This window comes from Phyllobates terribilis, unplaced genomic scaffold (genome assembly GCF_046119375.1).
Source record: "Phyllobates terribilis strain yellow unplaced genomic scaffold, ASM4611937v1 Scaffold_57__1_contigs__length_8443340, whole genome shotgun sequence".
In the NCBI taxonomy this organism is placed as follows: domain Eukaryota; kingdom Metazoa; phylum Chordata; class Amphibia; order Anura; family Dendrobatidae; genus Phyllobates; species Phyllobates terribilis.
The window spans coordinates 6,402,259-6,474,347 of NW_027362817.1; positions in this window are offsets into that span (position 1 = coordinate 6,402,259).

Consider the following 72,089-nt stretch of genomic DNA (forward strand, 5'->3'; position numbering starts at 1 on the left):
CTTGGAAAGATGGAATTCTGAAATGTTTTGCTTTCTCCTGCTCCTTTTAGCATGCTAAAGAAGATTCAAAGAGGGTGAGCTGCTATCTGTTTGTATTCAGCCAATATCTTCATCCATTTCTGGTATATGAGTAACAGGACAGTTTTCAATGGCTAAAATGATTGAATAATGCCATTTCACAAACAGTCAATTATCTGTTTGGAAAGATTGAATTCTGAAATGTTTTCCTTTTTCCTGCTCCTTTCAGCATGCTAAAGAAGACTCAAAGAGGGTGAGCTGCAATCTGTTTGCTTTCTGCCAATACCTTCATCCATTTCTGGTATATGAGTAAGGTACGGTTTTCAATGGCTAAAATGAATGAATAATGTCATTGCATAAAGAGTTAATTCTCTGCTTGGAAAGATGGAATTCTGAAATATTTTGCTTTTTCCTGCTCCATTTAGCCTGCTAAAGAAGATTCAAAGAGAGTGAGCTGCTATCTGTTTTAATTCAGCCAATACCTTCAACCATTTCTGGTATATGAGTAACAGGACGGTTTTCAATGTCTACAATCAATGAAGAGTGTCATTGAACAAACAGTCATTTCTCTGCTTCCAAAGGTGGAATTCTGAAAATTTTTGCTTTTTCCTGCTTCTTTTTGCATGCTAAAGAAGATTCAAAGAGGGTGAGCTGCTATCTGTTTGCGTTCAGCCAATACCTTCAACCATTTCTGGTTAATGAGTAATAGGATCATTTTCAATGGCTAAAATCATTGAATAATGTCATTGCACAAACACTCATTTCTCTGCTTGGAAAGGTGGAATTCTGAATTTTTTTGTTTTTTCCTTCTCCTTTAAGCATGCTAAAGAAGATTCAAATATTGTGAGCTGTCTGGTTATGTTCAGCCAATACCTTCATCCATTTCTTGTATATGAGTAACAGGACGGTTTTCAATGGCTAAAATGAATAAATATTGTCTTTGCACAAACTGTCAATTGTCTGCTTGGAAAATTGCAATTCTGAAATGTTCTGCTTTTTCCTGCTCCTTTTAGAATGCTAAAGAAGATTCAAAGAGGGTGAGCTGCTATCTGTTTGCATTCAGCCAATACCTTCAACCATTTCTGGTATATGAGTAACAGGATGGGTTTCAATGGCTAAATTAAATGAATAAGGTCATTGCACAAACAGTCATTTCTCTGCTTGGAAAGGTGCAAACCTGAATTTTTTTTGCCATTTCCTGCTACTTTTAGCATTCTAAAGAAGATTCAAAGAGGATGAGCTGCTATCTGTTTGCGTTCAGCCAATACTTTCATCCATTTCTGGTATATGAGTAACAGGACTGTTTTCAATGGCTAAAATGATTGAATAATGCCATTTCACAAACAGTCAATTCTCTGCTTGTAAAGATGGAATTCTGAAATGTTTTGCTTTTTCCTGCTTCTTTTAGCATGCTAAAGAAGACTCAAAGAGGGTGAGCTGCAATCTGTTTGCTTTCTGCCAATACCTTCATCCATTTCTGGTATATGAGTAAGAGGACGGTTTTCATTGACTAAAATGAATGAATAATGTCATTGCACAATGAGTCAATTCTCTGCTTGGAAAGGTGGAATTCTGAAATTTTTTGCTTTTTCCTGCTCCTTTTGCATGCTAAAGAAGATTCAAAGAGGTTGAGCTGCTATCTGTGAGTGTTCAGCCAATACCTTCAACCATTTCTGGTGTATGAGTAACAGGAATTTTTTCAATGGCTAAAATCAAAGAATAATGTCATTGTACAAACAGTCATTTCTCTGCATGGAAAGGTGGATTTCTGAAATTGTTTTGCTTTTTCCTGCTCCTTTTAGCATGCTAAAGAAGGTTCAAAAAGGGTGAGCTGCTATGTGTTTCAGTTCAGCCAATACCTTCAACCAATTCTGGTATATGAGTAACAGGACGGTTTTCAATGTCTAAAATCAATGAATAATGTCATTGAACAAACAGTCATGTCTCTGCTTGGAAAGGTGGAATTCTGAAATTATTTTGCTTTTTCCTGCTCCTTTTACCGTGCCAAAGAAGATTCAAAGAGATTGAGTTGCTGTTTGCTTGCGTTCAGCCAATACCTTCAACCGTTTCTGGTTTATGAGTAACAGGATGTTTTTCAATGTCTAAAATTCATGATTAATGTCATTGAACAAACAGTCATTTCTCTGCTTTGAAAGGTGGAATTCTGAAATTATTTTGCCTTTTCCTGCTGCTTTTAGCATGCTAAAGAAGATTCAAAGTGGTTGAGCTGCTATCTGTTTGCCTTCAGCCAATACCTTCAACCATTTCTGGTATATGGGAGGTAGGACGGTTTTCAATGGCTAAAATCAAGGAATTATGTCATTGCACAAAGAGACATTTCTCTGCTTGGAAAGGTGGAATTCTGAATTGTTTTGCTTTTTCCTGCTACTTTTAGCATGCTAAAGAAGATTCAAAGAGGGTGAGCTGCTATCTGTTTGCATTCAGCCAATAACTTAAAACCATTTCAGGTATATGAGAAAAATGACGGTATTCAATGGCTAAATTGAATGAATAATGTCATTACACAAACACTAATTTCTATGCTTGGAAAGGTGGAATTCTGAAATTTTTTGCTTTTTCCTGTTCCTTTTAGCATGATAAAGAAGATTCAAAGAGGGTGAGCTGCTATCTGTTTGCGTTCAGCCGATACCTTCAACCATTTCTGGTATATGACTAACAGAATGTTTTTCAATGGCTAAAACCAATGAATAATGTCAGTGCTCAAAAAGTCATTTCTCTGATTTGAAAGGAGGAATTCTGAAATTTTTTACTTTTTCCTGCTTCTTTTAGCATGCTAAAGAAGATTCAAAGAGGGTGAGCTGCTATCTGTTGGAATTCAGCCAAATATCTTAAAACCATTTTGGGTATATGAGAAAAATGACGGTATTCAATGTCTAAATTGAATGAATAATGTCATTACACAAACAGTCATTTCTCTGCTTGGAAAGGTGGAATTCTGAAATTATTTGCTTTTTCCTGCTCCTTTTAGCATGCTAAAGAAGATTCAAAGAGGGTGAGCTGCTATCTGTTTATGTTCAGCCAATTCCTTCAACCAGTTCTGGTATATGAGCAACAGGACGTTTTTCAATGGCTAAAATCAATGAATAAGGTCATTGCACAAACAGTCATTTCTCTGCTTGGAAAGGTGTAAACCTGAAATTTTTTGCTATTTCCAGCTACTTTTAGCATTCTAAAGAAGATTCAAAGAAGGTGAGCTGCTATCTGTTTGCTTTCAGCCAATACCTTCAACCATTTCTGGTATATGAGTAATAGGATAATTTTCAATGGCTAAAATGAATGAATATTGTCTTTGCACAAACAGTCAATTGTCTGCTTGGAAAGGTGGAATTCTGAAATGTTTTGCTTTTTCCTGCTCCTTTTAGCAGGCTAATGAAGATTCAAAGAGGTTGAGCTGCTATCTGTTTGCATTCAGCCAATGCCTTCAACCATTTCTGGTATATGAGTAACAGGATGGTTTTCAATGTCTAAAATCGATGAATAATGTCATTGCACAAACAGTCATTTTTCTGCTTGGAAAGGTGGAATTCTGAAATTTTTTGATTTTTCCTGCTCCTTTTAGAATGCTAAAGAAGATTCAAAGAGGGTGAGCTGCAATCTGTTGGAATTCAACCAAATACCTTAAAATCATTTTGGGTATATGAGAAAAATGACGATATTCAATGGCTAAATTGAATGAATAATGTCATTACACAAACAGTAATTTCTATGCTTGGAAAGGTGGAATTCTGAAATTTTTTCCTTTTTCCTGCTCCTTTTAGCATGCTAAAGAAGATTCAAAGAGGGTGAGCAGCAAACTGTTTGTGTTCAGCCAATACCATCAACCATTTCTGGTATATGAGTAACAAGATGTTTTTCAATGGCTTAAATAAATGAATAATGTCATTGCACAAACAGTCATTTCTCTGCTTGGAAAGGTGGAATTTTTGAAATTTTTTCCTTTTTCCTGCTCCTTTTAACATGCTAAAGAAGATTCAAAGAGGGTGAGCAGCAAACTGTTTGTGTTCAACCAATACCATCAACCATTTCTGTTATATGAGTAACAAGATGTTTTTCAATGGCTTAAATCAATGAATAATGTCATCATAGAATCATAGAATCATAGAATCATAGAATGGTAGAGTTGGAAGGCACCTCCTGGGTCATCTGGTCCAACCCCCTGCTCAAAGCAGGATTCACTAGATCATCTCAGACAGATGTCTGTCAAGCCTCTGTTTGAAGACGTCCATTGAAGGGGAACTCACCACCTCTCGTGGCAGCCTGTTCCACTCATTAATCACCCTAACTGTCAAAAAGTTTTTTCTAATATCTAATCTGTGTCTCCTCCCATTTAGTTTCATCCCATTGCTTCTAGTCTTTCCTTGTGCAAATGAGAATAAAGATGATCCTTCTACAATGTGACAGCCCTTGACATATTTGTAGACAGCTATTAAGTCTCCTCTCAGTCTTCTTTGTTGCAAGTTAAACATTCCCAAATCCTGCAACCGTTCCTCATAGGACATGGTTTGCAGACCAGTCACCATTCTGGTCGCTCTTCTCTGAACTTGCTCCAGTTTGTTTATGTCTTTTTTAAAATGTGGTGCCCAAAACTGTACACAGTATTCCAGATGAGGTCTGACCAAAGAGGAGTAAAGACCGATAATGACTTCACGTGATCTAGACTGTATGCTTCTGTTAATACATCCCAGAATTGTATTTGCCTTTTTTGCTGCTGCATCACACTGTTGACTCATGTTCAGTCTATGATCTATTAGTATACCTAAGTCTTTTTCACATGTACTGTTGCTTAGCTCTATTCCTCCCATTCTGTATATGCTTTTTTCATTTTTATTGCCCAGATGTAGTACTTTGCATTTTTCCCTGTTAAAAAACATTCTGTTGGTTGCTGCCCACTGCTCCAGTTTATTTAGGTCTTTTTGAATCCTCTCTCTCTCTTCTCTAGTATTAGCTATCCCTCCTAGCTTTGTGTCATCAGCAAATTTAATCAGTTTACCCTCAATTCCTTCATCTAAATCATTGATAAAAATGTTGAACAATACAGGTCCCAGGACGGAGCCCTGTGGTACCCCACTTGAGACATTCATCCAGCTGGATGTGAAGCCATTTACAACCACCCTTTGAGTCCGATCACTAAGCCAGTTATGAATCCACCTAACAGTTGCCTGGTCCATTGCATACTTGGTCATTTTTTCAATAAGGATGGTGTGAGATACTTTGTCAAATGCTTTGCTGAAGTCAAGATATACTATATCTACAGCATTTCCCTGATCCACCCAGTCAGTGATTCTGTCATAGAAGGAAATTAAGTTAGTCTGACATGACTTGTTAGTTACAAACCCATGCTGACTCTGGTTAATCACTTCATTCTTATCCATGTACTTACATACATGTTGTTTAATAATTTGTTCAAAGATCTTTCCTGGTATAGAAGTCAGACTTACCGGCCTATAGTTCCCTGGGTCCACCTTCTTCCCCTTTTTGAAGATAGGAACAACATTTGCTCTTCTCCAGTCTTCTGGGACTTCTCCTGTTCTCCAAGAATTTTCAAAGATTATGGAGAGTGGTTCTAAAATTTCTTCTACGATCTCCTTCAGTACTCTGGGGTGTAATTCATCTGGACCTGGAGACTTGAACTCATTTATGTTAGCTAAATATTCCCTCACAATCTTTCTGTTTACAGATAACTTGGATTCCTCTATTCCTTTGAAAGGACAGTGAAGATCAGTTGATGTTACATTTTCTTTCTGAGAGAAAACAGATGCAAAATAGGAATTAAAAAGTTCGGCCTTCTCAACATCCTCTCTTACCATTTCTCCATTTTCATCCTGTAAAATTCCTATAGCATCTTTGACTTTTCTTTTACTTTTGACATACCCCCAAAATCCTTTTTTATTGCTTTTGACATCTCTTGTCATTGCACAAACAGTCATTTCTCTGCTTGGAAAGGTGGAATTCTGAATTTTTTTTTGTTTTTTCTCCTCCTTTTAGCATGCAAAAGACGATTCAAAGAGGCTGAGCTGCTATCTGTTTCCTTTCAGCCAATACATTCAACCATTTCTGGTATATGAGTAACAAGACATGTTTCAATGGCTAAAATTAGTGAATAATGTCATTGCCCAGTCATTTCTCTGTGGGGAGATGTGGAATTCTGATTTTTTTTGCTTTTTCCTGCTCCTTTTAGCATGCTAAAGAAGATTCAAAAAGGGGGAGCTGCTATCTGTTTGCGTTCAGCCAGTACCTTCATTCAATTCTGGTATATGAGTAACAGGACTGTTTTCAATGGCTAAAATCAATGAATAATCTCATTGAACAAACAGTCATTTCTCTACTTTGAAAGGTGGAATTCTGAAATTTTTTGTTTTTTCCTGCTCCTTTTATCATGCTAAAGAAAATTCAAAGAGGGTGGGCTGCTCTCTCTTTGTGTTAAGCCAATACCTACAACTATTTCTTGTATATGAGTAACAGGACATTTTTTAATGGCTAAAATCAGTGAATAATGTTATTGCTCAGTAATTTCTCTGCTTTGAAAGGTGGAATTGTGAAATTTTTTGATTTTTCCTGCTCTTTTAGCATCCTAAAGAAGATGAAAAGAGGGTGAGCTGCTATCTGTTTCCGTTTAGATAATACCTTCAACCATTTCTGGTATATGAGTGACAGGACGGTTTCAATGGCTAAAATCAATGAATAGTGTCCATGCACAAACAATCACTTCTCTGCTTGGAAAGGTGGAATTTTTGAAATTTTTTGCTTTTTCCTGCTACTTTTAGCATGCTAAAGAAGATTCAAAGAGGGTGAGCTGCAACCTGATTATGTTCAACCAATACCATCAACCATTTCTTGTATATAAGTAACATGACTGTTTTCAATGGCTAAAATAAATGAATAATGTCATTGCACAAACAGTGATTTCTCTGCATTGAAAGGTGGAATTCTGAAATTTTTTGCTTTTTCCTACTCCTTTTATCATGCTAAAAAAGATTCAAAGAGGGTGGGCTGCTATCTCTTAGTGTTCAGCCAATACCTTCAACCATTTCTGTTATATGAGTTACAGGATATTTTTCAATGGCTAAAATCAGTGAATAATGTCATTGCTCAGTCATTTCTCTGCCTTGAAATTTGGAAAACTGAAATTATTTGCTTTTTCCTACTCCTTATAGCATGCTAAAGAAGATTAAAGGAGGTTGAGCTGCTATCTGTCTGCGTTCAGCCAATACCTTCAACCATTTCTGGTATATGAGTGACAGGACGGTTTTCAATGGCTGAAATCAATGAATAATGTCAATGCACAAACAGTCACTTCTCTGCTTGGAAAGGTGGAATTTTTGAAATTGTTTGATTTTTCTTGCTCCTTTTAGCATGCTAAAGAAGATTCAAAGAGGCTGAGCAGCAAACTGTTTGTGTTCAGCCAATACCATCAACGATTTCTGGTATATGAGTAACAGGATGTTTTTCAATGGCTAAAATCAATGAGTAATGTAATTGCACAAACAGTCATTTCTCTGCTTGGAAAGGTGGAATTTTGAATTTTTTTTTGTTTTTTTCTCCTCCTTTTAGCATGCAAAAGATGATTCAAAGAGGCTGAGCTGCTATCTGTTTGCGTTCAGCCAATACCTTCAACCATTTCTGGTATATGAGTAACAGGACATTTTTCAATGGCTAAAATTAGTGAATAATGTAATTGCTCAGTCATTTCTCTGCTGGGAGAGGTGGAATTCTGAATTTTTTTGCTTTTTCATGTTCCTTTTAGCATGGAAAAGAAGATTCAAAGAGGTTGAGATGCTGTTTGTTTGCGTTCAGCCAGTACCTTCAACCACATCTGGTATATGAGTAACAGGACTGTTTTCAATGGCTTAAATCAATGAATAATGTCATTGCACAAACAGTCGATTCTCTGCTTTGAAAGGTGGAATTCTGAAATTTTTTGCTTTTTCCTGCTCCTTTTATCATGCTAAAGAAGAGTCAAAGAGGGTGAGCTCCAACCTGTTTGTGTTCAGCCAATACCATCAACCATTTCTTGTATATAAGTAACAGGATGGTTTTCAATGGCTAAAATCAATGAATAATGTCATTGCACAAACAGTCATTTCTCTGCTTGGAAAGGTGGAATTCTGAAATGTTTTTTGTTTTTTTCTGCTCCTTTTAGCATGCAAAAGATGATCCAAAGAGGCTGAGCGGCTATCTGTTTGCGTTTAGCCAATACCGTCAACCATTTCTGGTGTATGAGTAACAGGACGAATTTCAATGGCTAAAATCAGTGAATAATGTCATTGCTCAGTCATTTCTCTGCTGGGATAGGTGGAGTTCTGAATTTTTTTGCATTTTCCTGCTCCTTTTAGCATGCTAAAGAAGAATAAAAGAGGTTGAGCTGCTATCTGTTTGCGTTCAGCCAGTACCTTCAACCAATTCTGTTATATCAGTAACAGGACTGTTTTCAAAGGCTAAAATCAATGAATAATGTCATTGCAAAAACAGTCATTTCTCTGCTTTGAAAGGTGGAATTCTGATTTTTTTTTGCATTTTCCTGCTCCTTTTATCATGCTAAAGAAGATTCAAAGAGGGTGGGGTGCTATCTCTTTGTGTTCAGCCAATACCTTCAATCATTTCTGGTATATGAGTAACAGGACATTTTTCAATGGCTAAAATCAGTGAATAATGTTATTGCTCAGTCATTTCTCTGCTTTGAAAGGTGGAATTCTGAAATTTTTTGCTTTTTCCTGCTCCTTTTAGCATGCTAAAGAAGATTCAAAGAGGGTGAGCTGCTATCTGTTTGCGTTCAGCCAATAAATTCAACGATTTCTGGTATATGAGTGACAGGACGGTTTTCTATGGCTAAAATCAATGAATAATGTCAATGCACAAGCAGTCACTTCTCTGCTTGGAAAGATGGAATTTTTGAAATTTTTTCCTTTTTCCTGCTCCTTTTAGCATGCTAAAGAAGATTCAAAGAGGATGAGCAGCAAACTGTTTGTTTTCAGCCAATACCATCAACCATTTCTGGTATATGAGTAACAAGATGTTTTTCAATGGCTTAAATCAATGAATAATGTCATTGCACAAACAGTCATTTCTCTGCTTGGAAAGGTGGAATTCTGAATTTTTTTTTGTTTTTTCTCCTCCTTTTAGCATGCAAAAGACGATTCAAAGAGGCTGAGCTGCTATCTGTATGCGTTCAGCCAATACCTTCAACTATTTCTTGTATATGAGTAACAGGACATTTTTTAATGGCTAAAATCAGTGAATAATATTATTGCTCAGTAATTTCTCTGCTTTGAAAGGTGGAATTCTGAAATTTTTTGATTTTTCCTGCTCCTTTTAGCATCCTAAAGAAGATTCAAAGAGGGTGAGCTGCTATCTGTTTGCGTTTAGCCAATACCTTCAACCATTTCTGGTATATGAGTGACAGGACGGTTTTCAATGGCTAAAATCAATGAATAATGTCCATGCACAAACAGTCACTTCTCTGCTTGGAAAGGTGGAATTTTTGAATTTTTTTGCTTTTTCCTGCTCCTTTTAGCATGCTAAAGAAGATTCAAAGAGGGTGAGCTGCAACCTGATTATGTTCAACCAATACTATCAACCATTTCTTGTATATAAGTAACAGGACAGTTTTCAATGGCTAAAATCAATAAATAATGTCATTGCACAAACAGTGATTTCTCTGCATTGAAAGGTGGAATTCTGAAATTTTTTGCTTTTTCCTGCTCCTTTTATCATGCTAAAGAAGAATAAAAGAGGGTGGGCTGCTATCTCTTTGTGTTCAGCCAATACCTTCAACCATTTCTGGTATATGAGTAACAGGACATTTTTCAATGGCTAAAATCAGTGAATAATGTCATTGCTCAGTCATTTCTCTGCTTTGAAATTTGGAAAACTGAATTTTTTTGCTTTTTCCTACTCCTTATAGCATGCTAAAGAAGATTAAAGGAGGGTGAGCTGCTATCTGTCTGCGTTCAGCCAATACCTTCAACCATTTCTGGTATATGAGTGACAGGACGGTGTTCAATGGCTGAAATCAATGAATAATGTCAATGCACAAACAGTCACTTCTCTGCTTGGAAAGGTGGAATTCTGAATTTTTTTTTGTTTTTTCTCCTCCTTTTCGCAAGCAAAAGACGATTCAAAGAGGCTGAGCTGCCATCTGTTTGCGTTCAGCCAATACCTTCAACCATTTCTGGTTTATGAGCAACAGGACATGTTTCAATGGCTAAAATTAGTGAATAATGTCATTGTTCAGTCATTTCTCTGCGGGGAGAGGTGGAATTCTGAATTTTTTTGCTTTTTCCTGCTCCTTTTAGCATGCTAAAGAAGATTCAAAGAGGGTGAGCTGCTTTCTGTTTGCTTTCAGCCAGTACCTTCATCTAATTCTGGTATATGAGTAACAGGACTGTTTTCAATGTCTAAAATCAATGAATAATCTCATTGCACAAACAGTCATTTCTCTGCTTTGAAAGGTGGAATTCTGAAATTTTTTGCTTTTTCCTGCTCCTTTTATCATGCTAAAGAAGATTCAAAGAGGGTGAGCTCCAACCTGATTGTGTTCAGCCAATACCATCAACCATTTCTTGTATATAAGTAACAGGATGGTTTTCAATGGCTAAAATCAATCAATAATGTCATTGCACAAACAGTCATTTCTCTGCTTGGAAAGGTGGAATTCTGAAATTTTTTTTGTTTTTATCTGCTCCTTTTAGCATGCAAAATACGATTCAAAGAGGCTGAGCTACTATCTGTTTGCATTCAGCCAATACCTTCAACCATTTCTGGTATATGAGTAACAGGCCTTGTTTCAATGGCTAAAATTAGTGAATAATGTCATTACTCAGTCATTTCTCTGCGGGGAGGGTGGAATTCTGAATTTTTTTGCTTTTTCCTGCTCCTTTTATCATGCTAAAGAACATTCAAAGAGGGTGGGCTGCTATCTCTTTGTGTTCAGCCAATACCTTCAACCATTTCTGGAATATGAGTAACAGGACATTTTTTAATGGCTAAAATCAGTGAATAATGTTATTGCCCAGTCATTTCTCTGCTTTGAAAGGTGGAATTCTGAAATTTTTTGCTTTTTCCTGCTCCTTTTATCATGCTAAAGAAGATTCAAAGAGGGTGAGATACTATCTGTTTGCGTTCAGCCAATACCTTCAACCATTTCTTGTATAAAAGTAACAGGATGGTTTTCAATGGCTAAAATCAATGAATAATGTCATTGCACAAACAGTCATTTCTCTGCTTGGAAAGGTGGAATTCTGAAATGTTTTTTGTTTTTTTCTGCTCCTTTTAGCATGCAAAAGATGATCCAAAGAGGCTGAGCTGCTATCTGTTTGCGTTCAGCCAATACCTTCAACCATTTCTGGTATATGAGTAACAGGACGATTTTCAATGGCTAAAATCAGTGAATAATGTCATTGCTCAGTCATTTCTCTGCTTTGAAAGGTGGAATTCTGAAATTTTTTGCTTTTCCTGCTCCTTTTAGCATGCTAAAGAAGATTCAAAGAGGGTGTGCTGCTATCTGTTTGCGTTCAGCCAATAAATTCAACCATTTCTGGTATGTGAGTGACAGGACGGTTTTCAATTGCTAAAATCAATGAATAATGTCCATGCACAAGCAGTCACTTCTCTGCTTGGAAAGGTGGAATTTTTGAAATTTTTTCCTTTTTCCTGCTCCTTTTAACATGCTAAAGAAGATTCAAAGAGGGTGAGCAGCAAACTGTTTGTGTTCAGCCAATACCATCAACCATTTCTGTTATATGAGTAACAAGATGTTTTTCAATGGCTTAAATCAATGAATAATGTCATTGCACAAACAGTCATTTCTCTGCTTGGAAAGGTGGAATTCTGAATTTTTTTTTGTTTTTTCTCCTCCTTTTAGCATGCAAAAGACGATTCAAAGAGGCTGAGCTGCTATCTGTTTGCGTTCAGCCAATACATTCAACCATTTCTGGTATATGAGTAACAAGACATGTTTCAATGGCTAAAATTAGTGAATAATGTCATTGCCCAGTCATTTCTCTGTGGGGAGAGGTGGAATTCTGAATTTTTTTACTTTTTCCTGCTCCTTTTAGCATGCTAAAGAAGATTCAAAGAGGGGGAGCTGCTATCTGTTTGCGTTCAGCCAGTACCTTCATTCAATTCTGGTATATGAGTAACAGGACTGTTTTCAATGGCTAAAATCAATGAATAATCTCATTGAACAAACAGTCATTTCTCTACTTTGAAAGGTGGAATTCTGAAATTTTTTGTTTTTTCCTGCTCCTTTTATCATGCTAAAGAAAATTCAAAGAGGGTGGGCTGCTCTCTCTTTGTGTAAAGCCAATACCTACAACTATTTCTTGTATATGAGTAACAGGACATTTTTTAATGGCTAAAATCAGTGAATAATGTTATTGCTCAGTAATTTCTCTGCTTTGAAAGGTGGAATTGTGAAATTTTTTGATTTTTCCTGCTCTTTTAGCATCCTAAAGAAGATTCAAAGAGGGTGAGCTGCTATCTGTTTCCGTTTAGCCAATACCTTCAACCATTTCTGGTATATGAGTGACAGGACGGTTTTCAATGGCTAAAATCAATGAATAGTGTCCATGCACAAACAATCACTTCTCTGCTTGGAAAGGTGGAATTTTTGAAATGTTTTGCTTTTTCCTGCTCCTTTTAGCATGCTAAAGAAGATTCAAAGAGGGTGAGTGGCAACCTGATTATGTTCAAACAATACCATCAACCATTTCTTGTATATAAGTAACAGGACGGTTTTCAATGGCTAAAATAAATGAATAATGTCATTGCACAAACAGTGATTTCTCTGCATTGAAAGGTGGAATTCTTAAATTTTTTGCTTTTTCCTGCTCATTTATCATGCTAAAAAAGATTCAAAGAGGGTGGGCTGCTATCTCTTTGTGTTCAGCCAATGCCTTCAACCATTTCTGGTATATGAGTAACAGGATATTTTTCAATGGCTAAAATCAGTGAATAATGTCATTGCTCAGTCATTTCTCTGCTTTGAAATTTGGAAAACTGAATTTTTTTGCTTTTTCCTACTCCTTATAGCATGCTAAAGAAGATTAAAGGAGGGTGAGCTGCTATCTGTCTGCGTTCAGCCAATACCTTCAACCATTTCTGGTATATGAGTGACAGGACGGTGTTCAATGGCTGAAATCAATGAATAATGTCAATGCACAAACAGTCACTTCTCTGCTTGGAAAGGTGGAATTCTGAATTTTTTTTTGTTTTTTCTCCTCCTTTTCGCAAGCAAAAGACGATTCAAAGAGGCTGAGCTGCCATCTGTTTGCGTTCAGCCAATACCTTCAACCATTTCTGGTTTATGAGCAACAGGACATGTTTCAATGGCTAAAATTAGTGAATAATGTCATTGTTCAGTCATTTCTCTGCGGGGAGAGGTGGAATTCTGAATTTTTTTGCTTTTTCCTGCTCCTTTTAGCATGCTAAAGAAGATTCAAAGAGGGTGAGCTGCTTTCTGTTTGCTTTCAGCCAGTACCTTCATCTAATTCTGGTATATGAGTAACAGGACTGTTTTCAATGTCTAAAATCAATGAATAATCTCATTGCACAAACAGTCATTTCTCTGCTTTGAAAGGTGGAATTCTGAAATTTTTTGCTTTTTCCTGCTCCTTTTATCATGCTAAAGAAGATTCAAAGAGGGTGAGCTCCAACCTGATTGTGTTCAGCCAATACCATCAACCATTTCTTGTATATAAGTAACAGGATGGTTTTCAATGGCTAAAATCAATCAATAATGTCATTGCACAAACAGTCATTTCTCTGCTTGGAAAGGTGGAATTCTGAAATTTTTTTTGTTTTTATCTGCTCCTTTTAGCATGCAAAATACGATTCAAAGAGGCTGAGCTACTATCTGTTTGCATTCAGCCAATACCTTCAACCATTTCTGGTATATGAGTAACAGGCCTTGTTTCAATGGCTAAAATTAGTGAATAATGTCATTACTCAGTCATTTCTCTGCGGGGAGGGTGGAATTCTGAATTTTTTTGCTTTTTCCTGCTCCTTTTATCATGCTAAAGAACATTCAAAGAGGGTGGGCTGCTATCTCTTTGTGTTCAGCCAATACCTTCAACCATTTCTGGAATATGAGTAACAGGACATTTTTTAATGGCTAAAATCAGTGAATAATGTTATTGCCCAGTCATTTCTCTGCTTTGAAAGGTGGAATTCTGAAATTTTTTGCTTTTTCCTGCTCCTTTTATCATGCTAAAGAAGATTCAAAGAGGGTGAGATACTATCTGTTTGCGTTCAGCCAATACCTTCAACCATTTCTTGTATAAAAGTAACAGGATGGTTTTCAATGGCTAAAATCAATGAATAATGTCATTGCACAAACAGTCATTTCTCTGCTTGGAAAGGTGGAATTCTGAAATGTTTTTTGTTTTTTTCTGCTCCTTTTAGCATGCAAAAGATGATCCAAAGAGGCTGAGCTGCTATCTGTTTGCGTTCAGCCAATACCTTCAACCATTTCTGGTATATGAGTAACAGGACGATTTTCAATGGCTAAAATCAGTGAATAATGTCATTGCTCAGTCATTTCTCTGCTTTGAAAGGTGGAATTCTGAAATTTTTTGCTTTTCCTGCTCCTTTTAGCATGCTAAAGAAGATTCAAAGAGGGTGTGCTGCTATCTGTTTGCGTTCAGCCAATAAATTCAACCATTTCTGGTATGTGAGTGACAGGACGGTTTTCAATTGCTAAAATCAATGAATAATGTCCATGCACAAGCAGTCACTTCTCTGCTTGGAAAGGTGGAATTTTTGAAATTTTTTCCTTTTTCCTGCTCCTTTTAACATGCTAAAGAAGATTCAAAGAGGGTGAGCAGCAAACTGTTTGTGTTCAGCCAATACCATCAACCATTTCTGTTATATGAGTAACAAGATGTTTTTCAATGGCTTAAATCAATGAATAATGTCATTGCACAAACAGTCATTTCTCTGCTTGGAAAGGTGGAATTCTGAATTTTTTTTTGTTTTTTCTCCTCCTTTTAGCATGCAAAAGACGATTCAAAGAGGCTGAGCTGCTATCTGTTTGCGTTCAGCCAATACATTCAACCATTTCTGGTATATGAGTAACAAGACATGTTTCAATGGCTAAAATTAGTGAATAATGTCATTGCCCAGTCATTTCTCTGTGGGGAGAGGTGGAATTCTGAATTTTTTTACTTTTTCCTGCTCCTTTTAGCATGCTAAAGAAGATTCAAAGAGGGGGAGCTGCTATCTGTTTGCGTTCAGCCAGTACCTTCATTCAATTCTGGTATATGAGTAACAGGACTGTTTTCAATGGCTAAAATCAATGAATAATCTCATTGAACAAACAGTCATTTCTCTACTTTGAAAGGTGGAATTCTGAAATTTTTTGTTTTTTCCTGCTCCTTTTATCATGCTAAAGAAAATTCAAAGAGGGTGGGCTGCTCTCTCTTTGTGTTAAGCCAATACCTACAACTATTTCTTGTATATGAGTAACAGGACATTTTTTAATGGCTAAAATCAGTGAATAATGTTATTGCTCAGTAATTTCTCTACTTTGAAAGGTGGAATTCTGAAATTTTTTGCTTTTTCCTGCTCCTTTTATCATGCTAAAGAAGATTCAAAGAGGGTGGGCTGCTATCTCTTTGTGTTAAGCCAATACCTTCAACCATTTCTTGTATATAAGTAACAGGATATTTTCAATGGCTAAAATCAATGAATAATATCATTGCACAAACAGTCATTTCTCTGCTTGGAAAGGTAGAATTCTGAAATGTTTTTTGTTTTTTTCTGCTCCTTTTAGCATGCAAAAGATGATCCAAAGAGGCTGAGCTGCTATCTGTTTGCGTTCAGCCAATACCTTCAACCATTTCTGATATATGAGTAACAGGACGATTTTCAATGGCTAAAATCAGTGAATAATGTCATTGCTCAGTCATTTCTCTGCTGGGATAGGTGAAGTTCTGAAATTTTTGGCATTTTCCTGCTCCTTTTAGCATGCTAAAGATGAATATAAGAGGGTGAGCTGCTATCTGTTTGCGTTCAGCCAGTACCTTCAACCAATTCTGGTATATGAGTAACAGGACTGTTTTCAAAGGCTAAAGTCAATGAATAATGTCATTGCACAAACAGTCATTTCTCTGATTTGAAAGGTGGAATTCTGATTTTTTTTTTATTTTTCCTGCTCCTTTTATCATGCTAAAGAAGATTCAAAGAGGGTGGGCTGCTATCTCTTTGTGTTCAGCCAGTACTTTCAACCATTTCTGGTATATGAGAAACAGGACATTTTTCAATGGCTAAAATCAGTGAATAATGTTATTGCTCAGTCATTTCTGCTTTGAAAGGTGGAATTCTGAAATTTTTTGCTTTTTCCTGCTCCTTTTATCATGCTAAAGAAAATTCAAAGAGGGTGGGCTGCTCTCTCTTTGTGTTAAGCCAATACCTACAACTTTTTCTTGTATATGAGTAACAGGACATTTTTTAATGGCTAAAATCAGTGAATAATGTTATTGCTCAGTAATTTCTCTGCTTTGAAAGGTGGAATTGTGAAATTTTTTGATTTTTCCTGCTCTTTTAGCATCCTAAAGAAGATTCAAAGAGGGTGAGCTGCTATCTGTTTCCGTTTAGCCAATACCTTCAACCATTTCTGGTATATGAGTGACAGGACAGTTTTCAATGGCTAAAATCAGTGAATAATGTCATTGCTCAGTCATTTCTCTGCTTTGAAATTTGGAAAACTGAAATTTTTTGCTTTTTCCTACTCCTTATAGCATGCTAAAGAAGATTAAAGGAGGGTGAGCTGCTATCTGTCTGCGTTCAGCCAATACCTTCAACCATTTCTGGTATATGAGTGACAGGACGGTTTTCAATGGCTGAAATCAATGAATAATGTCAATGCACAAACAGTCACTTCTCTGCTTGGAAAGGTGGAATTTTTGAAATTGTTTGCTTTTTCTCCTCCTTTTAGCATGCAAAAGATGATTCAAAGAGGCTGAGCTGCTATCTGTTTGCGTTCAGCCAATACCTTCAACCATTTCTGGTATATGAGTAACAGGACATTTTTCAATGGCTAAAATTAGTGAATAATGTCATTGCTGAGTTATTTCTCTGCTGTGAAAGGTGGAATTCTGAAATTTTTTGCTTTTTCCTGCTCCTTATAGCATGCTAAAGAAGATTCAAAGAGGGTGAGCTGCAATCTGTTTGCGTTCAGCTAATATCTTCAACCATTTCTGGTATATGAGTGACAGGACGGTTTTCAATGGCTAAAATCCATGAATAATGTCATTGCACAAATAATCATTTCTCTGCTTTGAAAGGTGGAATTCTATTTTTTTTTTCTGCTCCTTTTAGCATGCAAAAGACGATTAAAAGAGGCTGATCTGCTATCTGTTTGTGTTCAGCCAATACCTTCAACCATTTCTGGAATTTGATTAACAGGACATTTTTCAATGGCTAAAATTAGTGAATAATGTCATTGCTCTGTCATTTGTCTGCTGCGAGAGGTGGAATTCTGATTTTTTTTGCTTTTTCCTGCTCCTTTTAGCATGCTAAAGAAGATTCAAAAAGCGTGAGCTCCTATCTGTTTGCGTTCAGCTAGTACCTTCAACAAATTCTAGTATGAGTAACAGGACTGTTTTCAATGGCTAAAATCAATGAATATTGTCATTGCACAAACAGTCATTTCTCTGCTTTGAAAGTTGAAATTCTGAAATTTTTTGCTTTTTCCTGCTCATTTTATCATGCTAAAGATGATTCAACGAGGGTGGGCTCCTATCTCTTTGTGTTCAGCCAATACCTTCAACCATTTCTGGTATATGAGTAACAGGACATTTTTCAATGGCTAAAATTAGTGAATAATGTCATTAGTCAGTCATTTCTCTGCTTTGAAAGCTGGAATTCTGAAATTTTTTGCTTTTTCCTGCTAATTTTAGCATACTAAAGAAGATTCAAAGAGGCTGAGCAGCAACCTGTTTCTGTTCAGCCAATACCATCAACCATTTCTGGTATATGAGCAACAGGATGTTTTTCAATGGCTAAAATCAATGAATAATGTCATGCACAAACAGTCATTTCTCTGCTTTGAAAGGTGGAAGTCTGAAATTTTTTGCTTTTTCCTCCTCCTTTTGGCATTCTAAAGAAGATTCAAAGAGGGTGAGCTGCTATCTTTTTGCGTTCAGCCAATACCTTCAACAATTTCTGGTATATGAGTGACAGGACGGCTTTCAATGGCTAAAATCAATGAATAATGTCAATGCACAAACAGTCAATTCTCTGCTTGGAAAGTTGGAATTTTGAAATTTTTTGCTTTTTCCTGCTATTTTTACCATGCTAAAGAAGATTCAAAGAGGGTGAGCTGCTACCTGTTTGTGTTCAGCCAATACCTACAACCATTTCTGGTATATAAGTAACAGGACGGTTTTCAATGGCTAAAATCAATCAATAATATCATTGCACAAACAGTCATTTCTCTGCTTGGAAAGGTGGAATTCTGAAATTTTTTTGTTTTTATCAACCCCTTTTAGCATGCAAAATACGATTCAAAGAGGCTGAGCTACTATCTGTTTGTGTTCAGCCAATACCTTCAATCATTTCTGGTATATGAGTAACAAGATGTTTTTCAATGTCCTAAATCAATGAATAATGTCATTGCACAAACAGTCATTTCTCTTCTTGGAAAGGTGGAATTCTGAATTTTTTTTTGTTTTTTCTCCTCCTTTTAGCATGCAAAAGACGAGTCAAAGAGGCTGAGCTGCTTTCTGTTTGCGTTCAGCCAACACATTCAACCATTTCTGGTATATGAGTAACAGGAAATGTTTCAATGGCTAAAATTAGTGAATAATGTCATTGCCCAGTCATTTCTCTGTGGGGAGAGGGGGAATTCTGAATTTTTTTGCTTTTTCCTGCTCCTTTTAGCATGCTAAAGAAGATTCAAAGAGGGTGAGCTGCTATCTGTTTGCGTTTAGGCAGTAACTTCATCCAATTATGGTATATGAGTAACAGGACTGTTTTCAATGTCTTAAATCAATGAATAATGTCATTGCACAAACAGTCATTTTTCTGCTTGGAAAGGTGGAATTCTGAATTTTTTTTTGTTTTTTCTCCTCCTTTTAGCATGCAAAAGACGATTCAAAGAGGCTGAGCTGCTTTCTGTTTGCGTTCAGCCAACACCTTCAACCATTTCTGTTATATGAGTAACAGGAAATGTTTCAATGGCTAAAATTAGTGAATAATGGCATTGCTCAGTCATTTCTCTGCGGGGAGAGGTGGAATTCTGAATTTTTTTGCTTTTTCCTGCTCCTTTTAGCATGCTAAAGAAGATTCAAAGAGGGTGAGCTGCTATCTGTTTGCGTTCAGCCAGTACCTTCATCCAATTCTGGTATATGAGTAACAGGACTGTTTTCAATGGCTAAAATCAATGAATAATCTCATTGCACAAACAGTCATTTCTCTGATTTGGAAGGTGGAATTCTGAATTTTTTTGCTTTTTCCTGCTCCTTTTATCATGCTAAAAAGATTCAAAGAGGGTGAGCTGCAACCTGTTTGTGTTCAGCCAATACCATCAACCATATCTTGTATATAAGTAACAGGATGGATTTCAAAGGCTAAAATCAATGAATAATGTGATTGCACAAGCAGTCATTTCTCTGCTTGGAAAGGTGGGATTCTGAATTGTTTTTTGTTTTTTTCTGCTCCTTTTAGCATGCAAAAGACGATTCAAAGAGGCTGAGCTGCTATCTGTTTGCGTTCAGCCAATACCTTCAACCATTTCTGGAATATGAGTAACAGGACGGTTTTCAATGGCTAAAATCAATGAATAATATCATTGCACAAACAGCCATTTCTCTGCTTGGAAAGGTGGAATTCTGAAATGTTTTTTGTTTTTTCTCCTCCTTTTAGCATGCAAAAGATGATCCAAAGAGGCTGAGCTGCTATCTGTTTGCGTTCAGCCAATACCTTCAACCATTTCTGGTATATGAGTAACAGGACGATTTTCAATGGCTAAAATCAGTGAATAATGTCATTGCTCAGTCATTTCTCTGCTGGGATAGGTGGAGTTCTGAAATTTTTGGCATTTTCCTGCTCCTTTTAGCATGCTAAAGAAGAATATAAGAGGGTGAGCTGCTATCTGTTTGCGTTCAGCCAGTACCTTCAACTAATTCTGGTATATGAGTAACAGGACTGTTTTCAAAGGCTAAAATCAATGAATAATGTCATTGCACAAACAGTCATTTCTCTGCTTTGAAAGGTGGAATTCTGAAATTTTTTGCTTTTTCCTGCTCCTTTTATCATGCTAAACAAGATTCAAAGAGGGTGAGCTGCAACCTGTTTGTGTTCAGCCAATACCATCAACCATTTCTTGTATATAAGTAACAGGATGGTTTTCAATGGCTAAAATCAATGAATAATGTCATTGCACAAACAGTCATTTCTCTACTTGGAAAGGTGGAATTCTGAAATGTTTTTTGTTTTTTTCTGCTCCATTTCGCATGCAAAAGACGATTCAAAGAGGCTGAGCAGCTATCTCTTTGCTTTCAGCCAATACCTTCAACCATTTCTGGTAAATGAGTAACAGGACGTTTTTCAATGGCTAAAATCAGTGAATAATGTTATTGCTCAGTCATTTCTCTGCTGGGAAAGGTGGAATTCTGAAACTCTTTGCATTTTCCTGCTCCTTTTAGCATGCTAAAGAAGAATAAAAGAGGGTGAGCTGCTATCTGTTTGAGTTCAGCCAGTACCTTCAACCAATTCTGGAATATGAGTAACAGGACTGTTTGCATAGGCTAAAATCAATGAATAATGTCATTGTACAAACAGTAATTTCTCTGCTTTGAAAGTTGGAATCCTGAAATTTTTTGCTTTTTCCTGCTCCTTTTATCATGCTAAAGAAGATTCAAAGAGGGTGGGCTGCTATCTCTTTGTGTTCAGCCAATATCTTCAACCATTTCTTGTATATGAGTAACAGTACATTTTTCAATGGCTAAAATCAGTGAATAATGTTATTGCTCAGTCATTTCTCTGCTTTGAAAGGTGGAATTCTGAAATTTTTTGCTTTTTCCTGCTCCTTTTAGCATGCTAAAGAAGATTCAAAGAGGGTGAGCAGCAAACTGTTTGTGTTCAGCCAATACCATCAACCATTTCTGGTATATGAGTAACAAGATGTTTTTCAATGGCTTAAATCAATGAATAATGTCATTGCACAAACAGTCATTTCTCTGCTTGGAAAGGTGGAATTCTGAATTTTTTTCTTGTTTTTTCTCCTCCTTTTAGCTTGCAAAAGATGATTCAAAGAGGCTGAGCTGCTATCTATTTACGTTCAGCCAATACCTTCAACCATTTCTGGTATATGAGTAACAAGACATGTTTCAATGGCTAAAATTAGTGAATAATGTCATTGCTCAGTCATTTCTCTGTGGGGAGAGGTGGAATTCTGAATTTTTTTGCTTTTTCCTGCTCCTTTTAGCATGCTAAAGAAGATTCAAAGAGGGTGAGCTGCTATCTGTTTGCGTTCAACCAGTACCTTCATCCAGTTCTGGTATATGAGTAACAGGACTGTTTTCAATGGCTAAAATCAATGAATAATCTCATTGCACAAACAGTCATTTCTCTGCTTTGAAAGGTGGAATTCTGAAATTTTTTGCTTTTTCCTGCTCCTTTTATCATGCTAAAGAAGATTCAAAGAGGGTGGGCTGCTATCTCTTTGTGTTAAGCCAATACCTTCAACCATTTCTTGTATATAAGTAACAGGATATTTTCAATGGCTAAAATCAATGAATAATATCATTGCACAAACAGTCATTTCTCTGCTTGGAAAGGTAGAATTCTGAAATGTTTTTTGTTTTTTTCTGCTCCTTTTAGCATGCAAAAGAAGATCCAAAGAGGCTGAGCTGCTATCTGTTTGCGTTCAGCCAATACCTTCAACCATTTCTGGTATATGAGTAACAGGACGATTTTCAATGGCTAAAATCAGTGAATAATGTCATTGCTCAGTCATTTCTCTGCTGGGATAGGTGAAGTTCTGAAATTTTTGGCATTTTCCTGCTCCTTTTAGCATGCTAAAGATGAATATAAGAGGGTGAGCTGCTATCTGTTTGCGTTCAGCCAGTACCTTCAACCAATTCTGGTATATGAGTAACAGGACTGTTTTCAAAGGCTAAAGTCAATGAATAATGTCATTGCACAAACAGTCATTTCTCTGATTTGAAAGGTGGAATTCTGATTTTTTTTTTATTTTTCCTGCTCCTTTTATCATGCTAAAGAAGATTCAAAGAGGGTGGGCTGCTATCTCTTTGTGTTCAGCCAATACTTTCAACCATTTCTGGTATATGAGTAACAGGACATTTTTCAATGGCTAAAATCAGTGAATAATGTTATTGCTCAGTCATTTCTGTTTTGAAAGGTGGAATTCTGAAATTTTTTGCTTTTTCCTGCTCCTTTTATCATGCTAAAGAAAATTCAAAGAGGGTGGGCTGCTCTCTCTTTGTGTTAAGCCAATACCTACAACTATTTCTTGTATATGAGTAACAGGACATTTTTTAATGGCTAAAATCAGTGAATAATGTTATTGCTCAGTAATTTCTCTGCTTTGAAAGGTGGAATTGTGAAATTTTTTGATTTTTCCTGCTCTTTTAGCATCCTAAAGAAGATTCAAAGAGGGTGAGCTGCTATCTGTTTCCGTTTAGCCAATACCTTCAACCATTTCTGGTATATGAGTGACAGGACGGTTTTCAATGGCTAAAATCAATGAATAGTGTCCATGCACAAACAATCACTTCTCTGCTTGGAAAGGTGGAATTTTTGAAATGTTTTGCTTTTTCCTGCTCCTTTTAGCATGCTAAAGAAGATTCAAAGAGGGTGAGCGGCAACCTGATTATGTTCAAACAATACCATCAACCATTTCATGTATATAAGTAACAGGACGGTTTTCAATGGCTAAAATAAATGAATAATGTCATTGCACAAACAGTGATTTCTCTGCATTGAAAGGTGGAATTCTTAAATTTTTTGCTTTTTCCTGCTCATTTATCATGCTAAAAAAGATTCAAAGAGGGTGGGCTGCTATCTCTTTGTGTTCAGCCAATGCCTTCAACCATTTCTGGTATATGAGTAACAGGATATTTTTCAATGGCTAAAATCAGTGAATAATGTCATTGCTCAGTCATTTCTCTGCTTTGAAATTTGGAAAACTGAAATTTTTTGCTTTTTCCTACTCCTTATAGCATGCTAAAGAAGATTAAAGGAGGGTGAGCTGCTATCTGTCTGCGTTCAGCCAATACCTTCAACCATTTCTGGTATATGAGTGACAGGACGGTTTTCAATGGCTGAAATCAATGAATAATGTCAATGCACAAACAGTCACTTCTCTGCTTGGAAAGGTGGAATTTTTGAAATTGTTTGCTTTTTCTTGCTCCTTTTAGCATGCTAAAGAAGATTCAAAGAGGCTGAGCAGCAAACTGTTTGTGTTCAGCCAATACCATCAACGATTTCTGGTATATGAGTAACAGGATGTTTTTCAATGGCTAAAATCAATGATTAATGTAATTCCACAAACAGTCATTTCTCTGCTTGGAAAGGTGGAATTTTGAATTTTTTTTGTTTTCTTCTCCTCCTTTTAGCATGCAAAAGATGAATCAAAGAGGCTGAGCTGCTATCTGTTTGCGTTCAGCCAATACCTTCAACCATTTCTGGTATATGAGTAACAGGACATTTTTCAATGGCTAAAATTAGTGAATAATGTAATTGCTCAGTCATTTCTCTGCTGGGAGAGGTGGAATTCTGAATTTTTTTGCTTTTTCATGTTCCTTTTAGCATGGTAAAGAAGATTCAAAGAGGTTGAGATGTTGTTTGTTTGCGTTCAGCCAGTACCTTCAACCAAATCTGGTATATGAGTAACAGGACTGTTTTCAATGGCTAAAATCAATGAATAATGTCACTGCACAAACAGTCATTTCTCTGCTTTGAAAGGTGGAATTCTGAAATTTTTTGCTTTTTCCTACTCCTTTTTTCATGCTAAAGAAGATTGAAAGAGGTTGGGCTGCTATCTCTTTGTGTTCAGCCAATACCTTCAACCATTTCTGGTATATGAGTAACAGGACATTTTTCAATGGCTAAAATCAGTGAATAATGTCATTGCTGAGTTATTTCTCTGCTGTGAAATGTGGAATTCTGAAATTTTTTGCTTTTTCCTGCTCCTTATAGCATGCTAAAGAAGATTCAAAGAGGGTGAGCTGCAATCTGTTTGCGTTCAGCTAATATCTTCAACCATTTCTGGTATATGAGTGACAGGACGGTTTTCAATGGCTAAAATCCATGAATAATGTCATTGCACAAATAATCATTTCTCTGCTTTGAAAGGTGGAATTCTATTTTTTTTTTCTGCTCCTTTTAGCATGCAAAAGACGATTAAAAGAGGCTGATCTGCTATCTGTTTGTGTTCAGCCAATACCTTCAACCATTTCTGGAATTTGATTAACAGGACATTTTTCAATGGCTAAAATTAGTGAATAATGTCATTGCTCTGTCATTTGTCTGCTGCGAGAGGTGGAATTCTGATTTTTTTTGCTTTTTCCTGCTCCTTTTAGCATGCTAAAGAAGATTCAAAAAGCGTGAGCTCCTATCTGTTTGCGTTCAGCTAGTACCTTCAACAAATTCTAGTATGAGTAACAGGACTGTTTTCAATGGCTAAAATCAATGAATATTGTCATTGCACAAACAGTCATTTCTCTGCTTTGAAAGTTGAAATTCTGAAATTTTTTGCTTTTTCCTGCTCATTTTATCATGCTAAAGATGATTCAACGAGGGTGGGCTCCTATCTCTTTGTGTTCAGCCAATACCTTCAACCATTTCTGGTATATGAGTAACAGGACATTTTTCAATGGCTAAAATCAGTGAATAATGTCATTAGTCAGTCATTTCTCTGCTTTGAAAGCTGGAATTCTGAAATTTTTTGCTTTTTCCTGCTAATTTTAGCATACTAAAGAAGATTCAAAGAGGCTGAGCAGCAACCTGTTTCTGTTCAGCCAATACCATCAACCATTTCTGGTATATGAGCAACAGGATGTTTTTCAATGGCTAAAATCAATGAATAATGTCATGCACAAACAGTCATTTCTCTGCTTTGAAAGGTGGAAGTCTGAAATTTTTTGCTTTTTCCTCCTCCTTTTGGCATTCTAAAGAAGATTCAAAGAGGGTGAGCTGCTATCTTTTTGCGTTCAGCCAATACCTTCAACAATTTCTGGTATATGAGTGACAGGACGGCTTTCAATGGCTAAAATCAATGAATAATGTCAATGCACAAACAGTCAATTCTCTGCTTGGAAAGTTGGAATTTTGAAATTTTTTGCTTTTTCCTGCTATTTTTACCATGCTAAAGAAGATTCAAAGAGGGTGAGCTGCTACCTGTTTGTGTTCAGCCAATACCTACAACCATTTCTGGTATATAAGTAACAGGACGGTTTTCAATGGCTAAAATCAATCAATAATATCATTGCACAAACAGTCATTTCTCTGCTTGGAAAGGTGGAATTCTGAAATTTTTTTGTTTTTATCAACCCCTTTTAGCATGCAAAATACGATTCAAAGAGGCTGAGCTACTATCTGTTTGCGTTCAGCCAATACCTTCAATCATTTCTGGTATATGAGTAACAAGATGTTTTTCAATGTCCTAAATCAATGAATAATGTCATTGCACAAACAGTCATTTCTCTGCTTGGAAAGGTGGAATTCTGAATTTTTTTTTGTTTTTTCTCCTCCTTTTAGCATGCAAAAGACGAGTCAAAGAGGCTGAGCTGCTTTCTGTTTGCGTTCAGCCAACACATTCAACCATTTCTGGTATATGAGTAACAGGAAATGTTTCAATGGCTAAAATTAGTGAATAATGTCATTGCCCAGTCATTTCTCTGTGGGGAGAGGGGGAATTCTGAATTTTTTTGCTTTTTCCTGCTCCTTTTAGCATGCTAAAGAAGATTCAAAGAGGGTGAGCTGCTATCTGTTTGCGTTTAGGCAGTAACTTCATCCAATTATGGTATATGAGTAACAGGACTGTTTTCAATGTCTTAAATCAATGAATAATGTCATTGCACAAACAGTCATTTTTCTGCTTGGAAAGGTGGAATTCTGAATTTTTTTTTGTTTTTTCTCCTCCTTTTAGCATGCAAAAGACGATTCAAAGAGGCTGAGCTGCTTTCTGTTTGCGTTCAGCCAACACCTTCAACCATTTCTGTTATATGAGTAACAGGAAATGTTTCAATGGCTAAAATTAGTGAATAATGGCATTGCTCAGTCATTTCTCTGCGGGGAGAGGTGGAATTCTGAATTTTTTTGCTTTTTCCTGCTCCTTTTAGCATGCTAAAGAAGATTCAAAGAGGGTGAGCTGCTATCTGTTTGCGTTCAGCCAGTACCTTCATCCAATTCTGGTATATGAGTAACAGGACTGTTTTCAATGGCTAAAATCAATGAATAATCTCATTGCACAAACAGTCATTTCTCTGATTTGGAAGGTGGAATTCTGAATTTTTTTGCTTTTTCCTGCTCCTTTTATCATGCTAAAAAGATTCAAAGAGGGTGAGCTGCAACCTGTTTGTGTTCAGCCAATACCATCAACCATATCTTGTATATAAGTAACAGGATGGATTTCAATGGCTAAAATCAATGAATAATGTGATTGCACAAGCAGTCATTTCTCTGCATGGAAAGGTGGGATTCTGAATTGTTTTTTGTTTTTTTCTGCTCCTTTTAGCATGCAAAAGACGATTCAAAGAGGCTGAGCTGCTATCTGTTTGCGTTCAGCCAATACCTTCAACCATTTCTGGAATATGAGTAACAGGACGGTTTTCAATGGCTAAAATCAATGAATAATATCATTGCACAAACAGCCATTTCTCTGCTTGGAAAGGTGGAATTCTGAAATGTTTTTTGTTTTTTCTCCTCCTTTTAGCATGCAAAAGATGATCCAAAGAGGCTGAGCTGCTATCTGTTTGCGTTCAGCCAATACCTTCAACCATTTCTGGTATATGAGTAACAGGACGATTTTCAATGGCTAAAATCAGTGAATAATGTCATTGCTCAGTCATTTCTCTGCTGGGATAGGTGGAGTTCTGAAATTTTTGGCATTTTCCTGCTCCTTTTAGCATGCTAAAGAAGAATATAAGAGGGTGAGCTGCTATCTGTTTGCGTTCAGCCAGTACCTTCAACTAATTCTGGTATATGAGTAACAGGACTGTTTTCAAAGGCTAAAATCAATGAATAATGTCATTGCACAAACAGTCATTTCTCTGCTTTGAAAGGTGGAATTCTGAAATTTTTTGCTTTTTCCTGCTCCTTTTATCATGCTAAACAAGATTCAAAGAGGGTGAGCTGCAACCTGTTTGTGTTCAGCCAATACCATCAACCATTTCTTGTATATAAGTAACAGGATGGTTTTCAATGGCTAAAATCAATGAATAATGTCATTGCACAAACAGTCATTTCTCTACTTGGAAAGGTGGAATTCTGAAATGTTTTTTGTTTTTTTCTGCTCCATTTCGCATGCAAAAGACGATTCAAAGAGGCTGAGCAGCTATCTCTTTGCTTTCAGCCAATACCTTCAACCATTTCTGGTAAATGAGTAACAGGACGTTTTTCAATGGCTAAAATCAGTGAATAATGTTATTGCTCAGTCATTTCTCTGCTGGGAAAGGTGGAATTCTGAAACTCTTTGCATTTTCCTGCTCCTTTTAGCATGCTAAAGAAGAATAAAAGAGGATGAGCTGCTATCTGTTTGAGTTCAGCCAGTACCTTCAACCAATTCTGGAATATGAGTAACAGGACTGTTTGCATAGGCTAAAATCAATGAATAATGTCATTGTACAAACAGTAATTTCTCTGCTTTGAAAGTTGGAATCCTGAAATTTTTTGCTTTTTCCTGCTCCTTTTATCATGCTAAAGAAGATTCAAAGAGGGTGGGCTGCTATCTCTTTGTGTTCAGCCAATATCTTCAACCATTTCTTGTATATGAGTAACAGTACATTTTTCAATGGCTAAAATCAGTGAATAATGTTATTGCTCAGTCATTTCTCTGCTTTGAAAGGTGGAATTCTGAAATTTTTTGCTTTTTCCTGCTCCTTTTAGCATGCTAAAGAAGATTCAAAGAGGGTGAGCAGCAAACTGTTTGTGTTCAGCCAATACCATCAACCATTTCTGGTATATGAGTAACAAGATGTTTTTCAATGGCTTAAATCAATGAATAATGTCATTGCACAAACAGTCATTTCTCTGCTTGGAAAGGTGGAATTCTGAATTTTTTTCTTGTTTTTTCTCCTCCTTTTAGCTTGCAAAAGACGATTCAAAGAGGCTGAGCTGCTATCTGTTTACGTTCAGCCAATACCTTCAACTATTTCTGGTATATGAGTAACAAGACATGTTTCAATGGCTAAAATTAGTGAATAATGTCATTGCTCAGTCATTTCTCTGTGGGGAGAGGTGGAATTCTGAATTTTTTTGCTTTTTCCTGCTCCTTTTAGCATGCTAAAGAAGATTCAAAGAGGGTGAGCTGCTATCTGTTTGCGTTCAACCAGTACCTTCATCCAGTTCTGGTATATGAGTAACAGGACTGTTTTCAATGGCTAAAATCAATGAATAATCTCATTGCACAAACAGTCATTTCTCTGCTTTGAAAGGTGGAATTCTGAAATTTTTTGCTTTTTCCTGCTCCTTTTATCATGCTAAACAAGATTCAAAGAGGGTGAGCTGCAACCTGTTTGTGTTCAGCCAATACCATCAACCATTTCTTGTATATAAGTAACAGGATGGTTTTCAATGGCTAAAATCAATGAATAATGTCATTGCACAAACAGTCATTTCTCTACTTGGAAAGGTGGAATTCTGAAATGTTTTTTGTTTTTTTCTGCTCCATTTCGCATGCAAAAGACGATTCAAAGAGGCTGAGCAGCTATCTCTTTGCTTTCAGCCAATACCTTCAACCATTTCTGGTAAATGAGTAACAGGACGTTTTTCAATGGCTAAAATCAGTGAATAATGTTATTGCTCAGTCATTTCTCTGCTGGGAAAGGTGGAATTCTGAAACTCTTTGCATTTTCCTGCTCCTTTTAGCATGCTGAAGAAGAATAAAAGAGGGTGAGCTGCTATCTGTTTGAGTTCAGCCAGTACCTTCAACCAATTCTGGAATATGAGTAACAGGACTGTTTGCATAGGCTAAAATCAATGAATAATGTCATTGTACAAACAGTAATTTCTCTGCTTTGAAAGTTGGAATCCTGAAATTTTTTGCTTTTTCCTGCTCCTTTTATCATGCTAAAGAAGATTCAAAGAGGGTGGGCTGCTATCTCTTTGTGTTCAGCCAATATCTTCAACCATTTCTTGTATATGAGTAACAGTACATTTTTCAATGGCTAAAATCAGTGAATAATGTTATTGCTCAGTCATTTCTCTGCTTTGAAAGGTGGAATTCTGAAATTTTTTGCTTTTTCCTGCTCCTTTTAGCATGCTAAAGAAGATTCAAAGAGGGTGAGCAGCAAACTGTTTGTGTTCAGCCAATACCATCAACCATTTCTGGTATATGAGTAACAAGATGTTTTTCAATGGCTTAAATCAATGAATAATGTCATTGCACAAACAGTCATTTCTCTGCTTGGAAAGGTGGAATTCTGAATTTTTTTCTTGTTTTTTCTCCTCCTTTTAGCTTGCAAAAGACGATTCAAAGAGGCTGAGCTGCTATCTGTTTACGTTCAGCCAATACCTTCAACTATTTCTGGTATATGAGTAACAAGACATGTTTCAATGGCTAAAATTAGTGAATAATGTCATTGCTCAGTCATTTCTCTGTGGGGAGAGGTGGAATTCTGAATTTTTTTGCTTTTTCCTGCTCCTTTTAGCATGCTAAAGAAGATTCAAAGAGGGTGAGCTGCTATCTGTTTGCGTTCAACCAGTACCTTCATCCAGTTCTGGTATATGAGTAACAGGACTGTTTTCAATGGCTAAAATCAATGAATAATCTCATTGCACAAACAGTCATTTCTCTGCTTTGAAAGGTGGAATTCTGAAATTTTTTGCTTTTTCCTGCTCCTTTTATCATGCTAAAGAAGATTCAAAGAGGGTGGGCTGCTATCTCTTTGTGTTAAGCCAATACCTTCAACCATTTCTTGTATATAAGTAACAGGATATTTTCAATGGCTAAAATCAATGAATAATATCATTGCACAAACAGTCATTTCTCTGCTTGGAAAGGTAGAATTCTGAAATGTTTTTTGTTTTTTTCTGCTCCTTTTAGCATGCAAAAGATGATCCAAAGAGGCTGAGCTGCTATCTGTTTGCGTTCAGCCAATACCTTCAACCATTTCTGGTATATGAGTAACAGGACGATTTTCAATGGCTAAAATCAGTGAATAATGTCATTGCTCAGTCATTTCTCTGCTGGGATAGGTGAAGTTCTGAAATTTTTGGCATTTTCCTGCTCCTTTTAGCATGCTAAAGATGAATATAAGAGGGTGAGCTGCTATCTGTTTGCGTTCAGCCAGTACCTTCAACCAATTCTGGTATATGAGTAACAGGACTGTTTTCAAAGGCTAAAGTCAATGAATAATATCATTGCACAAACAGTCATTTCTCTGATTTGAAAGGTGGAATTCTGATTTTTTTTTTATTTTTCCTGCTCCTTTTATCATGCTAAAGAAGATTCAAAGAGGGTGGGCTGCTATCTCTTTGTGTTCAGCCAATACTTTCAACCATTTCTGGTATATGAGTAACAGGACATTTTTCAATGGCTAAAATCAGTGAATAATGTTATTGCTCAGTCATTTCTGTTTTGAAAGGTGGAATTCTGAAATTTTTTGCTTTTTCCTGCTCCTTTTAGCATGCTAAAGAAGATTCAAAGAGGGTGAGCAGAAAACTGTTTGTGTTCAGCCAATACCATCAACCATTTCTGGTATATGAGTAACAAGATGTTTTTCAATGGCTTAAATCAATGAATAATGTCATTGCACAAACAGTCATTTCTCTGCTTGGAAAGGTGGAATTCTGAATTTTTTTTTTGTTTTTTCTCCTCCTTTTAGCATGCAAAAGACGATTCAAAGAGGCTGAGCTGCTATCTGTTTGCGTTCAGCCAATACCTTCAACCATTTCTGGTATATGAGTAACAAGACATGTTTCAATGGCTAAAATTAGTGAATAATGTCATTGCTCAGTCATTTCTCTGTGGGGAGAGGTGGAATTCTGAATTTTTTTGCTTTTTCCTGCTCCTTTTAGCATGCTAAAGAAGATTCAAAGAGGGTGAGCTGCTATCTGTTTGCGTTCTACCAGTACCTTCATCCAGTTCTGGTATATGAGTAACAGGACTGTTTTCAATGGCTAAAATCAATGAATAATCTCATTGCACAAACAGTCATTTCTCTGCTTTGAAAGGTGTAATTCTGAAATTTTTTGCTTTTTACTGCTCCTTTTATCATGCTAAAGAAGATTCAAAGAGGGTGGGCTGCTATCTCTTTGTGTTAAGCCAATACCTTCAACCATTTCTTGTATATAAGTAACAGGATATTTTCAATGGCTAAAATCAATGAATAATATCATTGCAGAAACAGTCATTTCTCTGCTTGGAAAGGTGGAATTCTGAAATGTATTTTGTTTTTTTATGCTCCTTTTAGCATGCAAAAGATGATCCAAAGAGGCTGAGCTGCTATCTGTTTGCGTTCAGCCAATACCTTCAACCATTTCTGGTATATGAGTAACAGGACGATTTTCAATGGCTAAAATCAGTGAATAATGTCATTGCTCAGTCATTTCTCTGCTGGGATAGGTGGAGTTCTGAAATTTTTGGCATTTTCCTGCTCCTTTTAGCATGCTAAAGAAGAGTATAAGAGGGTGAGCTCCTATCTGTTTGCGTTCAGCCAGTACCTTCAACCAATTCTGGTATATGAGTAACAGGACTGTTTTCAAAGGCTAAAATCAATGAATAATGTCATTGCACAAACAGTCATTTCTCTGCTTTGAAAGGTGGAATTCTGAATTTTTTTGCTTTTTCCTGCTCCTTTTATCATGCTAAAGAAGATTCAAAGAGGGTGGGCTGCTATCTCTTTGTGTTCAGCCAATACCTTCAATCATTTCTGGTGTATGAGTAACAGGACATTTTTCAATGGCTAAAATCAGTGAATAATGTCATTGCTCAGTAGTGCTGAGCATTCCGATACTGAAACATCGGGTATCGGCCGATATTCGCGGTATCGAAATTCCGATACTTCATTCCGATACTTTTGCAATATCGTATACCGGAATCGGAAGTCCCCATAATGCAATGAGCCATTTTCATTTTATTCAGCCAATGAGGATCCTAAGAAGTGTGGGCACATCCTGTTAGGCATGTAGGCATCTTAACTAATGGCATGGCTGTGATTGGCTGCTGAAATGATGTCATGATGCACTATAAAAGCCGCCGCCGCCATTTTGAGCTCACTCTGCTGTCAATTCAGTTAGGGATAGGACGCTGTTGTTCTGAGGGACAGTTTTAGCTACCTATTTGGTCTATTCTGCTTTACCCAAGCTACTTTATAAATCGCTGTGCCTTGCAGTGCTAGTGCACAGTTCTCTGTGCTGTTCACCGCTTTCTGCAAGGTCTCTGTGTGTGAGTGCAGCTCACCCTGTAGTGTGTGCTTCAGCCACGTCTGGTTGTAGTGCACTCAGTGTGTGTCACTGCCTCATACATTGTCCTTTTTGGCCAATTTATAATTTTTCCTGATATCTCCTATTAGTGTGGTGGTTCCATCCGTATTCAGCTAAATTGGTTCCAAACACACTATATAGGAGTAGATAGAGAAATTTTTTTGGTCTTGCAGCGCTAGTGCACAGTGCTCTGCATCTGTACTGTTCACCGCTGTCTGCAAGGTCTGATGTGTGAGTGCAGCTCACCCTGTAGTGTGTGCTTCGACCACGTCTGGTTGTAGTGCACTCAGTGTGTGTCACTGCCTCATACATTGTCCTTTTTTGCCAATTCATAATTTTTCCTGATATCTCCTATTAGTGTGTTGGTTCCATCCGTATTCAGCTAAATTGGTTCCAAACACACTATATAGGAGTAGACAGAGAAATTTTTTTGGTCTTGCAGCGCTAGTGCACAGTGCTCTGCATCTGTACAGTTCACCGCTGTCTGCAAGGTCTAGTGTGTGAGTGCAGCTCACCCTGTAGAGTGTGCTTCAACCACGTCTGGTTGTAGTGCACTCAGTGTGTGTCACTGCCTCATACATTGTCCTTTTTTGCCAATTCATAATTTTTCCTGATTTCTCCTATTAGTGTGGTGGTTCCATCCGTATTCAGCTAAATTGGTTCCAAACACACTATATAGGAGTAGTTAGAGGAGCCTTTCTGCAGCATTGGGCCCTGCAGCCCCAGCCAGATTAGTATTAGCCTATTTTTTGCAGCCTCATCTATTGCATTGTAGGCTACCTTCCTACATTGTAATAGCTACAATGTATTTGTGATACTATCATTATTACATCTTTAGGCACATTCAGTGTCTTTTTGTGACAAAAAAAACCTAAATAAAGTTCACCAAACACTCCACTTTACAGTTGTGTAGGCCACATTAGCTCATATTAAAGTCTAGTCCAGACTTTATAAAATTAGTGTTTCTTATACCTGTTAGCAGCTGTTCAGGAATAAGCACACTAAGCCCTTAGTACTTTTCTGCCTATCTTTATCAGTCTACCTAGATGAAGAAGGCAGGGAGTAAGGCATGTGGTCGTGGGCGTGGGCGTGGGCGTGGAGTTTCTGCAGGGAGAGGACGTGAGGATTCTGTGCCTGCAGGGAGAGGACGTGGGGATTCTGTGCCTGCTGCGGGCACCAGTGACTCAGCATCCCCCAGTTTTACCAGGGAACAGTGCTTTATGCGCAGCTTTGTAGGAGCTAGCCGTACCCCACTGCTGCGCGAGGACCAAATTGAAGCCATTGTCGGATGGATGGCAGCTAACGCATTGACTTCAATTAGTTCCAGATCCTCTCAGGTCCTGAGCACTGAAGAGCACCCATCTGTCTCTTCACCACCTGCCAAATTGCTCAGGCAGTCAGAGAGCCCTGGACAGGAGCCATCTCTACTTCTGTTCTCTGAATCTCTTGGCTTGGAAAGAGGGGGCCAGCCAAGCAGAATTCGAGAATTTGAAGAAGAGGTAGTATGCAGTGATGCGCAACCGTTTTGTCTCTCTGAATCTGAAGAGGCGGGTGGGCCAGTGCCTATGGTCAGCAGCACACCTCAGTACGCATCTGATGATGAGACTCAGGTGCCACTTTCTGGTGCGTACTGTGCTGTCGAGACTACCCAGGAGAAGCAGTTGTTTGAAGAGGGTGGTGTAGATGATGAGGTCCTTGACCCATCATGGTGTGAGGGACAGGAAGGTGGTGGGAGCAGCTCTGAGGAAGAGATTCCCCGAATGGCCCAAAAAGGAGGGAGAGGGAGGGGGCAGACTTGGTTGCCTGTAGCCTCCACTTCGGCACCCATTAGGAGCATGGCTCTTCCAAAATCCAAAGCGGGCGCTCCCAAGACTTGCAGTGCCTGGTCCTTTTTTGACACAGTTGCAGATGACATTTGCTTTGTCAAATGCAAGCTGTGTAATCAGAAGGTGAAAAGAGGGAAAAGTGTCAGCAACCTCAATACCACAAATATGTGGAAACATGTGCGGACCAAGCACGTGGTGGAGTTACAAAAACACACTGAAGACCTAGGCCAACCTACAGCGCCACCTACCACCTCTTCAGCTCGTGTTGTAGCCTCTTCCTCCAGCTCACACACAGCTGGTTCGGCTTCCTCACAGGATCGCCATGGAAGAATCTCTGGCACTGTTGTACAGAGACACAGTGTAATTCCACCCACAGCACCACTTTCCCAGTCATCCTCACACTCCCAGGCCAGTCTACAGCCATCGTTAGCACAGGCATGGGAGAAAAGGCGCCCATACTCGGCAAACCACCCCCGAGCACAGGCTCTGAATGCTGGCATTGCTAAACTACTGGCCCTTGAAATGCTATCATTCAGGCTGGTGGAGACTGACACATTCCGTAACTTTATGGCATTGGCAGTCCCACAATACAACGTGCCCAGCCGATTTTATTTCAGCAGGCAAGCCGTCCCTGCCCTGCAACATCATGTGGAGGGAAAAATTAAACATGCGCTACAAAACGCCGTCAGTAGCAAGGTCCACCTGACCACCGATGCGTGGACAGTAAGCATGGACAGGGACGATACCTTTCCCTCACTGCCCATTGCGTAAATGTTGTGGAGCCGGGTACAGATCTTGAGAGTGGCGCTGTACGTGTTCTGCCAACTCCAAGGATTGCAGGAATCCAGTCTGTACACATTGATCCTCCTCATATTCCAGTTCCTCTGAATCAGCGCTGCAGGAGCCGTCACGGTCTACCTCCACATCGACCCGTGAACGGTTACCTGTTATGGTGACCAATATGAGCACAGCCATGGCCAAACGTCAACAGGCCGTATTAAAATTAATTTCTTTGGGGAATCGAAGCCACACAGCGCAGGAGCTCTGGAATGCCATCAAGCAGCAGAGCGACGTGTGGTTTGTGCCAGCGAATCTTCAGCCAGGCATGGTAGTGTGTGACAATGGCCGAAATCTGGTGGCAGCTCTGGGCCTAAGCAACCTTACTCACATCCCATGTCTGGCACATGTGCTCAACTTGGTCGTGCAGAGTTTTTTGAGGGACTATCCGGATCTTGATGCACTGCTTCACAAGGTCCGCATAGAGTGCGCTCACTTGCGGCGTTCCAGCAATGCAAGATCACGCATTGCAGCTCTGCAGCGCCGATTACGTCTTCCGGAACATCGCATCATATGTGACCTACCCACCAGGTGGAATTCAACGTTACATATGTTGGAGAGGTTGTGTGAGCAGCAGGCAGCAGTAATGGAGTACCAGCTGCAGCAGGCGCAAACAAGTCGCAGTGCGCGCCGTTCACATTTCACCACCACTGAGTGGGTCTCTATGAAGGACATTTGCCACGTTTTGCATGCCTTCGATTTTTCCACGCGGATGGCGAGTGCAGATGATGCACTAGTCAGCATGACTATCCCCCTTATCTGCCTGCTTGAAAAAACACTGCAAGCACTAAGGGACGAGGTTTTGGAAGAGGTGGAGGATGAGGAGTCACAAATGCCATCTGCTTCTCTACAGTCTGCGCAACGTGGTTCCTCACAAAGGCCTAGGCAGGGGACACTTTGTGAGGAGGATGAGGAGGAGTCAATGGATGAGGAAGACATCTGTCCAGAGGAGGGAGGTACACAATGCTCTAGTAGTCAGTATCTAGAGCGAGGGTGGGGTGATGCAGAGCATGCAGAGATCACGCCTCAAGCAGGGGACAGCGTTTCTTGGCCAGTTGGCAGTCTGCAGCACATGGTTGATTTCATGCTGCAGTGCCTGAGAAACGACCGCCGCATTGCCCACATTCTCAACACGGCTGATTATTGGGTGTCCACCCGCCTAGATCCTCGCTACCGGGACAACTTACAAAGCCTCATAACACCGTTGAACCGGGAGCGTAAAATGCGGGAGTACCAAGACGCACTGGTGCATTCCATCATGTTCTCCATTCCAACCGAGAGCAGTGCTGCTAGTGCTTTACAAAGCAGCTCAGTGCGTCGAGGCAGTGGAGGAAGCTCTGCACAAAGAGGGAGCAGAAGCAGCGCCCCAGCACAAGGCAAGACCAGTATGGCCGAAATGTGGCAAAGTTTTGTGTCCCCGCTGCCACAAATGTCTACACCATCACAGACGGCAACAGTCAGCAGGAGGCAACGTTTCGGTCAGATGGTGACAGACTACATGTCTTGCCCTCTTAGTGTACTCCCAGATGGCCCTTCTCCCTTCAAGTTTTGGGTCTGTAAGCTGGATACATGGCCAGAGCTTAGTCAGTATGCATTGGAGGTGCTAGCTTGCCCTGCTGCTAGTGTACTATCGGAACGCGTCTTTAGTGCCGCAGGTGGTGTACTAACAGACCGTCGCATGCGACTATCCTCCGATAACGTTGACCGGCTTACTTTTCTCAAAATGAACAAGGCCTGGATCTCTCATGAATTTGCCAGTCCTCTTCCAGAATAAATAATTGGTTGGCAACAATATCCAGGTCTCCTGTTCTGTTCATGTTTCTACCACCTGAACTGTAATCCCTGAGCTCCAACACCGCCAGTTGGCGCTCGGAAGTGCCGTCTGTACAGTCAACACTTGCTGCCGTGTTATTTGGGTTCAGTAACGTCAGCTGTTCCCCTGCTGTGCGGACGGCAATTTCTCCTGCTCTGTCCACATTCTCACTACTACAGATTTTAAAGTTGCTCCAATTACACCTCTGGCTCCTCTGTTTTCAGTATTATGCCTGAGCTCCAACACCGCCAGTTGGCGCTCGGAAGTGCCGTCTGCACAGTCAACACTTGCTGCCATGTTATTGGGGTTCAGTAACGTCAGCTGTTCCCCTGCTGTGCGGACGGCAATTTCTCCTGCTCTGTCCACATTCTCACTACTACAGATTTTAAAGTTGCTCCAATTACACCTCTGGCTCCTCTGTTTTCAGTATTATCCCTGAGTTCCAACACCGCCAGTTGGCGCATGGAAGTGCCGTCTGCACAGTCAACACTTGCTGCCGTGTTATTGGGGTTCTGTAACGTCAGCTGTTCCCCTGCTGTGCGGACGGCAATTTCTCCTGCTCTGTCCACATTCTCACTACTACAGATTTTAAAGTTGCTCCAATTACACCTCTGGCTCCTCTGTTTTCAGTATTATCCCTGAGCTCCAACACCGCCAGTTGGCGCACGGAAGTGCCGTCTGCACAGTCAACACTTGCTGCCGTGTTATTGGGGTTCAGTAACGTCAGCTGTTCCCCTGCTGTGCGGACGGCAATTTCTCCTGCTCTGTCCACATCCACTGTACTACTGATTTAAAACCTCCTCCAAATACACCTCTGGCTCCTCTGTTTTCAGTATTATCCCTGAGCTCCAACACCGCCAGTTGGCGCTCGGAAGTGCCGTCTGCACAGTCAACACTTGCTGCCGTGTTATTGGGGTTCAGTAACGTCAGCTGATCCCCAGCTGTGTGTCCGGCAAATTCTCCTGCTCTGTCCACATCCACTGTACTACTGATTTAAAACCTCCTCCAAATACACCTCTGGCTCCTCTGTTTTTAGTATTTACCCTGGGCTCCAATACCGCTAGTTGCTGCTCAGAAGTGCCGTCTGCACAGTCAACGCTTGCTCCAGTGTTATTGGGGTTCAGTACCATCAGCTGATCCCCAGCTGTGTGTCCGGCAAATTCTCCTGCTTTGTCCACATCCACTGTACTACTGATTTAAAACCTCCTCCAAATACACCTCTGGCTCCTCTGTTTTTAGTATTTACACTGGGCTCCAATACCGCTAGTTGCTGCTCAGAAGTGCCGTCTGCACAGTCAACGCTTGCTCCAGTGTTATTGGGGTTCAGTAACGTCAGCTGATTCCCAGCTGTGTGTCCGGCAAATTCTCCTGCTTTGTCCACATCCACTGTACTACTGATTTAAAACCTCCTCCAAATACACCTCTGGCTCCTCTGATATTAGTATTTACCCTGGGCTCCAATATCGCTAGTTGCTGCTCAGAAGTGCCATCTGCACAGTCAACGCTTGCTCCAGTGTTATTGGGGTTCAGTAACGTCAGCTGATCCCCAGCTGTGTGTCCGGCAAATTCTCCTGCTTTGTCCACATCCACTGGACTACGGATTTAAAACTTGCTCCAATTACACCTCTGGCTCCACTCTGTTTTTAGTATTTACCCTGGGTTCCAGCACCGCCAGCTGGTTCTCGGTAGTTCCATTTGCTCTTGTACCTTCTGCTACCCATCCGGATTCCAGTACCGTCAGCTGGTCCTCGGTAGTTCCATTTGCTCTTGTACCTTCTACTACCCATCTGGGTTTCAGTACCGTCAGCTGGCTCTCGGCAGTGACTTTGGCACGGGTACTCCCTGCTGCCCAGCCTGGTTCCAGCCCGCCAGCTGTTTCCGGGTAGTGTCAACGTCACTTTGCCTCCAATGCGTTGTCCTGTTGTGTTGCGGTCGGGTTAGCCGACTCTATGGTGCCTGCAGTTTAGGTGACTCCTATGTGGGCTGCGGGATCTGGCAATGAAGGCTGGTTCCATAGTGCCAATAGGACAAGCACCCCCTGTAGGACTGTGGGCTTTGGTAACTGCGGCCGGCTCGTGGCCTTGAACTTTATTTTACATGGGTACCTTCTGCTACCCATCCGGGTTCCAGTACCATCAGCTGGTTCTCGGCAGTGCCTTTGGATTAGGTGCCTCCTTCTCGGTATCCAAGTTCCACCAACGTCTGCTGGTCCTTGGAAGTGCTTTCTGGCACAGGTACCTCCTGCTTAGTAACCGAGTTCCAGTACCGTCAGCTGGTCTTCGGCAGTTCCATTGGCTCTTGTACCTTCTGCTACCCATCCGGGTTCCAGTACCGTCAGCTGGTCCTCGGTAGTTCCATTTGCTCTTGTACCTTCTACTACCCATCCGGGTTCCAGTACCGTCAGCTGGTTCTCGGCAGTGACTTTGGCACGGGTACTCCCTCCTGCCCAGCCTGGTTCCAGCACGCCAGCTGTTTCCGGGTAGTGTCAACGTCACTTTACCTCCAATGCGTTGTCCTGTCGTGTTGCGGTCGGGTTAGCCGACTCTATGGTGCCTGCAGTTTAGGTGACTCCTATGTGGGCTGCGGGATCTGGCAATGAAGGCTGGTTCCATAGTGCCAATAGGACAAGCACCCCCTGTAGGACTGTGGGTTTTGGTAACTGCGGCCGGCTCGCGGCCTTGAACTTTTTTTTACATGGGTACCTTCTGCTACCCATCCGGGTTCCAGTACCGTCAACTGGTTCTCGGCAGTGCCTTTGGATTAGTTGCCTCCTTCTTGGTATCCAAGTTCCACCAACGTCTGCTGGTCCTTGGTAGTGCTTTCTGGCACAGGTACCTCCTGCTTAGTAACCGAGTTCCAGTACCGTCAGCTGGTCTTCGGCAGTTCCATTGGCTCTTGTACCTTCTGCTACCCATCCGGGTTCCAGTACCATCAGCTGGTCCTCGGTAGTTCCTCAGCTTTCTTGTACCTTCTGCTACATTTCCAAGTTCAAGCTTTTTGAAATGGTTCTTGGTAATCACTCTAGATCTCCCTGACGAGGACCCTGAAGACGAGGACCCTGAAGACCAACCCTAAGAAGACGAGGACCCCGAAGACGACGACCCTGAAGACGAAGACCCTGAAGACCACCCCGAAGAAGACGAGGACCCTGAAGACCACCCCGAAGAAGACGAGGACCCCGAAGACGAGGACCCAGAAGACCAACCCGAAGAAGACGAGGACCCCGAAGACGAGGACCCCCGAAGACGACGACCCTGAAGACCACTCCGAAGAAGACCAAGAAGATGACCCTGAAGAAGTTGACCAAGAGGACAAAGAAGAGAAGACAAGCACCAAGATACAGAAGAACAAGAGACAGAAAACCAAGAAGCAGAAATACAAGAAGCTGCAGACCAAAAAGCGGAAGAACATTAAGCATAAGACTAAAAATCAGAGCAAAAGATAATATCTAAATTATAAGCAGAAGATGACAAAGCAGTGTATGGGGGTGAGTCCGTTCCTCCTCGTGGTGCCCCTGGAAAAGACCTGCTGCTGCAGGCCAAACTGAACGCGGACAAATCCTGTTGTAAATCTTTTGTGACGGGCAGAACGAAAGGTGTAATGTCCAACCTTTTATAGATAACAACTACAGGAATGCCTGCCACAAATAAGAATATGATGAAGAAGAAGAAGATGAAGAAGATGAAGAAGTAGAATATGAAGAATGTAAAAAAAAAGAATAATACGAAGAAGGTGAAGAAGAAGAAGATTAAGAAGGTGAAGAAGAAGTGGATGAAAAAGATGCTGAAGATGATGAAGGAGAAAGTGTGGGAGAAGTAAAAAAGAAGGTGAAGAGCATGGAAGTAGTGAAACATAAATATCTGACAAAATATAAAAATACTTAATATAGTCAATATTTCCGTAACTCAGAACGTCTTAAAAAAAAATATTAATGTCACGCTGTCTCTGTATACTGGAGGTAGGGGGCCTAAGCTGACCCTAAGCTGGGGCCCTGACTAATCCCTCAACCTGGAGGTACTGTTAAAGGTACAGAGGTCCAGGCCGCCAGCGTAACCCCTACCTCCTGAGGATCCCTGCACCTAAGTAATCTAGTCCTGAGAAGGACCCCGATCACAACAAAAGGGGACAAGTAATAATATGCCCACAAACATTACTTAGACGAACGAGACAGTACAAGGGAAAAACCAAAACCACCTTGCATACAAAAACTACACAACTACAACAGAGGGAACACCAACGGGAAAGGAGATAAATGATAAAGCGAGGAAGGGAAAAAACTCTCCGAATACACTTATCTCTGAAACTCCAAATACCACGATCCGCTCTGTTAGTCTGCATCAAATGCTTTCACCGACACTTCCCTAACAGACCAGCAGGCATTTGAAGGAGTCTCACTACAGCAGCATTGATTGCAGCTGGGCGAGGCTGGACCTCGTCTAGCACAGAGAGAGAGAGAATTAACTCCCTCACTGCCGAAAAACACAAAGCACCAAAAAGTCAGCTGTGAGAAGTCAAGTTGTGTAATCGTGACGATCTTCGTGGCGACACACCCGTGACAATTAATTCCTGCTATTCCATTTGATTGGGCTAAACCTCTATGCCTTTGTCTCCCCCACCTCCCCCAATACATTCTACATTATTCTTAGTTGTTTTACTTCATGTAGAATTAACCTACAAGGAAAGAAAGGGTTTATTTTCATTACGATATTTCTGTCCCATTGACTTGCATTGGTTTCCGGTATCGGAATTGGCGATATCCGATACTTTTTCGGTATCGGTCCGATCCAATCCGATCCGATATTTCCCGATATCGGAAGGTATCGCTCAACACTATTGCTCAGTCATTTCTCTGCTTTGAAAGGTGGAATTCTGAAATTTTTTGCTTTTTCCTGCTCCTTTTAGCATGCTAAAGAAGATTCAAAGAGGGTGAGCTGCTATCTGTTTGCGTTCAGCCAATAAATTCAACCATTTCTGGTATATGAGCGACAGAACGGTTTTCAATGGCTAAAATCAATAAATAATGTCCATGCACAAGCAGTCACTTCTCTGCTTGGAAAGGTGGAATTTTTGAAATTTTTTCCTTTTTCCTGCTCCTTTTAGCCTGCTAAAGAAGATTCAAAGAGGGTGAGCAGCAAACTGTTTGTGTTCAGCATATACCATCAACCATTTCTGGTATATGAGTAACAAGATGTTTTTCAATGGCTTAAATCAATGAATAATGTCATTGCACAAACAGTCATTTCTCTGCTTGGAAAGGTGGAATTCTGAATTTTTTTTTGTTTTTTCTCCTCCTTTTAGCATGCAAAAGACAATTCAAAGAGGCTGAGCTGCTATCTGTTTGCGTTCAGCCAATACCTTCAACCATTTCTGGTATATGAGTAACAAGACATGTTTCAATGGCTAAAATTAGTGAATAATGTCATTGCTCAGTCATTTCTCTGCGGGGATAGGTGGAATTCTGAATTTTTTTGCTTTTTCCTGCTCCTTTTAGCATGCTAAAGAAGATTCAAAGAGGGTGGGCTGCTATCTCTTTGTGTTAAGCCAATACCTTCAACCAATTTTGGTATATGAGTAACAGGACATTTTTCAATGGCTAAAATCAGTGAATAATGTTACTGCTCAGTAATTTCTCTGCTTTGAAAGGTGGAATTCTGAATTTTTTTGATTTTTCCTGCTCCTTTTAGCATGCTAAAGAAGATTCAAAGAGGGTGAGCTGCTATCTGTTTGCGTTCAGCCAATACCTTCAACCATTTCTGGTATATGAGTGACAGGACGGTTTTCAATGGCTAAAATCAATGAATAATGTCATTGCACAAACAGTCATTTCTCTGCTTTGAAAGGTGGAATTCTGATTTTTTTTTGCTTTTTCCTGCTCCTTTTATCATGCTAAAGAAGATTCAAATAGGGTGGGCTGCTATCTCTTTGTGTTCAGCCAATACCTTCAACCATTTCTGGTATATGAGTAACAGGACATTTTTCATTGGCTAAAATCAGTGAATAATGTCATTGCTCAGTAATTTCTCTGCTTTGAAAGGTGGAATTCTGAATTTTTTTTATTTTTCCTGCTCCTTTTAGCATGCTAAAGAAGATTAAAAGAGGGTGAGCTGCTATCTGTCTGCGTTCAGCCAATACCTTCAACCATTTCTGATATATGAGTGACAGGACGGTTTTCAATGGCTGAAATCAATGAATAATGTCAATGCACAAACAGTCATTTCTCTGCTTGGAAAGGTGGAATTTTTGAAATTGTTTGCTTTTTCTTGTTCCTTTTAGCATGCTAAAGAAGATTCAAAGAGGCTGAGCAGCAAACTGTTTGTGTTCAGCCAATACCATCAACGATTTCTGGTATATGAGTAACAGGATGTTTTTCAATGGCTAAAATCAATGAATAATGTCATTGCACATACAGTCATTTTTCTGCTTGGAAAGCTGGAATTTTGAATTTTTTTTTGTTTTTTTCTCCTCCTTAGCATGCAAAAGATGATTCAAAGAGGCTGAGCTACTATTTGTTTGCGTTCAGCCAATACCTTCAACCATTTCTGGTATATGAGTAACAGGACATTTTTCAATGGCTAAAATTAGTGAATAATGTCATTGCTCAGTCATTTCTCCACTGGGAGAGGTGAAATTCTGATTTTTTTTGCTTTTTCATGTTCCTTTTAGCATGCTAAAGAAGATTCAAAGAGGTTGAGATGCTGTTTGTTTGCGTTCAGCCAGTACCTTCAACCAAATCGGGTATATGAGTAACAGGACTGTTTTCAATGGCTAAAATCAATGAATAATGTCATTGCACAAACAGTCATTTCTCTGCTTGGAAAGGTGGAATTTTGAAATTTTTTGGGGTTTTTTTCTTTTCCTTTTAGCATGCAAAAGATGATTCAAAGAGGCTGAGCTGCTATCTGTTTGCGTTCAGCCAATACCTTCCACCATTTCTGGCATATGAGTAACAGGACATTTTTCAATGGCTAAAATTAGTGAATAATGTCATTGCTCAGTCATTTCTCTGCTGGGAGAGGAGGAATTCTGTATTTTTTTGCTCTTTCATGTTCCTTTTAGCATGCTAAAGAAGATTCAAAGAGGTTGAGATGCTGTTTTTTGCGTTCAGCCAGTACCTTCAACCAAATCGGGTATATGAGTAACAGGACTGTTTTCAATGGCAAAAATCAATGAATAATGTCATTGCACAAACAGTCATTTCTCTGCTTTGAAAGGTGGAATTCTGAAATTTTTTGCTTTTTCCTACTCCTTTTATCATGCTAAAGAAGATTGAAAGAGGTTGGGATGCTATCTCTTTGTGTTCAGCCAATACCTTCAACCATTTCTGGTATATGAGTAACAGGACATTTTTCAATGGCTAAAATCAGTTAATAATGTCATTGCTGAGTCATTTCTCTGCTGTGAAAGGTGGAGTTCTGAATTTTTTTGCTTTTTCCTGCTCCTTATAGCATGCTAAAGAAGGTTCAAAGAGGGTGAGCTGCAATCTGTTTGCGTTCAGCTAAAACCTTCAACCATTTCTGGTATATGAGTAACAGGACTGTTTTCATAGGCTAAAATCAATGAATAATGTCATTGTACAAACAGTAATTTCTCTGCTTTGAAAGTTGGAATCCTGAAATTTTTTGCTTTTTCCTGCTCCTTTTATCATGCTAAAGAAGATTCAAAGAGGGTGGGCTGCTATCTCTTTGTGTTCAGCCAATACCTTCAACCATTTCTGGTATATGAGTAACAGTACATTTTTCAATGGCTAAAATCAGTGAATAATGTTATTGCTCAGTCATTTCTCTGCTTTGAAAGGTGGAATTCTGAAATTTTTTGCTTTTTCCTGCTCCTTTTAGCATGCTAAAGAAGATTCAAAGAGGGTGAGCTGCTATCTGTTTGCGTTCAGCCAATACCTTCAACCATTTCTGGTATATGAGTGACAGGACGGTTTTCATTGGCTAAAATCAATGAATAATGTCCATGCACAAGCAGTCACTTCTCTGCTTGGAAAGGTGGAATTTTTGAAATTTTTTCCTTTTTCCTGCTCCTTTTAGCATGCTAAAGAAGATTCAAAGAGGGTGAGCAGCAAACTGTTTGTGTTCAGCCAATACCATCAACCATTTCTGGTATATGAGTAACAAGATGTTTTTCAATGGCTTAAATCAATGAATAATGTCATTGCACAAACAGTCATTTCTCTGCTTGGAAAGGTGTAATTCTGAAATTTTTTTTGTTTTTTCTCCTTCTTTTCGCATGCAAAAGACGATTCAAAGAGGCTGAGCTGCTATCTGTTTGCTTTCAGCCAATACCTTCAACCATTTCTGGTATATGAGCAACAGGACATGTTTCAATGGCTAAAATTAGTGAATAATGTCATTGCTCAGTCAATTCTCTGCGGGGAGAGGTGGAATTCTGATTTTTTTTGCTTTTTCCTGCTCCTTTTAGCATGCTAAAGACGATTCAAAGAGGGTGAGCTGCTATCTGTTTGCGTTCAGCCAGTAACTTCATCTAATTCTGGTATATGAGTAACAGGACGATTTTCAATGGCTAAAATCAGTGAATAATGTCATTGCTCAGTCATTTCTCTGCTGGGATTGGTGGAGTTCTGAAATTTTTTGCATTTTCCTGCTCCTTTTAGCATGCTAAAGAAGAATAAAAGAGGGTGAGCTGCTATCTGTTTGCGTTCAGCCAGTACCTTCAACCAATTCTGGTATATGAGTAACAGGACTATTTTCAAATTCTAAAATCAATAAATAATGTCATTGCACAAACAGTCATTTCTCTGCTAGGAAAGGTGGAATTCTGAAATTTTTTGCTTTTTCCTGTTAATTTTAGCATTCTAAACAAGATTAAAAGAGGTTGAGCTCCTATCTGTCTGCGTTCAGCCAATACCTTCAACCATTTCTGGTATATGAGTGACAGGATGGTTTTCAATGGCTGAAATCAATAAATAATGTCATTGCAGAAACAGTCACTTCTCTGCTTGGAAAGGTGGAGTTATTGAAATTTTTTGCTTTTTCCTGCTCCTTTTAGCATCCTAAAGAAGATTCAAAGAGGGTGATCAGCAACCAGTTTGTGTTCAGCCAATACCATCCACCATTTCTGGTATATGAGTAACAGGATGTTTTTCACTGGCTAAAATCAATAAATAATGTCATTGCACAAACAGTCATTTCTCTGCTTGGAAAGGTGGAATTTTGAAATTTTTTGCTTTTTCCTTCTCTTTTTACCATGCTAAAGAAGATTCAAAGAGGGTGAGCTGCTACCTGTTTGTGTTCAGCCAATACCTACAACCATTTCTGGTATATAAGTAACAGGATGGTTTTCAATGGCTAAAATCAATCAATAATGTCATTGCACAAACAGTCATTTCTCTGCTTGGAAAGGTGGAATTCTGAAATTTTTTTTGTTTTTATCTGCTCCTTTTAGCATGCAAAATACGATTCAAAGAGGCTGAGCTGCTATCTGTTTGCATTCAGCCAATACCTTCAACCATTTCTGGTATATGAGTAACAGGCCATGTTTCAATGGCTAAACTTAGTGAATAATGTCATTACTCAGTCATTTCTCTGCGGGGAGAGGTGGAATTCTGAATTTTCTTGCTTTTTCCTGCTCCTTTTAGCATGCTAAAGAAGATTCAAAGAAAGTGAGCTGCTATCTGTTTACGTTCAGCCAGTACCTTCAACCAATTCTGGTATAGAAGTAACAGGATGGTTTTCAATGGCTAAAATCAATGAATAATATCATTGCACAAACAGTCATTGTTCTCCTTGGAAAGGTGGAATTCTGAAATGTTTTATGTTTTTTTCTGCTCTTTTTAGCATGCAAAAGATGATCCAAAGAGGCTGAGCAGCTATCTGTTTGCGTTCAGCCAATACCTTCAACCATTTCTGGTATATGAGTAACAGGACGATTTTCAATGGCTAAAATCAGTGAATAATGTCATTGCTCAGTCATTTCTCTGCTGGGATAGGTGGAGTTCTGAAATTTTTGGCATTTTCCTGCTCCTTTTAGCATGCTAAAGAAGAATATAAGAGGGTGAGCTGCTATCTGTTTGCGTTCAGCCAGTACCTTCAACCAATTCTGGTATATGAGTAACAGGACTGTTTTCAAAGGCTAAAATCAATGAATAATGTCATTGCACAAACAGTCATTTCTCTGCTTTGAAAGGTGGAATTCTGATTTTTTTTTGCTTTTTCCTGCTCCTTTTATCATGCTAAAGAAGATTCAAAGAGGGTGGGCTGCTATCTCTTTGTGTTCAGCCAATACTTTCAACCATTTCTGGTATATGAGTAACAGGACATTTTTCAATGGCTAAAATCAGTGAATAATGTTATTGCTCAGTCATTTCTCTGTTTTGAAAGGTGGAATTCTGAAATTTTTTGCTTTTTCCTGCTCCTTTTAGCGTGCTAAAGAAGATTCAAAGAGGGTGAGCAGCAAACTGTTTGTGTTCAGCCAATACCATCAACCATTTCTGGTATATGAGTAACAAGATGTTTTTCAATGGCTTAAATCAATGAATAATGTCTTTGCACAAACAGTCATTTCTCTGCTTGGAAAGGTGAAATTCTGAATTTTTTTTTTGTTTTTTCTCCTCCTTTTAGCATGCAAAAGACGATTCAAAGAGGCTGAGCTGCTATCTGTTTGCGTTCAGCCAATACCTTCAACCATTTCTGGTATATGAGTAACAAGACATGTTTCAATGGCTAAAATTAGTGAATAATGTCATTGCTCAGTCATTTCTCTGTGGGGAGAGGTGGAATTCTGAATTTTTTGCTTTTTCCTGCTCCTTTTAGCATGCTAAAGAAGATTCAGAGAGGGTCAGCTGCTATCTGTTTGCGTTCAACCAGTACCTTCATCCAGTTCTGGTATATGAGTAACAGGACTGTTTTCAATGGCTAAAATCAATGAATAATCTCATTGCACAAACAGTCATTTCTCTGCTTTGAAAGGTGGAATTCTGAAATTTTTTGCTTTTTCCTGCTCCTTTTATCATGCTAAAGAAGATTCAAAGAGAGTGGGCTGCTATCTCTTTGTGTTAAGCCAATACCTTCAACCATTTCTTGTATATAAGTAACAGGATATTTTCAATGGCTAAAATCAATGAATAATATCATTGCAGAAACAGTCATTTCTCTGCTTGGAAAGGTGAAATTCTGAAATGTTTTTTGTTTTTTTCTGCTCCTTTTAGCATGCAAAAGATGATCCCAAGAGGCTGAGCTGCTATCTGTTTGCGTTCAGCCAATACCTTCAACCATTTCTGGTATATGAGTAACAGGACGATTTTCAATGGCTAAAATCAGTGAATAATGTCATTGCTCAGTCATTTCTCTGCTGGGATAGGTGGAGTTCTGAAATTTTTGGCATTTTCCTGCTCCTTTTAGCATGCTAAAGAAGAGTGTAAGAGGGTGAGCTGCTATCTGTTTGCGTTCAGCCAGTACCTTCAACCAATTCTGGTATATGAGTAACAGGACTGTTTTCAAAGGCTAAAATCAATGAATAATGTCATTGCACAAACAGTCATTTCTCTGCTTTGAAAGGTGGAATTCTGAATTTTTTTGCTTTTTCCTGCTCCTTTTATCATGCTAAAGAAGATTCAAAGAGGGTGGGCTGCTATCTCTTTGTGTTCAGCCAATACCTTCAACCATTTCTGGTATATGAGTAACAGGACATTTTTCAATGGCTAAAATCAGTGAATAATGTCATTGCTCAGTAGTGTTGAGCATTCCGATACTGAAACATCGGGTATCGGCCGATATTCGCGGTATCGAAATTCCGATACTTAATTCCGATACTTTTGCAATATCGTATACCGGAATCGGAAGTTCCCATAATGCAATGAGCCATTTTCATTTTATTCAGCCAATGAGGATCCTAAGAAGTGTGGGCACATCCTGTTAGGCATGTAGGCATCTTAACTAATGGCATGGCTGTGATTGGCTGCTGAAATGATGTCATGATGCACTATAAAAGCCGCCGCCGCCATTTTGAGCTCACTCTGCTGTCAATTCAGTTAGGGATAGGACGCTGTTGTTCTGAGGGACAGTTTTAGCTACCTATTTGGTCTATTCTGCTTTACCCAAGCTACTTTATAAATCGCTGTGCCTTGCAGTGCTAGTGCACAGTTCTCTGTGCTGTTCACCGCTTTCTGCAAGGTCTCTGTGTGTGAGTGCAGCTCACCCTGTAGTGTGTGCTTCAGCCACGTCTGGTTGTAGTGCACTCAGTGTGTGTCACTGCCTCATACATTGTCCTTTTTGGCCAATTCATAATTTTTCCTGATATCTCCTATTAGTGTGGTGGTTCCATCCGTATTCAGCTAAATTGGTTCCAAACACACTATATAGGAGTAGACAGAGAAATTTTTTTGGTCTTGCAGCGCTAGTGCACAGTGCTCTGCATCTGTACTGTTCACCGCTGTCTGCAAGGTCTGGTGTGTGAGTGCAGCTCACCCTGTAGTGTGTGCTTCAACCACGTCTGGTTGTAGTGCACTCAGTGTGTGTCACTGCCTCATACATTGTCCTTTTTTGCCAATTCATAATTTTTCCTGATTTCTCCTATTAGTGTGGTGGTTCCATCCGTATTCAGCTAAATTGGTTCCAAACACACTATATAGGAGTAGTTAGAGGAGCCTTTCTGCAGCATTGGGCCCTGCAGCCCCAGCCAGATTAGTATTAGCGTATTTTTTGCAGCCTCATCTATTGCATTGTAGGTTACCTTCCTACATTGTAATAGCTACAATATATTTGTGATACTATCATTTTTACATCTTTAGGCACATCCAGTGTCTTTTTGTGACAAAAAAAACCTAAATAAAGTTCACCAAACACTCCACTTTACAGTTGTGTAGGCCACATTAGCTCATATTAAAGTCTAGTCCACACTTTATAAAATTAGTGTTTCTTATACCTGTTAGCAGCTGTTCAGGAATAAGCACACTAAGCCCTTAGTACTTTTCTGCCTATCTTTATCAGTCTACCAAGATGAAGAAGGCAGGGAGTAAGGCATGTGGTCGTGGGCGTGGGCGTGGGCGTGGAGTCTCTGCAGGGAGAGGACGTGAGGATTCTGTGCCTGCAGGGAGAGGACATGGGGATTCTGTGCCTGCTGCGGGCACCAGTGACTCAGCATCCCCCAGTTTTACCAGGGAACAGTCCTTTATGCACAGCTTTGTAGGAGCTAGCCGTACCCCACTGCTGCGCGAGGACCAAATTGAAGCCATTGTCGGATGGATGGCAGCTAACGCATTGACCTCAACTAGTTCCAGATCCTCTCAGGTCCTGAGCACTGAAGAGCACCCATCTGTCTCTTCACCACCTGCCAAATTGCCCAGGCAGTCAGAGAGCCCTGGACAGGAGCCATCTCTACTTCTGTTCTCTGAATCTCTTGGCTTGGAAAGAGGGGGCCAGCCAAGCAGAATTCGAGAATTTGAAGAAGAGGTAGTATGCAGTGATGCGCAACCGTTTTGTCTCTCTGAATCTGAAGAGGCGGGTGGGCCAGTGCCTATGGTCAGCAGCACACCTCAGTACGCATCTGATGATGAGACTCAGGTGCCACTTTCTGGTGCGTACTGTGCTGTCGAGACTACCCAGGAGAAGCAGTTGTTTGAAGAGGGTGGTGTAGATGATGAGGTCCTTGACCCATCATGGTGTGAGGGACAGGAAGGTGGTGGGAGCAGCTCTGAGGAAGAGATTCCCCGAACGGCCCAAAAAGGAGGGAGAGGGAGGGGGCAGACTTGGTTGCCTGTAGCCTCCACTTCGGCACCCATTAGGAGCATGGCTCTTCCAAAATCCAAAGCGGGCGCTCCCAAGACTTGCAGTGCCTGGTCCTTTTTTGACACAGTTGCAGATGACATTTGCTTTGTCAAATGCAAGCTGTGTAATCAGAAGGTGAAAAGAGGGAAAAGTGTCAGCAACCTCAATACCACAAATATGTGGAAACATGTGCGGACCAAGCACGTGGTGGAGTTACAAAAACACACTGAAGACCTAGGCCAACCTACAGCGCCACCTACCACCTCTTCAGCTCGTGTTGTAGCCTCGTCCTCCAGCTCACACACAGCTGGTTCGGCTTCCTCACAGGATCGCCATGGAAGAATCTCTGGCACTGTTGTACAGAGACACAGTGTAATTCCACCCACAGCACCACTTTCCAAGTCATCCTCACACTCCAAGGCCAGTCTACAGCCATCGTTAGCACAGGCATGGAAGAAAAGGTGCCCATACTCGGCAAACCACCCCTGAGCACAGGCTCTGAATGCTGGCATTGCTAAACTACTGGCCCTTGAAATGCTATCATTCAGGCTGGTGGAGACTGACACATTCCGTAACTTTATGGCATTGGCAGTCCCACAATACAACGTGCCCAGCCGATTTTATTTCAGCAGGCAAGCCGTCCCTGCCCTGCAACATCATGTGGAGGGAAAAATTAAACATGCGCTACAAAACGCCGTCAGTAGCAAGGTCCACCTGACCACCGATGCGTGGACAGTAAGCATGGACAGGGACGATACCTTTCCCTCACTGCCCATTGGGTAAATCTTGTGCAGCCGGGTACAGATCTTGAGAGTGGCGCTGTACGTGTTCTGCCAACTCCAAGGATTGCAGGAATCCAGTCTGTACACATTGATCCTCCTCATACTCCAGTTCCTCTGAATCAGCGCTGCAGGAGCCGTCACGGTCTACCTCCACATCGACCTGTGAACGGTTACCTGTTATGGTGACCAATATGAGCACAGCCGTGGCCAAACGTCAACAGGCCGTATTAAAATTAATTTATTTGGGGAATCGAAGCCACACAGCGCAGGAGCTCTGGAATGCCATCAAGCAGCAGAGCGACGTGTGGTTTGTGCCAGCGAATCTTCAGCCAGGCATGGTAGTGTGTGACAATGGCCGAAATCTGGTGGCAGCTCTGGGCCTAGGCAACCTTACTCACATCCCATGTCTGGCACATGTGCTCAACTTGGTCGTGCAGAGTTTTTTGAGGGACTATCCGGATCTTGATGCACTGCTTCACAAGGTCCGCATAGAGTGCGCTCACTTGCGGCGTTCCAGCAATGCAAGATCACGCATTGCAGCTCTGCAGCGCCGATTACGTCTTCCGGAACATCGCATCATATGTGACCTACCCACCAGGTGGAATTCAACGTTACATATGTTGGAGAGGTTGTGTGAGCAGCAGGCAGCAGTAATGGAGTACCAGCTGCAGCAGGCGCAAACAAGTCGCAGTGCGCGCCGTTCACACTTCACCACCACTGAGTGGGCCTCTATGAAGGACATTTGCCACGTTTTGCGTGCCTTCGATTATTCCACGCGGATGGCGATTGCAGATGATGCACTAGTCAGCATGACTACCCCCTTATCTGCCTGCTTGAAAAAACACTGCAAGCACTAAGGGACGAGGTTTTGGAAGAGGTGGAGGATGAGGAGTCACAAATGCCATCTGCTTCTCTACAGTCTGCGCAACGTGGTTCCTCACAAAGGCCTAGGCAGGGGACACTTTGTGAGGAGGATGAGGAGGAGTCAATGGATGAGGAAGACATCTGTCCAGAGGAGGGAGGTACACAATGCTCTAGTAGTCAGTATCTAGAGCGAGGGTGGGGTGATGCAGAGCAGGCAGAGATCACGCCTCAAGCAGGGGACAGCGTTTCTTGGCCAGTTGGCAGTCTGCAGCACATGGTTGATTTCATGCTGCAGTGCCTGAGAAACGACCGCCGCATTGCCCACATTCTGAACACGGCTGATTATTGGGTGTCCACCCACCTAGATCCTCGCTACCGGGACAACTTACAAAGCCTCATAACACCGTTGAACCGGGAGCGTAAAATGCGGGAGTACCAAGACGCACTGGTGCATTCCATCATGTTCTCCATTCCAACCGAGAGCAGTGCTGCTAGTGCTTTACAAAGCAGCTCAGTGCGTCGAGGCAGTGGAGGAAGCTCTGCACAAAGAGGGAGCAGAAGCAGCGCCCCAGCACAAGGCAAGACCAGTATGGCCGAAATGTGGCAAAGTTTTGTGTCCCCGCTGCCACAAATGTCTACACCATCACAGATGGCAACAGTCAGCAGGAGGCAACGTTTCGGTCAGATGGTGACAGACTACATGTCTTGCCCTCTTAGTGTACTCCCAGATGGCTCTTCTCCCTTCAAGTTTTGGGTCTGTAAGCTGGATACATGGCCAGAGCTTAGTCAGTATGCATTGGAGGTGCTAGCTTGCCCTGCTGCTAGTGTACTATCGGAACGCGTCTTTAGTGCCGCAGGTGGTGTACTAACAGACCGTCGCATGCGACTATCCTCCGATAACGTTGACCGGCTTACTTTTCTCAAAATGAACAAGGCCTGGATCTCTCATGAATTTGCCAGTCCTCTTCCAGAATAAATAATTGGTTGGCAACAATATCCAGGTCTCCTGTTCTGTTCATGTTTCTACCACCTGAACTGTAATCCCTGAGCTCCAACACCGCCAGTTGGCGCTCGGAAGTGCCGTCTGTACAGTCAACACTTGCTGCCGTGTTATTTGGGTTCAGTAACGTCAGCTGTTCCCCTGCTGTGCGGACGGCAATTTCTCCTGCTCTGTCCACATTCTCACTACTACAGATTTTAAAGTTGCTCCAAATACACCTCTGGCTCCTCTGTTTTCAGTATTATCCCTGAGCTCCAACACCGCCAGTTGGCGCTCGGAAGTGCCGTCTGCACAGTCAACACTTGCTGCCGTGTTATTGGGGTTCAGTAACGTCAGCTGTTCCCCTGCTGTGCGGACGGCAATTTCTCCTGCTCTGTCCACATTCTCACTACTACAGATTTTAAAGTTGCTCCAAATACACCTCTGGCTCCTCTGTTTTCAGTATTATTCCTGAGCTCCAACACCGCCAGTTGGTGCACGGAAGTGCCGTCTGCACAGTCAACACTTGCTGCCGTGTTATTGGGGTTCAGTAACGTCAGCTGTTCCCCTGCTGTGCGGACGCAATTTCTCCTGCTATGTTCACATTCTCACTACTACAGATTTTAAAGTTGCTCCAATTACACCTCTGGCTCCTCTGTTTTCTGTATTATGCCTGAGCTCCAACACCGCCAGTTGGCGCTCGGAAGTGCCGTCAGCACAGTCAACACTTGCTGCCGTGTTATTGGGGTTCAGTAACGTCAGCTGTTCCCCTGCTGTGCGGACGGCAATTTCTCCTGCTCTGTCCACATCCACTGTACTACTGATTTAAAACCTCCTCCAAATACACCTCTGGCTCCTCTGTTTTCAGTATTATCCCTGAGCTCCAACACCGCCAGTTGGCGCTCGGAAGTGCCGTCTGCACAGTCAACACTTGCTGCCGTGTTATTGGGGTTCAGTAACGTCAGCTGATCCCCAGCTGTGTGTCCGGCAAATTCTCCTGCTTTGTCCACATCCACTGTACTACTGATTTAAAACCTCCTCCAAATACACCTCTGGCTCCTCTGTTTTTAGTATTTACCCTGGGCTCCAATACCGCTAGTTGCTGCTCAGAAGTGCCGTCTGCACAGTCAACGCTTGCTCCAGTGTTATTGGGGTTCAGTACCGTCAGCTGATCCCCAGCTGTGTGTCCGGCAAATTCTCCTGCTTTGTCCACATCCACTGTACTACTGATTTAAAACCTCCTCCAAATACACCTCTGGCTCCTCTGTTTTTAGTATTTACCCTGGGCTTCAATACCGCTAGTTGCTGATCAGAAGTGCCGTCTGCACAGTCAATGCTTGCTCCAGTGTTATTGGGGTTCAGTAACGTCAGCTGATCCCCAGCTGTGTGTCCGGCAAATTCTCCTGCTTTGTCCACATCCACTGTACTACTGATTTAAAACCTCCTCCAAATACACCTCTGGCTCCTCTGATTTTAGTATTTACCCTGGGCTCCAATACTGCTAGTTGCTGCTCAGAAGTGCCGTCTGCACAGTCAACGCTTGCTCCAGTGTTATTGGGGTTCAGTAACGTCAGCTGATCCCCAGCTGTGTGTCCGGCAAATTCTCCTGCTTTGTCCACATCCACTGGACTACGGATTTAAAACTTGCTCCAATTACACCTCTGGCTCCACTCTGTTTTTAGTATTTGCCCTGGGTTCCAGCACCGCCAGCTGGTTCTCGGTAGTTCCATTTGCTCTTGTACCTTCTGCTACCCATCCGGATTCCAGTACCGTCAGCTGGTCCTCGGTAGTTCCATTTGCTCTTGTACCTTCTACTACCCATCTGGGTTCCAGTACCGTCAGCTGGTTCTCGGCAGTGACTTTGGCACGGGTACTCCCTCCTGCCCAGCCTGGTTCCAGCACGCCAGCTGTTTCCGGGTAGTGTCAACGTCACTTTGCCTCCAATGCGTTGTCCTGTCGTGTTGCAGTCGGGTTAGCCGACTCTATGGTGCCTGCAGTTTAGGTGACTCCTATGTGGGCTGCGGGATCTGGCAATGAAGGCTGGTTCCATAGTGCCAATAGGACAAGCACCCCCTGTAGGACTGTGGGCTTTGGTAACTGCGGCCGGCTCGTGGCCTTGAACTTTTTTTACATGGGTACCTTCTGCTACCCATCCGGGTTCCAGTACCATCAGCTGGTTCTCGGCGGTGCCTTTGGATTAGGTGCCTCCTTCTCGGTATCCAAGTTCCACCAACGTCTGCTGGTCCTTGGTAGTGCTTTCTGGCACAGGTACCTCCTGCTTAGTAACCGAGTTCCAGTACCGTCAGCTGGTCTTCGGCAGTTCCATTGGCTCTTGTACCTTCTGCTACCCATCCGGGTTCCAGTACCGTCAGCTGGTCCTCGGTATTTCCATTTGCTCTTGTACCTTCTACTACCCATCCGGGTTCCAGTACCGTCAGCTGGTTCTCGGCAGTGACTTTGGCACGGGTACTCCCTCCTGCCCAGTCTGGTTCCAGCACGCCAGCTGTTTCCGGGTAGTGTCAACGTCACTTTGCCTCCAATGCGTTGTCCTGTCGTTTTGCGGTCGGGTTAGCCGACTCTATGATGCCTGCAGTTTAGGTGACTCCTATGTGGGCTGCGGGATCTGGCAATGAAGGCTGGTTCCATAGTGTCAATAGGACAATCACTCCCTGTAGGACTGTGGGTTTTGGTAACTGCGGCCGGCTCGCGGCCTTGAACTTTTTTTTACATGGGTACCTTCTGCTACCCATCCGGGTTCCAGTACCGTCAGCTGGTTCTCGGCAGTGCCTTTGGATTAGGTGCCTCCTTCTCGGTATCCAAGTTCCACCAACGTCTGCTGGTCCTTGGTAGTGCTTTCTGGCACAGGTACCTCCTGCTTAGTAACCGAGTTCCAGTACCGTCAGCTGGTCTTCGGCAGTTCCATTGGCTCTTGTACCTTCTGCTACCCATCCGGGTTCCAGTACCGTCAGCTGGTCCTCGGTAGTTCCATTTGCTCTTGTACCTTCTACTACCCATCCGGGTTCCAGTACCGTCAGCTGGTTCTCGGCAGTGACTTTGGCACGGGTACTCCCTCCTGCCCAGCCTGGTTCCAGCACGCCAGCTGTTTCCGGGTAGTGTCAACGTCACTTTGCCTCCAATGCGTTGTCCTGTCGTGTTGCGGTCGGGTTAGCCGACTCTATGGTGCCTGCAGTTTAGGTGACTCCTATGTGGGCTGCGGGATCTGGCAATGAAGGCTGGTTCCATTGTGCCAATAGGACAAGCACCCCCTGTAGGACTGTGGGTTTTGGTAACTGCGGCCGGCTCGCGGCCTTGAATTTTTTTTTACATGGGTACCTTCTGCTACCCATCCGGGTTTCAGTACCGTCAGCTGGTTCTCGGCAGTGCCTTTGGATTAGGTGCCTCCTTCTCGGTATCCAAGTTCCACCAACGTCTGCTGGTCCTTGGTAGTGCTTTCTGGCACAGGTACCTCCTGCTTAGTAACCGAGTTCCAGTACCGTCAGCTGGTCTTCGACAGTTTCATTGGCTCTTGTACCTTCTGCTACCCATCCGGGTTCCAGTACCGTCAGCTGGTCCTCGGTAGTTCCATTTGCTCTTGTACCTTCTACTACCCATCCGGGTTCCAGTACCGTCAGCTGGTTCTCGGCAGTGACTTTGGCACGGGTACTCCCTCCTGCCCAGCCTGGTTCCAGCACGCCAGCTGTTTCCGGGTAGTGTCAACGTCACTTTGCCTCCAATGCGTTGTCCTGTCGTGTTGCGGTCGGGTTAGCCGACTCTATGGTGCCTGCAGTTTAGGTGACTCCTATGTGGGCTGCGGGATCTGGCAATGAATGCTGGTTCCATAGTGCCAATAGGACAAGCACCCCCTGTAGGACTGTGGGTTTTGGTAACTGCGGCCGGCTCGCGGCCTTGAACTTTTTTTTACATGGGTACCTTCTGCTACCCATCCGGGTTCCAGTACCATCAGCTGGTACTCGGCAGTGCCTTTGGATTAGGTGCCTCCTTCTCGGTATCCAAGTTCCACCAACGTCTGCTGGTCCTTGGTAGTGCTTTCTGGCACAGGTACCTCCTGCTTAGTAACCGAGTTCCAGTACTGTCAGCTGGTCTTCGGCAGTTCCATTGGCTCTTGTACCTTCTGCTACCCATCCGGGTTCCAGTACCGTCAGCTGGTCCTCGGTAGTTCCTCAGCTTTCTTGTACCTTCTGCTACATTTCCAAGTTCAAGCTTTTTGAAATGGTTCTTGGTAATCACTCTAGATCTCCCTGATGAGGACCCTGAAGACGAGGACCCTGAAGACCAACCCTAAGAAGACGAGGACCCCGAAGACGAGGACCCTGAAGACTAGGACCCTGAAGACCACCCCGAAGAAGACGAGGACCCTGAAGACCACCCCAAAGAAGACGAGGACCCCGAAGACGAGGACCCAGAAGACCAACCCGAAGAAGATGAGGACACCGAAGACGAGGACCCCCGAAGACGACGACCCTGAAGACCACCCCGAAGAAGACCAAGAAGATGACCCTGAAGAAGTTGACCAAGAGGACAAAGAAGAGAAGACAAGCACCAAGATACAGAAGAACAAGAGACAGAAAACCAAGAAGCAGAAATACAAGAAGCTGCAGACCAAAAAGCGGAAGAACATTAAGCATAAGACTAAAAATCAGAGCAAAAGATAATATCTAAATTATAAGCAGAAGATGACAAAGCAGTGTATGGGGGTGAGTCCGTTCCTCCTCGTGTTGCCCCTGGAAAAGACCTGCTGCTGCAGGCCAAACTGAACGCGGACAAATCCTGTTGTAAATCTTTTGTGACGGGCAGAACGAAAGGTGTAATGTCCAACCTTTTATAGATAACAACTACAGGAATGCCTGCCACAAATAAGAATATGATGAAGAAGAAGAAGATGAAGAAGATGAAGAAGTAGAATATGAAGAATGTAAAAAAAAAGAATAATACGAAGAAGGTGAAGAAGAAGAAGATTAAGAAGGTGAAGAAGAAGTGGATGAAAAATATGCTGAAGATGATGAAGGAGAAAGTGTGGGAGAAGTAAAAAAGAAGGTGAAGAGCATGGAAGTAGTGAAACATAAATATCTGACAAAATATAAAAATACTTAACATAGTCAATATTTCCGTAACTCAGAACGTCTTAAAAAAATATATTAATTCCTGCTATTCCATTTGATTGGGCTAAACCTCTATGCCTTTGTCTCCCCCACCTCACCCAATACATTCTACATTATTCTTAGTTGTTTTACTTCATGTAGAATTAACCTACAAGGAAAGAAAGGGTTTATTTTCATTCCGATATTTCTGTCCCATTGACTTGCATTGGTTTCCGGTATCGGAATTGGTGATATCCGATACTTTTTCGGTATCGGTCCGATCCAATCCGATCCGATATTTCCCGATATCGGAAGGTATCGCTCAACATTATTGCTCAGTCATTTCTCTGCTTTGAAAGGTGGAATTCTGAAATTTTTTGCTTTTTCCTGCTCCTTTTAGCATGCTAAAGAAGATTCAAAGAGGGTGAGCTGCTATCTGTTTGCGTTCAGCCAATAAATTCAACCATTTCTGGTATATGAGTGCCAGGACGGTTTTCAATGGCTAAAATCAATAAATAATGTCCATGCACAAGCAGTCACTTCTCTGCTTGGAAAGGTGGAATTTTTGAAATTTTTTCCTTTTTCCTGCTCCTTTTAGCCAGCTAAAGAAGATTCAAAGAGGGTGAGCAGCAAACTGTTTGTGTTCAGCCAATACCATCAACCATTTCGGGTATATGAGTAACAAGATGTTTTTCAATGGCTTAAATCAATGAATAATGTCATTGCACAAACAGTCATTTCTCTGCTTGGAAAGGTGGAATTCTGAATTTTTTTTTGTTTTTTCTCCTCCTTTTAGCATGCAAAAGACGATTCAAAGAGGCTGAGCTGCTATCTGTTTGCGTTCAGCCAATACCTTCAACCATTTCTGGTATATGACTAACAAGACATGTTTCAATGGCTAAAATTAGTGAATAATGTCATTGCTCAGTCATTTCTCTGTGGGGAGAGGTGGAATTCTGAATTTTTTTGCTTTTTCCTGCTCCTTTTAGCATGCTAAAGAAGATTCAAAGAGGGTGAGCTGCTATCTGTTTGCGTTCAGCCAGTACCTTCATCCAATTCTGGTATATGAGTAACAGGACTGTTTTCAATGGCTAAAATCAATGAATAATCTCATTGAACAAACAGTCATTTCTCTGCTTTGAAAGGTGAAATTCTGAAATTTTTTGCTTTTTCCTGCTCCTTTTATCATGCTAAAGAAGATTCAAAGAGGGTAGGCTGCTATCTCTTTGTGTTAAGCCAATACCTTCAACCAATTCTGGTATATGAGTAACAGGACATTTTTCAATGGCTAAAATCAGTGAATAATGTTACTGCTCAGTAATTTCTCTGCTTTGAAAGGTGGAATTCTGAATTTTTTTGATTTTTCCTGCTCCTTTTAGCATGCTAAAGAAGATTCAAAGAGGGTGAGCTGCTATCTGTTTGCGTTCAGCCAATACCTTCAACCATGTCTGGTATATGAGTGACAGGACGGTTTTCAATGGCTAAAATCAATGAATAATGTCATTGCACAAACAGTCATTTCTCTGCTTTGAAAGGTGGAATTCTGATTTTTTTTTGCTTTTTCCTGCTCCTTTTATCATGCTAAAGAAGATTCAAATAGGGTGGGCTGCTATCTCTTTGTGTTCAGCCAATACCTTCAACCATTTCTGGTATATGAGTAACAGGACATTTTTCATTGGCTAAAATCAGTGAATAATGTCATTGCTCAGTAATTTCTCTGCTTTGAAAGGTGGAATTCTGAATTTTTTTTATTTTTCCTGCTCCTTTTAGCATGCTAAAGAAGATTAAAAGAGGGTGAGCTGCTATCTGTCTGCGTTCAGCCAATACCTTCAACCATTTCTGATATATGAGTGACAGGACGGTTTTCAATGGCTGAAATCAATGAATAATGTCAATGCACAAACAATCACTTCTCTGCTTGGAAAGGTGGAATTTTTGAAATTGTTTGCTTTTTCTTGTTCCTTTTAGCATGCTAAAGAAGATTCAAAGAGGCTGAGCAGCAAACTGTTTGTGTTCAGCCAATACCATCAACGATTTCTGGTATATGAGTAACAGGATGTTTTTCAATGGCTAAAATCAATGAATAATGTCATTGCACATACAGTCATTTCTCTGCTTGGAAAGGTGGAATTTTGAATTTTTTTTTGTTTTTTTCTCCTCCTTAGCATGCAAAAGATGATTCAAAGAGGCTGAGCTGCTATCTGTTTGCGTTCAGCCAATACCTTCAACCATTTCTGGTATATGAGTAACAGGACATTTTTCAATGGCTAAAATTAGTGAATAATGTCATTGCTCAGTCATTTCTCTACTGGGAGAGGTGGAATTCTGAATTTTTTTGCTTTTTCATGTTCCTTTTAGCATGCTAAAGAAGATTCAAAGAGGTTGAGATGCTGTTTGTTTGCGTTCAGCCAGTACCTTCAACCAAATCGGGTATATGAGTATCAGGACTGTTTTCAATGGCTAAAATCAATGAATAATGTCATTGCACAAACAGTTATTTCTCTGCTTGGAAAGGTGGAATTTTGAAATTTTTTTTGTTTTTTTCTTCTCCTTTTAGCATGCAAAAGTTGATTCAAAGAGGCTGAGCTGCTATCTGTTTGCGTTCAGCCAATACCTTCCACCATTTCTGGCATATGAGTAACAGGACATTTTTCAATGGCTAAAATTAGTGAATAATGTCATTGCTCAGTCATTTCTCTGCTGGGAGAGGTGTAATTCTGAATTTTTTTGCTCTTTCATGTTCCTTTTAGCATGCTAAAGAAGATTCAAAGAGGTTGAGATGCTGTTTGTTTGCGTTCAGCCAGTACCTTCAACCAAATCGGGTATATGAGTAACAGGACTGTTTTCAATGGCAAAAATCAATGAATAATGTCATTGCACAAACAGTCATTTCTCTGCTTTGAAAGGTGGAATTCTGAAATTTTTTGCTTTTTCCTACTCCTTTTATCATGCTAAAGAAGATTGAAAGAGGTTGGGCTGCTATCTCTTTGTGTTCAGCCAATACCTTCAACCATTTCTGGTATATGAGTAACAGGACATTTTTCAATGGCTAAAATCAGTGAATAATGTAATTGCTGAGTCATTTCTCTGCTGTGAAAGGTGGAGTTCTGAATTTTTTTGCTTTTTCCTGCTCCTTATAGCATGCTAAAGAAGATTCAAAGAGGGTGAGCTGCAATCTGTTTGCGTTCAGCTAATACCTTCAACCATTTCTGAGATATGAGTGACAGGACGGTTTTCAATGGCTAAAATGCATGAATAATGTCATTGCACAAATAATAATTTCTCTGCTTTGATAGGTGGAATTCTGATTTTTTTTTCTGCTCCTTTTAGCATGCAAAAGACGATTAAAAGAGGCTGATCTGCTATCTGTTTGTGTTCAGCCAATACCTTCAACTATTTCTGTTATATGAGTAACAGGACATTTTTCAGTGGCTAAAATTAGTGAATAATGTCATTGCTCAGTCATTTGTCTGCTGGGAGAGGTGGAATTCTGATTTTTTTTGCTTTTTCCTGCTCCTTTTAGCATGCTAAAGAAGATTCAAAAAGCGTGAGCTGCTATCTGTTTGCGTTCAGCCAGTACCTTCAACAAATTCTAGTATTTGAGTAACAGGACTGTTTTCAATGGCTAAAATCAATGAATAATGTCATTGCACAAACAGTCAATTCTCTGCTTTGAAAGTTGAAATTCTGAAATTTTTTGCTTTTTCCTGCTCCTTTTATCATGCTAAAGATGATTCAACACCGCCAGTTGGCGCTCGGAAGTGCCGTCTGCACAGTCAACACTTGCTGCCGTGTTATTGGGGTTCAGTAACGTCAGCTGATCCCCAGCTGTGTGTCCGGCAAAATCTCCTGCTTTGTCCACATCCACTGTACTACTGATTTAAAACCTCCTCCAAATACACCTCTGGCTCCTCTGTTTTTAGTATTTACCCTGGGCTCCAATACCGCTAGTTGCTGCTGAGAAGTAATGTCTGCACAGTCAACGCTTGCTCCAGTGTTATTGGGGTTCAGTACCGTCAGCTGTTCCCCAGCTGTGTGTCCGGCAAATTCTCCTGCTTTGTCCACATCCACTGTACTACTGATTTAAAACATCCTCCAAATACACCTCTGTCTCCTCTGTTTTTAGTATTTACCCTGGGCTCCAATACCGCTAGTTGCTGCTCGGAAGTGCCGTCTGCACAGTCAACACTTGCTGCCGTTTTATTGGGGTTCAGTAACGTCAGCTGATCCCCAGCTGTGTGTCCGGCAAATTCTCCTACTTTGTCCACATCCACTGTACTACTGATTTAAAACCTCCTCCAAATACACCTCTGTCTCCTCTGATTTTAGTATTTACCCTGGGCTCCAATACCGCTAGTTGCTGCTCAGAAGTGCCGTCTGCACAGTCAACACTTGCTCCAGTGTTATTGGGGTTCAGTAACGTCAGCTGATCCCCAGCTGTGTGTCCGGCAAATTCTCCTGCTTTGTCCACATCCACTGGACTACGGATTTAAAACTTGCTCCAATTACACCTCTGGCTCCACTCTGTTTTTAGTATTTACCCTGGGTTCCAGCACCACCAGCTGGTTCTCGGTAGTTCCATTTGCTCTTGTACCTTCTGCTACCCATCCGGGTTCCAGTACCGTCAGCTGGTCCTCGGAAGTTCCATTTGCTCTTGTACCTTCTACTACCCATTCGAGTTCCAGTACCGTCAGCTGGTTCTCGGCAGTGACTTTGGCACGGGTACTCCCTCCTGCCCAGCCTGGTTCCAGCACGCCAGCTGTTTCCGGGTAGTGTCAACGTCACTTTGCCTCCAATGCGTTGTCCTGTCGTGTTGCGGTCGGGTTAGCCGACTCTATGGTGCCTGCAGTTTAGGTGACTCCTATGTGGGCTGCGGGATCTGGCAATGAAGGCTGGTTCCATAGTGCCAATAGGACATGCACCCCCTGTAGGACTGTGGGTTTTGGTAACTGCGGCCGGCTCGCGGCCTTGAACTTTTTTTTACATGGGTGCCTTCTGCTACCCATCCGGGTTCCAGTACCATCAGCTGGTTCTCGGCAGTGCCTTTGGATTAGGTGCCTCCTTCTCGGTATCCAAGTTCCACCAACGTCTGCTGGTCCTTGGTAGTGCTTTCTGGCACAGGTACCTCCTGCTTAGTAACCGAGTTCCAGTACCATCAGCTGGTCTTTGGCAGTTCCATTGGCTCTTGTACCTTCTGCTACCCATCCGGGTTCCAGTACCATCAGCTGGTTCTCAGCAGTGACTTTGGCACGGGTACTCCCTCCTGCCCAGCCTGGTTCCAGCACGTCAGCTGTTTCCGGGTAGTGTCAACGTCACTTTGCCTCCAATGCGTTGTCCTGTCGTGTTGCGGTCGGGTTAGCCGACTCTATGGTGCCTGCAGTTTAGGTGACTCCTATGTGGGCTGCGGGATCTGGCAATGAAGGCTGGTTCCATAGTGCCAGTAGAACAAGCACCCCCTGTAGGACTGTGGGTTTTGGTAACTGCGGCCTGCTCGCGGCCTTGAACTTTTTTTTACATGGGTACCTTCTGCTACCCATCCGGGTTTCAGTACCGTCAGCTGCTACTCGGCAGTGCCTTTGGATTAGGTGACTCCTTCTCGGTATCCAAGTTCCACCAACGTCTGCTGGTCCTTGGTAGTGCTTTCTGGCACAGGTACCTCCTGCTTAGTAACCGAGTTCCAGTACCGTCAGCTGGTCTTTGGCAGTTCCATTGGCTCTTGTACCTTCTGCTACCCATCCGGGTTCCAGTACCGTCAGCTGGTCCTCGGTAGTTCCTCAGCTTTCTTGTACCTTCTGCTACATTTCCAAGTTCAAGCTTTTTGAAATGTATCTTGGTAATCACTCTAGATCTCCCTGACGAGGACCCTGAAGACGAGGACCCTGAAGACCAACCCTAAGAAGACGAGGACCCCGAAGACGACGACCCTGAAGACGAGGACCCTGAAGACCACCCCGAAGAAGACGAGGACCCTGAAGACCACCCCGAAGAAGACGAGGACCCTGAAGACCACCCCGAAGAAGATGAGGACCCCGAAGACGAGGACCGAGAAGACCAACCCGAAGAAGACGAGGACCCCGAAGATGAGGACCCCCGAACACGACGACCCTGAAGACCACCCCGAAGAAGACCGAGAAGATGACCCTGAAGACGTTGACCAAGAGGACAAAGAAGAGAAGACAAGCACCAAGATACAGAAGAACAAGAGAAAGAAAACCAAGAAGCAGAAATACAAGAAGCTGCAGACCAAAAAGCGGAAGAACATTAAGCATAAGACTAAAAATCAGAGCAAAAGATAATATCTAAATTATAAGCAGAAGATGACAAAGCAGTGTATGGGGGTGAGTCCGTTCCTCCTCGTGGTGCCCCTGGAAAAGACCTGCTGCTGCAGGCCAAACTGAACGCGGACAAATCCTGTTGTAAATCTTTTGTGACGGGCAGAACGAAAGGTGTAATGTCCAACCTTTTATAGATAACAACTACAGGAATGCCTGCCACAAATAAGAATATGATGAAGAAGAAGAAGATGAAGAAGATGAAGAAGTAGAATATGAAGAATGTAAAAAAAAAGAATAATACGAAGAAGGTGAAGAAGAAGAAGATTAAGAAGGTGAAGAAGAAGTGGATGAAAAAGATGCTGAAGATGATGAAGGAGAAAGTGTGGGAGAAGTAAAAAAGAAGGTGAAGAGCATGGAAGTAGTGAAACATAAATATCTGACAAAATATAAAAATACTTAACATAGTCAATATTTCCGTAACTTAGAACGTCTTAAAAAAAAATAATTCCTGCTATTCCATTTGATTGGGCTAAACCTCTATGCCTTTGTCTCCCCCACCTCCCCCAATACATTCTACATTATTCTTAGTTGTTTTACTTCATGTAGAATTAACCTACAAGGAAAGAAAGGGTTTATTTTCATTCCGATATTTCTGTCCCATTGACTTGCATTGGTTTCCGGTATCGGAATTGGCGATATCCGATACTTTTTCGGTATCGGTCTGATCCAATCCGATCCGATATTTCCCGATATCGGAAGGTATCGCTCAACACTATTGCTCAGTCATTTCTCTGCTTTGAAAGGTGGAATTCTGAAATTTTTTGCTTTTTCCTGCTCCTTTTATCATGCTAAAGAAGATTCAAAGAGGGTGGGCTGCTATCTCTTTGTGTTAAGCCAATACCTTCAACCAATTCTGGTATATGAGTAACAGGACATTTTTCAATGGCTAAAATCAGTGAATAATGTTACTGCTCAGTAATTTCTCTGCTTTGAAAGGTGGAATTCTGAATTTTTTTGATTTTTCCTGCTCCATTTAGCATGCTAAAGAAGATTCAAAGAGGGTGAGCTGCTATCTGTTTGCGTTCAGCCAATACCTTCAACCATTTCTGGTATATGAGTGACAGGACGGTTTTCAATGGCTAAAATCAATGAATAATGTCATTGCACATACAGTTATTTCTCTGCTTGGAAAGGTGGAATTTTGAATTTTTTTTGTTTTTTTCTCCTCCTTAGCATGCAAAAGATGATTCAAAGAGGCTGAGCTGCTATCTGTTTGCGTTCAGCCAATACCTTCAACCATTTCTGGTATATGAGTAACAGGACATTTTTCAATGGCTAAAATTAGTGAATAATGTCATTGCTCAGTCATTTCTCTACTGGGAGAGGTGGAATTCTGAATTTTTTTGCTTTTTCACGTTCCTCTTAGCATGCTAAAGAAGATTCAAAGAGGTTGAGATGCTGTTTGTTTGCGTTCAGCCAGTACCTTCAAACAAATCGGGTGTATGAGTAACAGGACTGTTTTCAATGGCTAAAATCAATGAATAATGTCATTGTACAAACAGTCATTTCTCTGCTTGGAAAGGTGGAATTTTGAATTTTTTTTTGTTTTTTTCTTCTCCTTTTAGCATGCAAAAGATGATTCAAAGAGGCTGAGCTGCTATCTGTTTGCGTTCAGCCAATACCTTCCACCATTTCTGGCATATGAGTAACAAGACATTTTTCAATGGCTAAAATTAGTGAATAATGTCATTGCTCAGTCATTTCTCTGCTGGGAGAGGTGGAATTCTGAATTTTTTTGCTCTTTCATGTTCCTTTTAGCATGCTAAAGAAGATTCAAAGAGGTTGAGATGCTGTTTGTTTGCGTTCAGCCAGTACCTTCAACCAAATCGGGTATATGAGTAACAGGACTGTTTTCAATGGCAAAAATCAATGAATAATGTCATTGCACAAACAGTCATTTCTCTGCTTTGAAAGTTGAAATTCTGAATTTTTTTGCTTTTTCCTGCTCCTTTTATCATGCTAAAGATGATTCAACGAGGGTGGGCTGCTATTTCTTTGTGTTCAGCCAATACCTTCAACCATTTCTGCTATATGAGTAACAGGACATTTTTCAATGGCTAAAATCAGTGAATAATGTCATTAGTCAGTCATTTCTCTGCTTTGAAAGGTGGAATTCTGAAATTTTTTGCTATTTCCTGCTAATTTTATCATGCTAAAGAAGATTAAAAGAGGTTGAGCTGCTATCTGTCTGCGTTCAGCCAATACCTTCAACCATTTCTGGTATATGAGTGAGAGGATGGTTTTCAATGGCTGAAATGAATGAATAATGTCAATGCGCAAACAGTCACTTCTCTGCTTGGAAAGGTGGAATTTTTGAAATTTTTTGCTTTTTCCTGCTCCTTTTAGCATGCTAAAGACAATTCAAAGAGGGTGAGCAGCAACCTGTTGGTGTTCAGCCAATACCATCAAACATTTCTGGTATATGAGTAACAGGATGTTTTTCAATGGCTAAAATCAATGAATAATGTCATGCACAAACAGTCATTTCTCTGCTTTGAAAGGTGGAAGTCTGAAATTTTTTGCTTTTTCCTCCTCCTTTTGGCATGCTAAAGAAGGTTCAAAGAGCGTGAGCTGCTATCTGTTAACGTTCAGCCAATACCTTCAACAATTTCTGGTATATGAGTGACAGGACGGCTTTCAATGGCTAAAATCAATGAATAATGTCATTGCACAAACAGTCAATTCTCTGCTTGGAAAGTTGGAAATTTGAAATTTTTTGCTTTTTCCTGCTCTTTTTACCATGCTAAAGAAGATTCAAAGAGGGTGAGCTGCTACCTGTTTGTGTTCAGCCAATACCTACAACCATTTCTGGTATATAAGTAACAGGACGGTTTTCAATGGCTAAAATCAATCAATAAAGTCATTGCACAAACAGTCATTTCTCTGCTTGGAAAGTTGGAATTCTGAAATTTTTTTTGTTTTTATCAGCCCCTTTTAGCATGCAAAATACGATTCAAAGAGCCTGAGCTACTATCTGTTTGCGTTCAGCCAATACCTTCAACCATTTCTGGTATATGAGTAACAAGATGTTTTTCAATGGCTTAAATCAATGAATAATGTCATTGCACAAACAGTCATTTCTCTGCTTGGAAAGGTGGAATTCTGATTTTTTTTTCCTTTTTTCTCCTCATTTTAGCATGCAAAAGACGATTCAAAGAGGCTGAGCTGCTTTCTGTTTGCGTTCAGCCAACACCTTCAACCATTTCTGGTATATGAGTAACAGGAAATTTTTCAATGGCTAAAATTAGTGAATAATGTCATTGCTCAGTCATTTCTCTGCGGGGAGAGGTGGAATTCTGAATTTTTTTGCTTTTTCCTGCTCCTTTTAGCATGCTAAAGAAGATTCAAAGAGGGTGAGCTGCAATCTGTTTGCGTTCAGCTAATACCTTCAACCATTTCTGGTATATGAGTGACAGGACAGTTTTCAATGGCTAAATTCCATGAATAATGTCATTGCACAAATAATCATTTCTCTGCTTTGATAGGTGAAATTCTGATTTTTTTTTCTGCTCCTTTTAGCATGCAAAAGATGATTAAAAGAGGCAGATTGGCTATCTGTTTGTGTTCAGCCAATACCTTCAACCATTTCTGTTATATGAGTAACAGGACATTTTTCAAAGGCTAAAATTAGTGAATAATGTCATTGCTTAGTCATTTGTCTGGTGGGAGAGGTGGAATTCAGATTTTTTTTGCTTTTTCCTGCTCCTTTTAGCATGCTAAAGAAGATTCAAAAAGCGTGAGCTGCTATCTGTTTGCGTTCAGCCAGTACCTTCAAAAAATTCTAGTATATGTGTAACAGGACTGTTTTCGATGGCTAAAATTAATGAATAATGTCATTGCACAAACAGTCATTTCTCTGCTTTGAAAGTTGAAATTCTGAAATTTTTTGCTTTTTCCTGCTCCTTTTATCATGCTAAAGATGATTCAACGAGGGTGGGCTGCTATCTCTTTGTGTTCAGCCAATACCTTCAACCATTTCTGCTATATGAGTAACAGGACATTTTTCAATGGCTAAAATCAGTGAATAATGTCATTAGTCAGTCATTTCTCTGCTTTGAAAGGTGGAATTCTGAAATTTTTTGCTTTTTCCTGCTAATTTTAGCATGCTAAAGAAGGTTAATAGAGGTTGAGCTGCTATCTGTCTGCGTTCAGCCAATACCTTCAACCATTTCTGGTATATGAGTAACAAGATGTTTTTCAATGGCTTAAATCAATGAATAATGTCATTGCACAAACAGTCATTTCTCTGCTTGGAAAGGTGGAATTCTGATTTTTTTTTCCTTTTTTCTCCTCATTTTAGCATGCAAAAGACGATTCAAAGAGGCTGAGCTGCTTTCTGTTTGCGTTCAGCCAACACCTTCAACCATTTCTGGTATATGAGTAACAGGAAATTTTTCAATGGCTAAAATTAGTGAATAATGTCATTGCTCAGTCATTTCTCTGCGGGGAGAGGTGGAATTCTGAATTTTTTTGCTTTTTCCTGCTCCTTTTAGCATGCTAAAGAAGATTCAAAGAGGGTGAGCTGCAATCTGTTTGCGTTCAGCTAATACCTTCAACCATTTCTGGTATATGAGTGACAGGACAGTTTTCAATGGCTAAATTCCATGAATAATGTCATTGCACAAATAATCATTTCTCTGCTTTGATAGGTGAAATTCTGATTTTTTTTTCTGCTCCTTTTAGCATGCAAAAGATGATTAAAAGAGGCAGATTGGCTATCTGTTTGTGTTCAGCCAATACCTTCAACCATTTCTGTTATATGAGTAACAGGACATTTTTCAAAGGCTAAAATTAGTGAATAATGTCATTGCTCAGTCATTTGTCTGGTGGGAGAGGTGGAATTCAGATTTTTTTTGCTTTTTCCTGCTCCTTTTAGCATGCTAAAGAAGATTCAAAAAGCGTGAGCTGCTATCTGTTTGCGTTCAGCCAGTACCTTCAAAAAATTCTAGTATATGTGTAACAGGACTGTTTTCGATGGCTAAAATTAATGAATAATGTCATTGCACAAACAGTCATTTCTCTGCTTTGAAAGTTGAAATTCTGAAATTTTTTGCTTTTTCCTGCTCCTTTTATCATGCTAAAGATGATTCAACGAGGGTGGGCTGCTATCTCTTTGTGTTCAGCCAATACCTTCAACCATTTCTGCTATATGAGTAACAGGACATTTTTCAATGGCTAAAATCAGTGAATAATGTCATTAGTCAGTCATTTCTCTGTTTTGAAAGGTGGAATTCTGAAATTTTTTGCTTTTTCCTGCTAATTTTAGCATGCTAAAGAAGATTAATAGAGGTTGAGCTGCTATCTGTCTGCGTTCAGCCAATACCTTCAACCATTTCTGGTATATGTGTGACAGGATGGTTTTCAATGGCTGAAATGAATGAATAATGTCAATGCGCAAACAGTCACTTCTCTGCTTGGAAAGGTGGAATTTTTGAAATTTTTTGCTTTTTCCTGCTCCTTTTAGCATGCTAAAGACAATTCAAAGAGGGTGAGCAGCAACCTGTTGGTGTTCAGCCAATACCATCAACCATTTCTGGTATATGAGTAACAGGATATTTTTCAATGGCTAAAATCAATGAATAATGTCATGCACAAACAGTCATTTCTCTGCTTTGAAAGGTGGAAGTCTGAAATTTTTTGCTTTTTCCTCCTCCTTTTGGCATGCTAAAGAAGGTTCAAAGAGGGTGAGCTGCTATCTGTTAACGTTCAGCCAATACCTTCAACAATTTCTGGTATATGAGTGACAGGACGGCTTTCAATGGCTAAAATCAATGAATAATGTCATTGCACAAACAGTCAATTCTCTGCTTGGAAAGTTGGAAATTTGAAATTTTTTGCTTTTTCCTGCTCTTTTTACCATGCTAAAGAAGATTCAAAGAGGGTGAGCTGCTACCTGTTTGTGTTCAGCCAATACCTACAACCATTTCTGGTATATAAGTAGTGTTGAGCCACCCCCGTAGTGTTCGAGTTCGGTTCGGTTCGTCGAACACCCGTGTGTTCGCCGAACTGTTCGTCGAACTGTTCGTCGAACACCTTCGAACACCGTTAAAACTAATGGCAGGCAAACAAAAACACATAGAAACACATAGAAAACACCTTCAAATGTGTCCAAAAGCTGACAAACTGCTCAGAAGACATAACTAACACATGGAAAAGTGACAAGTACATATAGTCATGCGAAAATAAAAGAGGTGGAGGAGTAAAAGGAGGGGGAGACACAGATATAGGCATGTCATGCCCTTCTATAATCCAAAAAGTGAGAAGCCGACACGGCCAGTCCGCTCCTGCCCGTGCCACCTCCGTGTCGCCGGGTTTGTGCCAGAGCCGCGGTGAACCCTGACGGCCAGCCCCCCTCTCCCAATACTGGTGCCTGTCCGCTGGTGGGTCGAGCGAGCCCCCCTGTGGTGGAGGCAGCTCTAAGCTTTTTAATTTAAATTGTCTCTCTAATTTGAATGAATACACTTTAAATCCATTTACAAGGATCTATTGGAGGGCAAGTCTCATGCCAGCAGCCGCGGTAATTCCAGCTCCAGTAGCGTCCACTAAAGCTGCTGCAGTTAAAAAGCTTTTATAAGGATCGAGCTCGGCTGTCCACCGCAAGGCATCCTACTGCCAGTCCCAGCCCCTATGCCTTGGGGTGCCTCCTGATGCTCTTCACTAAGTATCCCATGGTCCCGAAGCATTTCCTTTGAAAAAATTAAGTGTCTAAACTACAGGTGGTGTAGCTTGCTTAACAGCCGGGATAATCCGCTGACTAGCAGACACTGCTACTAGGCACAAAGTATTTCCTGGGCTACATGCAGTTAAAAATTTGTAATTAGATACTCTCGTTGGATGCTGAGAAAGCATTCCATAGAGTCTCCTGGCACGCCATATATGATTCTCTTAAAGAGCTTGGGGTAGGGGTCTAGGGGACCCTTTTATAGCCAAAATCACGGCCCTGTATCGCAATACGTCACCTAGGCTGAAGATAAATGGAACTGTAGCACCCTGAGGGCTCGGTTGCTACAGACGTATTGCACCTCACCCAGAGGTGTGATATCTTACTCTCAGGTAAGGATGGAGTGTGGATCAGGACCGGACACCTGCATGCATTACACCACGTTGCCGTGGGGCAGGGCGACCAATATGCCCCTGAGATGGGCACGACAGTCCCTGTCCCTGGCTGGAGTGGGGGG